Here is a 72,089-nt window from a genome sequence, read left to right on the forward strand (position 1 = left end):
GGCTTGGACAAAGTAGAAGTAGTTACTTCAGGTACGAATAAATCCATGGCGGAGTATAATATTTGGTAAAATTCTTAGACCGCTATTTCTATATTTGTAGTATTGTGCAGAAAGGACCAATGCAGCCCAAGTGTTGGTTTAAACCCTCCAAATTGGTTTTTCTGAAACATTTTGCTCGTCTCGGAGATTGTAGAAGTTGACGATCGGAACAAATTTGAACGTTGAGATAAGGTAGGCTGTTATTGATCTTCGGGTACAGATATTGGTGAGATCCTACAAACATGTACGAGGGATATGTTACTGACAAAAAATAGGTCGAGAATTCTGTCCCTGTTGTTTTTTATAAAGTTAATTTAGGTTAATGATATATCCGTTAGGCCATCTATAAACTCGTGTTGGTTATGAGAAAGACAAAGGTCGGAATAAGTAGACGACTCCCATGAGATGGGAGGCAAGTTGAAATCCCCAAGAACTATCAGTTGATCACCGTTATCTAAAGCTGAAGAAACGAAATGTAGCGCAGAGAGGTGGTTCAAATAAACATATAAATCAGACTTAGGTGGGATGTACGAGTAAGTTACATAAGCGTTAATTTTCCCGACTGTAATTTTTGCAGCTATAAATTCGATATCATGAATTTAATTAAATGGGAACTGTTCTGAATTATAGGACTTGAGAACAGCGATCAGAATTCCACCACTAAGAGTTGGACGGTCCCTTCTATAAACTTATTAACGAAAATTTCTTGATCAAAAACAGTATTATTAACCCAAGTTTCTGTTAAAACAACGACGTCAGATTCGAAAGAGGCACTATTTGTGTAAAATGTACTTCGTTTTCCAAAAAGTTTTCGGTCGTTTTGGTAGTGTACGTTTTTTGGGCTAGAGTTGGAAGTTAAATCCTTGCGTTTGTACTCAGGCATGACATGTGTGCTCCGGCCAAATTGTAGAATCAAGTGCTTTCAATAGGAGAGAGTCTGGTAACAAGATTTTAAATGAGGAAATGCTACGCTTATGTTTCACACGTGGCGTGGTATCCTCCATATCAATCTCAACCACCGCTTCGGATGAGGAAATGTAGCCAGTGGGTGTTGTAAAAGTTGAGGGTGTTCTTCCAGTTGCAGGAGAACTAATCGATTGGACTGCAAGAGTGTTCCGATTAGCGATTTTCCTTTTCCTCTTGCGACTCAAGAGTTAGAAATTTCGCATTTAGGGCCGAATATTGTTTCCGAACTTCAATGAACCCAGTATGTGTTTGCCTCATGAAGGAGCGCATTTCATCTTATATTTCTCGACAAGCAACACAAGACTACGTTAAACCAATTCCTTTGGAAATCATGTCATCAAGGCGCCCGTTGTAGCCAAAACCAGAGCATTTCATATGTGCAAAGTTGTTACACAACCAGCTATTAGGTAAGAGGCGCCGACAATCTTAACACCAAGTTCGCATTTGCTTGTGGAGTAAATTAGAGACATGATGTTAGTCCTTGGCTGCGTTTTGTGTTTTATATTCCATTGGAAAATGTTTTTGTTGATTTTTATATTTATTTTATTTATAGCCTAAAAGTTGGCTTTAAGAATGAAAAAATTAAACCGTTCTCCAAAGTAAATCAACCACACAAATATGAGGAGATAGTAGACAGACTGTTTTAAGTTGTTTTAAAAAAAGATTTTTATTTTGTAAATTAAGGAAACAGTATATTTTAATATCCGCTTAGAGTATACACACTTAACGTTAGTAACGGAATTTTTTAAACAAAATTTTGGCAGAAAAACAATGAAGAGCAAAACTTAATATTGCATCAATAGTATACAACAACGGTAGCACAAATGTCACTGCATGTAAAGTTTATTTTTATAACTGAAATCACTTTTACAGCACGAAGAAAGTTTAATAGCCACTAGAACAATTCTCGAATTCAAGGGCGTAGCCAGCTTTTACCAAAGGGGTGCCAAAAAATTAAAATTTTAATTAAATAATGCCCGATGCATTTAAAAAAAAATTTTATGCATATGATCGATGAAAAAACTTCAACAAATCCAACGCAGACCCATCTTAAGGCGAAATATTGCGTCATAATAATGATCGTGTGGTCGACTTTATTTGGAAAAATTTTTTCTAGGGCAACGCCCCCCCCCCCCCCTGCGTATGCCCTTGGTCGAATTGATAGGATTATTTTTGAGCTGCCGATAAGCTTTATATATTATTATATGTGTATAGATTTAGAAAGCGGAGCTCCTAAAAAATGCGACCGAATGCGAAGGCACCTAGTAGATGAATGTCAAATTTAAATCAGATATCATGTGATATAGAATATCAATTTCAGTATAATGCCGCCGAAGAAATCAAACCATAACAATGCATGTAGCAAAAATATTCAACTCCAGTATGCTCAGAGCTCAAAAGTCAGAAAAACAAACTACAACAAGAATCGCAACTCAAGAAATCAGAGGAGAAGATATTCGCTGACGAACAACTGAATGAAGACACATTCACAGATGGATGTCCAGCGGAAGGTTTAGAACACTACTCAGTATCGTTCTAAACCTGTCCCAGTTTGTGTTCCGGGGGTTTCTGAACGATGATACGGGTTGGTCTTGATTGAATTTAATACATACTTATATATGTATGTATGCATGTACATATATAGGCGGATAACGCCTGCATGAAAAATTGAAATGTATGTACATGTCAGCGTTGCCGAACGCTCCAATTTTGGCGGGACGTCCCGATTTATAAATCAAAATTAAATGTCCCGTGTCGGACTTTTCGGGGATAACTCCGCCCGGTGCGTAACGAAGATATGTACATACAAGTATGTATGTATGTACGTATAACCATACATAGTACATATTGTATTACATTTGATTTTTGGAAAATGAACTCTTTCAAAAACTTTAGGGAGCGACGAAAGAAGAATATCATATTGTAAATAAACTTTTAATTATAAGCACATTTGACTTCGCCCAGCAAAGATGGGCAAGACCTGATAGTATATATATATATATATATATATATATATATATATATATATATATATATATATATATATATATATATAACAATCAAAATTAAATGTCCCGTGTCGGACTTTTCGGGGATAACTCCGCCCGGTGCGTAACGAAGATATGTACATACAAGTATGTATGTATGTACGTATAACCATACATAGTACATATTGTATTACATTTGATTTTTGGAAAATGAACTCTTTCAAAAACTTTAGGGAGCGACGAAAGAAGAATATCATATTGTAAATAAACTTTTAATTATAAGCACATTTGACTTCGCCCAGCAAAGATAGGCAAGACCTGATAGTATATATATATATATATATATCTTTGAGCCCATATATATATATATATATATATATATATATATATATATATATATATATATATATATATATATATATATATATATATATATATATATATATATATAAAACAGTTTGTCCTGACTGACTGACTGACTGATTGGTGATCAACGCACAGCCCAAACGGTAAAGGCTAGGAAGCTGAAATTTGGACTCAAGTATCCTTTCTTTGTTTAGTGCATTTGGCATTAGTGTTTTCATTAATAACTTTATGCAGCAACAACAAATATCAAATAGTTGGGGACATCACATACACACACTCACACACAACAAGCAACAGTTCGTGTCTATGTGTGCGGTTCTCTACGTACGGTTGAAAAAGTAAAGAGAAACATATGTACATATGTATGTATGCCTGGGTATGAATATAGCATGTATGTACATTAGTATTAATGTATACATTGGGCAATCGAACACAGTTGTTTGATTGTAAAAAAAAATAATGCTCTAAAAACAACAACAACTGCAAGTCATTAGCTCGCTCTTCTTCTTTCGTTTTGACCATTTAATGTTAATTGCAAAGGCAAAACGCCAAAATGTTACAGTTACCGTCGCTAGGCAACGACTGCGTAAGCGATAGTAAAGCAGAAACCGAATAACGGAGCTACGCATATTCTGCTTCGCATTGCGGGCAGATGTATGTATGTATGTATATGATTTGTTCTTATTGATCTCAATAAATAATTCGATTTCATTATTTAAATATTCTGCTTATTGCATTCAAACTTCAATATTTTGATGGTATCGGTGCCAGTGCTTTTTGATCGTGGCTCATCGCTGCACGGCATTGACACGAGTGCCGTGTTTCATATTCCGAGTTTGTGCGTGGCCGTATTGACTCAATATGGCACGAAAAGACTCAAATGTGAATTTAAATTTGGACTCAAGTATCGTTTCATAGTATCCATCATGGTGTAGGAGCACACTAAGAAACCTTTTGGAAAATTCTAGCTATATATATATATATATATATATATATATATATATATATATATATATATATATATATATATATATATATATATATATATATATATATATATATATATATATATATATATATATATATATATATATATATATTAATTTTAATTTATATATTTAATTTTCCAAAAGGTTTCTTAGTGTGCTCCTACATATATATGTATATATATACAATATATACAGTTGTGCTCAAAATAATAGTAGTGATATTTTTCACTACGTTCTACCGTATCGTATTTTTGTGTTTCCTTTCATTTTTAATCCTTTCTTTCTGCCTATGTGATCTACAACAAGCACTATAAAATGTCGCGTTACTTTAGCTTTTGGTGCACTTGTTGTTGTTGTTTGCATTTTCCACAGCTAGTCCCAATTTTACGCGCTCAAAATAATAGTAGTGCTTGCACAAACATTCCAAAAATATTAAGTGTGTCGCTCCTTAAGCTCACGAAAAGTTGCAAAAAGTAAATTCTATTATTTTTTAATAGTTTACAATAGTTTCCAATACACAATTTAGTTTGTTTTTTTCTGATATGGGTAGAGCCAAGCACTGCACACCTGAACGACGTGCACGCATTCAAAAACTCAAAATAATTTGGCAGCTCGGAGTCCAAGGAAAGTGCCCCTTCTCACAAAAAAACATCTGGCCAAGCGAATTAAATTTGCCCAAGACCACTTTGATTGGCCTGTGCAGTAATGGATAAACATTTTATGGTCAGATGAATCGAAAATCGCGCTTATGGTGGAACTGGGTCTCGTCAGTATGTTAGCCGGCCACCAATACTGAATGGCACCCTCGATTAACAACGAAAACCGTAAAACACGGAGCAGCTCGTATTATGATCTGAGTCAGTTTTTCGTATTACGGCACTGGGCCTTATATTGGATCCGGAATTTCATGGATCGCCACCTTTATGTGCATATAATGCAGAAAAGGTGCTGCCATATGCCAGTGTTGAAATGCCACTAATTTGGGTATTCCAGCAGGATAATGATCCGAAGCACACAAGTAATGTTGCCAAACAATGGTTTCAAACTAACAGGATCAATGTACTAGAATGGCCGTCACAGTCTCCAGATCTCAACCCGATTGAGAATTTATGGTACGATGTGAAGAAGGAAGTTTCCAAGCGTAAACCAACTAATTTTGAAAAGCTTTGCGAACCAGTTAGACATGCTTGGAGTTCCATTCCTCTTCAAAGATGTCACAATCCCGTGGACCCCATGCCAAAGCGATGTGCTGCAGTTCTTGCACACGAAGGCTATGCTACAAAATACTAATATTATTTAGAAAGTCCTAATATGAGTAATTAAAATAAAAACCGTATTACTTGGATCAGTTGGAATAAGTAAGAGGCCAACAAATGAAACACATTTTGAGCGACCAAATTAATGAAGTTTTGTAAAAAAATTATTTAAATTGTTATATGACCAGAATTTGTTATTATTTTTTTATGATTTACTTGTTTACTTAATAATACAAATTATTTTAAGTTCATTAAAACACCAATGCATACATTTTTTGAACGAACTAAATTTTTATGAAAGCACTACTATTATTTTGAACACAGCTGTATATACATATCGAACCGCAACTCTGCGCCTGTGCATCCCTAGTTGACCACCCGGCTCCTCGCTCGATACCGCTAGATGGCGCTGCTGTGAATTAAACGATTGCCGCCCTTCTCCGGTGCTGTCACGTCGAATTTCTTCTTTCGTGACCGGTCCGATGCAACAAACTGTGTATTAATTAAACAAACTTGGCAAAAATTGTGTGTCGCCGATTGGGCAAGTCTGTTACCGAAAATGTGAATGGTCATAAACTGTCATTTGAATATACAATACGGACCGGGGAAACAATATGTAAGTACATTTCTGTAATTTCTGAATTCAATTTCAAATGCTAGTTTTTTGTAGGGGAAAACATAGGTCGCCACAACTGGACGTAATTTATGGAAGCACACCCCGACGTTGCGAAAAATTCCAAATGTTATAAAAACTTTTTCAAATAAATGTAATTTGTAATAAGCAAAATAAGTGGACTTCAGATCAGATGCGCCTCTCAAATATTTGCGTTGTATTTTTTCAACATTTAATTGGCGTTTCCGCAAATTCTTTCCTAGCTAATATTAATACATTTGGCATATTTGATTCTTATTTAACATAGTATGTTACAGAATTTAAACACAATTAGTCAGCCAAATGTAATCGTCGACTGATAGCTGAGTGCGTTGTAGGATTTATATAACATTAGTCACTCAAGTGCGAGCGTCTACTGTCAGCTGTTGCTGACTCGGAGGGGAACTTCGAAAAAATGAAATCTTTCGAAGGCCGTCGGATTTTTTGGGGGATTTCAAAATCAATTGTAGCCGAAACCAGTTAAGTTTTCTGTGAAGTCCTGTAATACTTAATTTAGTTCAGTTAACAATAATCGATTTTATTTTTGAGATGCACTTATAATCGATGATTTTGCAGCTGTTCTCTATATATGCATACATACATATGTACCTCGTTTAATAGGATTAAAGCTGGTGAAAGTTTTATTAGACGCTACCGGTTGCTGAGTAAAATTCACACCAGAATGGGCACTTACCATGACTTGTAAATTGCTTTTTGTGGAAAGTCTGTTTGCTGTGAAGCCAAGAAAAATTTCTACTTAAGCAATAAGGTTGCGATCAATACTTTTATATAGAGAACATTTAGTAAACAATGGTTTCGTTTTTTTTTTTTAAATGGTTAGTTAAACACAATTCAAAAAAATCCGATTTTATGTCGTGATTAATGCACGTATGTATGTATTTATACTATAGTCGAATTTCATATTTTGTGTGTATTATGTACATTGTACATCGGAGTCTATTGCCGTTTTAATTATGTAGGAATTTCCATGTAGCTATTTTTGCAGCAAGTAGTGGTTCAAGAACCTGCAATAACATTACAAATTAAAGCAAAGAAATAGAGGAGTCGAACGGGCTCAGCTTTTAAATACCGTGTACCTACGCACAAAAAAAAAAAACAAAATAAACAAAGAAATATTCAATAAGTACATACAGAGACATATGTATGTATGTATGTACATACAGTGATGGAAAAAATAATAAAAACGACAATATTGTCTTCGTTTATTAGATTTTTCTTCCATAAAAATTGTTTCTTTCAGAATGTAATTATTTTTACTAAATATTTATCAGATAACATGTTGAAATTAAACAAGAAAGGAAAGCCAAAGTCGAGCAAGCTCAACTCTTAAATACCCTGTACCTCCCACCAAAAAGAAAAAAAAAAATTTTTTAATTAATTTAAAAAAAGGATATTAATTTAATTTAATTAAATACAAATAATTCAATACATATGTATATACAAAAGTTGAGACGTTCATGTACCGTTTCAACAGCCTACATTTACATCAGAATCGTGTCTCTGCGTGTTTATATCCGTGTATGCATGTTGCACAAAGTTGAACCAAAGCAGCAACAACAACAGCTGCGGGCAGCGCTGCCGCAGAGCATGAGCAGCGATTTTACATATGGCCATAACTTCTTTCAGAATTGACCTATCATGATGAATCTTGGCATACGGATACATAACAACAAACTGGATGTGTATGCCAAATTTGAATTCAAAATTACAGGAGTTACAGTAGTTGGGGGTGTATCAGAAAAAAACACAAACTCGTCCTTTCTCGGTCTTAGGACAATCTGGAGGAGTACAACGAAGTGGGGCTAATATTTCGTGGGAATTATGGCATGTTGGTGGTTATATCTGCTGGGCCACTAAGGTGTTATAAACCACGAAATCGGCAGAGCCAGATTGATGATGTCTTGTAATTGCAGTGTCGTTAACCACAATTGCAAGACGGCGGCAGTTTGGTAGATGCGTCGAACTTTCGTTCATCGGGCATCAACCAGTGAACGCAAATTCCACGTGTCACTGCCAATAGTCCCCTACAGTGTGCATCGCACACTGGTCGCAAGGCCCCGCAACATACAAATTTTCTTGTCCAGGATCCCTCCTGGACAGCATTACCTCAGCTGGAAAAATAACTTCTTTACAAGTGAAAAAAAAACGTATTTTTATCTTTTTATCTTTTTTTGTTACCAATATTTAATAGTGCCACCATGATTTTTTACAGCTTCTGCGCCTGGACGACCCATAGATTCCGCCAGTATGAACCAAACGCTGCGGGATTTATGGCATAACATACGGTCTGCACATTTTACCATAAATCATCTGTTTTTGGACTTAAGCCCAAAAATATTCTTTATTTATATCCCCCATAGGTGCCTCTATGGGAATTAGGTCATTGTGAAATCCGTTCCATCAAAGAACCTTTGATTTCATGAAACTTTGTTTTTGTAAGCTGCGAAGTGTGTTTTGGGTCCCAAACTCATACGTTACCGGCATTTCTTCCTCAGAATATGTTAAGTATATTAACGTAATCCACAACGTAGATTTCGTCCTTATACCAAAATATTGGACTAACACCCAAACAATGAAAAACATCCCCATAGCATTATGATCACTTCCAATCGATGAAATATCATGAAATTCTCACTGGACAATCGATAAAGACAGCAGATTTTAACGCACCTGTCGACATATAGATAGCGCCACCAGGGGGCGCTAGATTCAAAAAGTCCTGTTTACTTTGGAACGCACCTTGTATAGTGATAGGTCAATTATAGGTCATATAGCGATAGGTCAATTATGAAGAAAAATATAGCCATAAATGTAATCTCAGCACAAGCTCTGTCCGCTGCTGTTTCTAGTTATAAATAAATGCATACATTTTATTCTCGTGTAATTTTATATTTTCATTTCAAAGTATGAATGTTGTGAAAAATAAACGCATTTCCCTGTGTTTGTAGCTCGCAACAATTTTGTACATTCAAAGAATGAGCTTAACGCTAAATAACTCACACAACTCTTATAATGTGTAGCGCGGTTACTTCAAGAAACCGTTCAAACAAAAACGGTAAATCAGTGAATTTCTTGAGATGGGCATACGTCGGTTTTTTCGGCCCGACACAAAACAATCAGGATGTTGGCGTTTAAAAACACGAACGTGCATTCACGCTGGGAACTCCAGAACACGACACTGCATGGTTGAACCCGCAATTTATAGATACAAAATATTTGTGACTTTTAATCTGAATATTGCCAAAACAACACAAAACAATTTACACGTGGATTGAAAACCTGCTGAGCTGGAGAAATTGCGAAATTGGGCGCCACGACTATTCTGAATAGAGTACATGGATGCACACTGTGGAGTCCTATCGCCATTACTTTGGAATCTCGTTGTAATGAACTCCTCAAACAATATCGCTAGAAAGCCCTTAAGATAACTGCCCATGCTGATGACATAAGCATAATTTTTACAGGTAAATATTCATCGACCTCACCTCAGTCATGGACACTACTACTGTACAATAAATACTAAGGTGGGCAAGAGGCTTAGGACTTAGTATCAACGTAGACAAAACGGACATCATTCTCTTCACGAAGAGAGAAGGTTCCAAGATGGAGGCCACCGAGGGTGAATGAAACTTCGCTCCCTAAAAAGGAAGTAAAGTACTCGGCACAATATTGCACACTAAACTAACTTGGAGGGCCCTTGTCAAAGAAACGGTGAAGAAAGCAAGAAATTCTCTGTATGTATTGCAAAAGATGCTGGGCACTTGGGGCCTCTCACCAAAACTGATGCATTGGATCTTTATATCAGTGCGAAGGAGGTCCTGTTACTGCAAAACACTGAAGAATGCATTAACATCTTCGTGGATAGCCAAGCAACCATCAAATTTGTACAGGTGCCCAAAACCGTCCTGGCAAGCAGGGAAGCTGTAGATAGACTATGCGCCAGGAAAAAAATGTGCATATCTATTCTGTCCCCAGTCACCAGGGCATTGAAGGCAATGAGGCGGTTACTCTTGCAAACCACGGACGGATATAAACTATTTGCCGATACCACCACGACAGCTCCACAGCAGATGGGAGCACAAGTCATGGACTATGACAGGTGAACAATGGAACAAAACTGCCAATTGCAGAAAAGTGCGCACAATATGCAAGGGTAAAAACCAGAAGCTCACCCAATTCCTTATGCAACTCCAGAGAAAGGAATGCAGGCTCATCAGTGGCCTACTTACAGTTCACTGCCTAGTAGCTGCCTATGCCAAGAAGATGGGTATCATAGCTCAGGACACGCAGGAAATGCAAAGAGCCCGAAGCGATAGAAATGCTTGAGCAACTTGTATACCACTGCCCAGCACTCTATACTTTTAAAGTCAAACACTTAAATGCGTGCACTCTAGCCTGGTTGAAGGTTGGCAATATGTTCACCGAAAGCACTGCTGGCGTTTGCAAATCAAAGCAAGCTCCTATTGGAGCACTAAACGGAACTCCCTACTGATCTCCAACTATCCAGCATCGCTACGGTCTATATGAAACTGCCAACGGCGGTCCACCGGGTCAACCTAACCTAAAGTATTTTGGAAGGCGGAAGGATGGCCATAACACTTCCGTCTAATTTGGAGGCATCTGCGAAAACGTTGATAGCTCCGGTTCTGATTTGTGAAAGATCTAGCGTTTCTGTTCCTGTGGGAATCCATAGTCCATATGGGTTGGGACTCCCGGGTGGAGACGGAGTTTGCTGGCATGCCCCTGGCTGAGTCCTTCCAAACGAAGTTTTTCTTTAAGCCTTAGAGCTGTGTTAGTAGCAAGTTCTTTCCCAATGTGATCCAGAAAAAGAAAATGCAAGATAATATTTAAGACATCAGGCGGACTTGTGCGTAGTGTGAATGTAAAAGGTGTGTTTCTGCTTTTGTAAATCGCATGAATAAACTCACAAAATAGGCTTAACGATAAATGACTCTTAGATTTGTTCAGAGTATATTTGTAGCGTTGTTAGCTAACACTAAAACGGTAAGTCGCTGTAAATATGCGATCAGCTGAGATGCTAGAGAGGGGCATGTGTCGGATGCTCTATGTGTTAGAGCATCAAAACTATCGATAGTTGAATCCGTCGATACAATCAATAATTCCATCGAAGTTTGAATGCAATTAACAGAAAATTTAAATAATAACATCTTATAATTTATTGAGATCAATTAGAACAAATCATATACAAACATACATATGTACATCTGCCCACAACGTGAAGAAGAATATGCGTAGGTCCGCTTTCGGTTTCTGCTTTACTATACCTTACGCAGACGTTGCCTAGCGACGGTAACTGTAAACTTTTCACATTTTGCCTTTGAAATTATCAGGCGTAAATGATCAAAACGAAAGAAAAAGCGCGAGCCAATGACTTGTTGTTGTTTTTGGTTTTAAAAATTTGATTTAAAACCATAGAACCATAAAACCACATTATTTATTACAATCAAACAACAGTGCTCGATTGTCCAATGTATACATACATACGAATGTACATACATGCTATATATGTACGTACACAGGCATACATACATACATACATATGTGTGTACATATGCATGCATGTTTCTCTTTACTTTTTCATACATAGACATGAACTGTTGCTTGTTCTGTGTACCCAAAGGGTACAAGGGTATATTAGTTTTGTGCGAGTGTATAGCCTAGCGACGGTAACTGTAAACTTTTCACATTTTGCCTTTGAAATTATCAGGCGTAAATGATCAAAACGAAAGAAAAAGCGCGAGCCAATGACTTGTTGTTGTTTTTGGTTTTAAAAATTTGATTTAAAACCATAGAACCATAAAACCACATTATTTATTACAATCAAACAACAGTGCTCGATTGTCCAATGTATACATACATACGAATGTACATACATGCTATATATGTACGTACACAGGCATACATACATACATACATATGTGTGTACATATGCATGCATGTTTCTCTTTACTTTTTCATACATAGACATGAACTGTTGCTTGTTCTGTGTACCCAAAGGGTACAAGGGTATATTAGTTTTGTGCGAGTGTACATGTATATTTGTAGCGTTGTTAGCTAACACTAAAACGGTAAGTCGCTGTAAATATGCGATCAGCTGAGATGCTAGAGAGGGGCATGTGTCGGATGCTCTATGTGTTAGAGCATCAAAACTATCGATAGTTGAATCCGTCGATACAATCAATAATTCCATCGAAGTTTGAATGCAATTAACAGAAAATTTAAATAATAACATCTTATAATTTATTGAGATCAATTAGAACAAATCATATACAAACATACATATGTACATCTGCCCACAACGTGAAGAAGAATATGCGTAGGTCCGCTTTCGGTTTCTGCTTTACTATACCTTACGCAGACGTTGCCTAGCGACGGTAACTGTAAACTTTTCACATTTTGCCTTTGAAATTATCAGGCGTAAATGATCAAAACGAAAGAAAAAGCGCGAGCCAATGACTTGTTGTTGTTTTTGGTTTTAAAAATTTGATTTAAAACCATAGAACCATAAAACCACATTATTTATTACAATCAAACAACAGTGCTCGATTGTCCAATGTATACATACATACGAATGTACATACATGCTATATATGTACGTACACAGGCATACATACATACATACATATGTGTGTACATATGCATGCATGTTTCTCTTTACTTTTTCATACATAGACATGAACTGTTGCTTGTTCTGTGTACCCAAAGGGTACAAGGGTATATTAGTTTTGTGCGAGTGTACATGTAACACACAGAAGGAGGCGTGGCAGACCCCACAAAGTATATATATTCTTGATCAGCATGCCAAGCCGAGTTGATATAGCCATGTCCGTCTGTCTGTATGAACGTAAGGATCTCAGAAAGTATAAGAGCTAGAATAACCAAACTTGGTATACAGATTCTCCTGAGCCCGAGAAAGGACGAGTTTGTTCATTTCCCACCCCCCCCCCTCCCCCCTATTCATGATTTTCTATATTCTTGGAATGTTGAACTAAAATTTGGTAGACACATCCAGTTAGTGATTATATATCCGTATACCAAGTTTCATTATGATAGGTTGATCAGAAAGAAAGTTATAGCCATATAACCAGGCCCAATGCATACATACATTTGTACAAGTACACCAACACGCTAAGACACGATTCTGATGTAAATGTAAATATATGTATGCATGTATGGAATATTTTATATTTAATTTAGTTAATTAATTAATTTAAATGAATTAATTAATTAAATTTATTTATTTTTTTGTGGGGTGGTACAGGGTATTTAAGAGTTGTGCCTGCTCGACTTTAGCATTCCTTGCTTGTTTTTAATTAATTAACCTTTCTTGCTCTGTCAGTGCAAAACGAATGAACATACATAAATACATAGATGTGTACATGTACATAGATGTGTACATATGTATGTTGTTCACACTTTTTATATCCTGTACCCAAAGGGTATACTAGTTTTGTGCGAAATTATGTAACACATAGAAGGAGGCGTGGCAGACTCCACAAATTATATGTATTATTGGTCAGGATGACAAGCCGAGTCGAAAAAAAAAACTCAAACTCGTACTTTCTCAGTCCTAGGAGAATCTGGATACAAAGTTGGGTTGTTCTAGCTTATACTTTCTGAGATCTTTGCGCTCATACAGACAGACGGACGGGCGGACGGACAGACGGACATGGCTATATCGACTCGGCTTTGTGGGGATGCCACGCCTCCTTCTGTGTGTTACATATATTCGCAAAAAACGAGTATAGCCTTTTACCCATTGGGTACAGGCTATAAAAATGAAGCCAATGGATTGTGTTGCGCAAATGGAAAGGTGAAATTGATATCATTGCCTTCACCTCCAGAGCCATCGTACTCATTGGTTTTAGGAATAGGAACAGATTCCATACTCTTTTTTTAAGAATATTCAACAATACAACGACTGCTTTCAAATGACTTCATTTGGAGCAACAAAAGTAGTTAGGGAAAATTTCATGCCAAGTTATAAGGTTTGTAATAGTAGTATATTTTTATTTATCATAACTATTATAGTCCATATACATTTTTTTCCCTTTACAGATAAAGGTCAAATATATCACAGAGCAGGTTCTTAGTTACCAGTGCAAGATAGCGACTACAAATTTTTGCATAGTTCAGATCATCCTGCAAGCGAGTGGGAAAGATAGGATCGTTATGATAGGATGAGGTTCACATCATCAGCATACATCAGTATGTGAGAATGTGATAGGATAGAAGGTCATTTATAAAAAGATTGAATAACAATGGGCCAAGATACACTAACATGTTGAGTGATATCCGATCTGAGCAGTAAGACGAAATCCAAAGCAAAAAATTTGAAGGAAACCCAATACGATCAAGCTTTAACAGGAGTAGGTCGTGATTCACTGAATCAAATGCCTTACTGAAGTCAGTATAAATAACATCAGTTTGCATTTTAGCTAGGAATGCATCATTTATCAATGATGTAAATTCCAGCAAATTGGATATTTGATAAAACCATGCTGAGGTGGGGAGATAACCGACTTACACAGATGCTGCAAAGTGGAAGTAATTATTATACTCTGTACATAAAATGTACAAAAGTATATTAGGTTTGCGGGAGCTGAAAATGTAACAGGCAGAAGGAGGCGTGGCAGACCCCACAAAGTATATATATTCTTGATCAGCATGACGAGACGAGTCGATCTAGCCCTGTCTGTCCGTATGAGCACCTGGATCTCAGAGACTATAAAAGCTAGAGAGACCAAACTTTGCATAAAGATGCGTTATATGTGTACGCTGTGCAAGTTTGTTTTATATTACATATACATACATACACTCACATTGACGCAATTGCTTTGTATTAGTGCAATTATACAACCTTTACGTGAGTTCGAATACCAAAAGAGGTCAAATTGATCGACTTTTTTTTTTAAATTCTCTTACTTTTTTTAATTTCTATAATTATTCTAAACATATGTACAGAGTATTTCAAAGTCGGGACATCCGACTTTAGCTTTTTTACTTCTTTTTTCAAATAATTTAGGAATGGCGGACAACTTAGCGATACCTCGATAGTTTGAAATGTCTGCCTTGCACCCTTTTTTGTGGAGCGGAATAATGAAGAAGTTTTTTCCCAATAGTTGGAAAAACTGCAGTATCAACCGATAAATTGAAAAGTTTTACGTTTGTAGTTCACAAAATTGTAAAACTGCTTAGGGTCTTGAAGAAATCGAGCTTTACAGCGGTCAAGAAACTCAGTGTAACACTGAGAATTAAGAAGAAGAAAGTTCGATTTGGTTATAGAGTATTTTGAAAAGTCCAAACAAGATCCAGTTTGCTTGAACCTACATTTCCTAATCTTTAAATTGGAAAGTTCGCGATTAAACCAAGGAGTCTTAATTGGGGAAGATGGTACAATGCTATAGGGAATGCAGACATCGAAAAGGGAGAGAATGGTCAGCGGATTCGTACAGAAATTACCAATCAGTTTCTGAAATTAATCTGTGGAGCTTATTAAAATCGCCTTTCCGAAAACAAGGGCGTGTACTTTTATGAGCCAATGGGGGAGAGGCTTTAGTTTCGTAAAGAGAAATCGAAATTTCACTTGTAGGGTGATACGGATCTTCGGGAATAGATAGAGGCGAAGATCTAGAGATTACAGCATCTTTACAAAAATGAGGTCAAGCAATTGTGGAAGGCAAAAGAATTTAACACAAAATAAAACACTGACGGTGTGGCAGAATCGTAACAAATGTCTTATTCACTCGATCGTCGTTAAGACTAAATTTATCGCTGCTCGCAGGCAGCTCTTTTGCAGAGACACCTGGAACCCCTCAACATCTTCTAATAAATATCTGTCGTTCTTCAATATTTTCGCTATTTTGTAGGGCCCTTTGTTTTTAGGTATTAATTTTCTCGCAATTCCTGTTGTGCTGTTGAAATTCTTAACCATTACGTAATCCCCTAGCTGATATTTTATCGCCTGCCTTTTGCTTTTATTGTAACATTTCTCACTACTAGCTTGTGCTACTCTTTGGTTTTTCTCTGCACATTTTATTACTTCCTCTATACTATCAGGTCTCCCAGAATCTGAACCTGTCATTTCCTTTAACTTTCCTTTAAGTTCATCACAAACTTCACCCTGCTGGGCAATAGTTTGATACTGCGATGTATTGTATTATTTAGCGCATGCTCTACCTTCTCAACTATTATATCCCAGTGTATACCGTTTTCCGGCTCCGAAAGCTTCGCAATCATAGGTCCTAAACTTCTGTTAACCCTTTCTATCTGCCCATTAGCCTGCGGAGAACCCTTCGCTATCTTGATATGCTTAACATTACTCTTACTTGTAAACTCATTGAACTCTGCCGATGTGAAACAACTACCCCTATCTGAAATGATGCATCTAGGCCTACTATATGATCTGAAATAATCTCTAAGCGCGTTTATTACTTCCCTTGTGCCCGTGGTTTTCGTTGTGTACAATCTAACGAGCTTCGTAAATCCATCAATCACTGCGAAAATGTGTTTTCTAGCTCTGCCAGCATTTATTGGCCCAAAATGGTCTATGTGTATTATGTCCAACGGTCTATCGCCTTTCTGTATGCTATGCAACAATCCAAACTCTTTTCCTGATTTCGGCGAAAATGTTATGCACTTCAAACAGTTCTCTATGTGTGCCATTACCTTTTCTTTTATTTGCGGAAACCAATATGTCTTGGTGATCGCGTCGATCATCTTATCTCTTCCTATATGCCCTAACTCATTATGGTATTTATATAATACCTGATCTATCATACTATCTGGTACATAAAACATAATCCGGTTGTCATTCGATTTTCTAAAAATTACTCCATTTCTCATTTCAAACAATTTATGCTCTCATTTTTCTAACAATTTCCTGATATCCCTAAGTTTCTCATCTCTATTCTGGCAAAAGACTAAATTATCCTCAAAACTACTTGCTTCCGTCACCATTACATGTTGCATTGCTTCCCTTCTTTATGCACTAGCTCATAATCATAATTCTGGAGCTCTAACGCCCATCTGGCAATTCTTGGGTTTAGCTCTATCTTGTTTAACGTTAATGTCAAAGAGTTACAGTCTGTCAATATCTTAAATGTTCGCCCATGTAAATATATCCTGAGCTGACGTAGTGCATAAATGATAACCAGTCTCTCCAACTCAAGGCTGTGGTATTTCGCCTCCTTGTCTGATGTTCGTTTGGAGAAATATAAGATTGGATGCAACTTCTTGTCTTCTTTCCTTTGCACCAGCACCGCCCCGAACCCTAAAGCACTGGTACTGGAAAGTTAGCTATCGCTTCCACCCCCTTTTCATCCGCTCTGATTCCCTCACTTGTAATTCGATATCCTAAATATTTTATTTCCGAAAGCATAAACTCACATTTTTCCATTCTGAGCTCTAACTTGTTCTCAACTAACCTCCTAAACACTTCTTTTAAAATTTCAAAGTGCTCCTCTACCGTCTCACTCGCTACTATAATATCATCCATGTATACCGCCACCGTATGATTTTTTATCATATCAGCAAAGATATTATTCACGAATCTCTGAAACACATTGTACGCATTCTTCAATCCCATGGGCATTCTTAAAAATTCATATGACCTAATGGGGTTACAAATGATGTATACTTCACTGCCTCATCGCTAACGAACACGTAAAAATATCTATTTTTTAAATCAAGCTTTGTGAACAACTTCTTACCCGACAGGCTATCTGGCAAATCATCTATTAGCGGCAAAGGATAAATATCCTTGATCATTATCTTATTCAGCCTTTTAAAGTCTATGCATAATCTCATATCGCCTGACTTTTTCTTGACCAGTACTATTGGCGATGCATAGTGCGCGCTGCTCGGACGAATGATGTTATCACCTAAGTATTCATATAACAGCCTCTGCAGTTGCTCCTTTTCTGTATAAGACAGTCGCCTAGGGGAACAACTAAAAAGCTTTGCGTTCTCTAATGATATGCTGATCTCGCATCTTATTTTCGGTACACTTGGTCTTGCTGCATTAAGATAATTATTTTCTAAAAGCTTCGTGAACTTGCATCTGGTTTCGTACCCGACATTCTCTCCAATATTGTACAGCTTATCGTTCTCCTCTAAATGGTATATTTTCATCATGTCTGACTCGAAACAATCTTTTTCTAACCTAACATCTGTATGCTCTCCTAACTTAACTATTTGCGAACAATTTTCCCCTGTATCTACCTGGACTTCGAGCTTAAAAGTTTTCTCTCCTAATTTGCTGCTGACAATTTCTGCTTCCGCTGCTCCTTCACTTTCACCAATTGCGCCACATCCGGTTTCCAAGCATCTCACAGCACACGCACTCTGTCTAAACTTCATCTACTGTTATCAGCTTCAATTCATTTGAGTTAAATTTCAAGTTACATGCATTAATAAAATCTCTACCAAGCCCTGCGTCCTACCCCATAGACTTGTCTGCCACGATTAACAGATCAAAATCAATATTTAATGTTCTCTTTTCAACATAACATTCGGTTTTTCCAAAAATATTTAATTGGCTTCCATTTAGCCCACAATACAAACTTAAACTACTTTGAAGTTCCACGTGAATGGGAACTAATGATTGTTTTAAAAAAGAAATCGGGCTTCCTGTGTCTATGATGCATTCTGCAATAATCGATTGGTTATTTGAGTGCTTAAAATGTATTCTAAAATGTCTTACATAATCATTCATGACCTCAGAATTCCTTTTAGGGCACCTGGCGATCAAAAGGTCCAGCGCGTCGCAACTGTAGCACGAACCTGGCCTTCATTTAGGCTTTACGCACTCCCTGGCCCAGTGACCCTTGGAGTTGCAGTTAAAGCAACGGGTGTCTTCCTCCGTAGTGCCCACTGGACGGCCTGGTTCCCCTCTCGGCTTGCCGCCCTTGGACAAGTTCACCTCTGCAAACGCCCGCAGTAACTGCCATGGCTCACTGAAGCATTGGATTCGAGCCTGTGTACGCAAACTCTCCGCTGGTATGCCCTCTATGATACTGTCTAGAATCTCCTCCGGCTCAATGTTAAAAAAGTTTTCGTCTTTTTGCCACGTGCGCTTCTCAAACTTGCGCCGGAGCTCAGCTTTCGACATTTTTACTCCAAAATGTAGCTGAAGCTGCTCCAACATCAATTGGTTTTCCGAGGCGCTGTGGATCAGCGTGCAACCAACTTAGGGCACTTGTTTTGAGCTTGCTAACACACAAAACATGGCGTCGTGTGTCATCCAACCCGTAAATGCGCGCCACATTATTCAACTGGGTGATCCAACTGCGTACATTGGACCCCCGCTGGAATTCCAAAAGTATTTCTTTCGCGAGCTTAAACGCTGCAAAAGGCCATTCACCATCTCTGCCAATCACTTTCTGACTGACAGCTGATATAGTGTCAGTTGCTGCATCTGGCATCTCTCTACCGTTCGTGTCACGGCCATCATTCATAGCTGTGACAACAGCTACCTGCTGCTGCACGACAGCAACGTTCGCCTTTGATTTGAAAATGCTGCCGCTGCCACCGGCATCCTCGCCGCCAACAGCGCAGTCTCGCCCAGCGCCGCCGTCATCAGCGTTGTTTTCGACGCCGCCGCCGCTGGCGCCAGCGTCGCTGCCACTTTTGCCGTTATTGGTGTCGATACTTGTGACGCTGCCGCTCTTGCCGTCATTGAAGCCGATGTTGATCCCGTTAGGAATTTCGCTTTGCCCTTGAACTCGCATGATTTCTAGCAACTTCTGGGAAGTTGCTATTTTATCATGCAGCTGTCTCAGCAGCGCTGCGCCTTCCAAAAGTGGTTGCTGTTGTTGCTGTAGCATGGCGTCCAGTTGAATAATATCACCCTGCAGAGCCTGTGCACCCTGCATGTCTTGTTCTTGGACAGAGTGTAGCCACGGAAAAATTGGTACCCGCAATGTCGTCTTCCATAACTGCTGTATGTATATGCAGGACTAGCAGGTATTGCCCGTCTTAACCCGGCTCAATATAATGTTTCCAATTGTATTTATTTTGTGTGTGCATAACCTACCCATATGTTTTCAACTTATAAGTTACCAGTAGGAAGGCATTTAAGGTATTTAAATGAACATTTTCTGTTCTTGACAAAAAATTGTTCAGTAGTCCGTTACATTTTTGTTCTTGCCAAACTATTTCGTTCAACGAACATGACCACTATAACTAATATTTTTTAAAGCTCGTTTTCCCCCCGTTGGAGCTACAATTTTCCAAAAGCCTTTCTTAGTGTGCTCCTACACTATGATGGATACTATGAAAAGATACTTGAGTCCAAATTTCATCTTTTACCGTTTGGGCTGTGCGTTGATCACCAATTAGTCAGGACAAACTGTTTTATATATAGAGATAACGCAACGTTTTAAGATAGACGATTTGCAAAAAAGGGGGAATAATTATAAGGGTATATCCTAATTTAAAATTCACATTTGAGCCTTTTCGTGTCATATTGAGTCAATACGGTCACGCACAAACTCGGAATATGAAACACGGCACTCGTGTCAATGCCGTGCAGCGATGAGCCACGATCAAAAAGCACTGACAATTCTCATCTGAATTTGCTAGAGTAAAACTTTCGATAGTTGAAGCCACCGATACCATCAAAATATCGAAGTTTGAATGCAATAAGCAGAATATTTAAATAACAAAATCTAATTATTTATTGAGATCGATAAGAACAAATCATATACATACATACATCTGCCCGCAATGCGAAGCAGAATATGCGTAGCTCCGTTATTCGGTTTCTGCTTTACTATCGCTTACGCAGTCGTTGCTTAGCGACGGTAACTGTAAACTTTTGGCGTTTTGCCTTTGCAATTAACATTAAATGGTCACAACGAAAGAAGATGTGCGAGCCAACAACTTGCAGTTGTTGTTGTTGTTTTGTATGTACATGCTACATACATATACAGGCATACATGCATATGCATGTACATATGTATGTATGCATGGGCACACATAGACACGAACTGTTGCTTGTTGTATGTATGTGTGAGTGTGTGTATGCGATGTCCCCAACTATTTGATATTTGATATATGGCAAGTAAAAAACATATTGCTATATTTTAATCGTTGAATGCCAATTTGTTGATATAATGTTGATTACATTACCCAAATTTGAAATCGATCGGACAAAATTTATAACACAAACTATTCATTTGAAAAAGTGAATAAATATTAAAACCCCAATAATAAAATTAAATGCGATATATCGAAAATATCGATACTTGTGTTGATATATCGTAATACATGTCGAATACAAATACATCGAAAAACATCGTTTGAGAGTTATTGATTATAATACTGTATTCGATTGTTCACTGTACACATATGTACATACATACATACAAATGTATTTGTGTGTGTACGGTAACTGTAAACTAGAGCTGGGGAAACATCGATGTTTGCCAACATCGATGTTTCGATTTTTTTGGAGGAAGAACATCGATGTATCGATGCATCGAAATTCCACTAACAAATTTTCAAAAAAAAATTAATATACATCATAGGGCACTTCGTTTTGATTTGTCTGTTTATAAAGGAAAAAAAGGGTTTAAAACAAACGATATTTTTATAACTTCAAATAATAAACTAAAAACAAGAGAAAGTATAACATAAAAAATTATAGTTAATGACTAATTTCAGATAAAACAACAAAACAATATTTTCATAAATTGAAAGAATATAAGTATAACAAAATGAAAAGCATAACATAAAAAATATAATTCATGACTAATTATTTGAGATCCACTCATTTTTGTTAATAAAAATGAGCATGTCTACATTCTTTGATTTAAGCGAACTCCTTTTTTCGCTAACTATAAGTCCAGCTTTGCTGAACATGCGCTCACTTTCAGTGGACGTTGCAGGAACGCAGAGGTACTTGCATATACATGCCTTAAGGGACTTATCATTTGAGATCTGTAAATAAAATGCTTCGTATTTTTTGTCTATAAACGACAAAATAGAGCTTGAGGTCGTTGGTAGTTCTTCAATTGTCAACGTAGGATGCATTCGTTTAAAATGTGCAGATAAATTGGTGGTATTGCCACATGTTTGATACACTTTACCACATTTAAAGCATTTAGCAGACTTGCCATCCTTAGACTTATTGAAGAAATTCCACACAGTTGACTTTCCATATTTTACCCGTTTATTAGGACCACCTTCCTCAGGTTCCTTATCCATTTCGGTTGAGTTTGCATTACAATCTAAGTACATAGAACAACATATTAATATATGTACAAATAATGAAAATACACATACACAAATAAGACTGCAGCTGCAAGATAAAAATTACCTTTGCTATTAGATTCTTTAAAAAACTTCTCCATTTCCAAGCACTGCCAACACCAATATCCATCTATAATATTAGTAATTTGTTCTGTATTATATTAGGGGTTTTATTAAAAAATGCAAATTTTAGCTTTTACTTACCTAGCTTTTCCCGCGTTTTTTTTACAAGTAGTAAAAAACATCGAAAATCGGAAATAAAACATCGATGTTTGGAAAAAATTGCAAAACATCGATGTATCGATTTTACATCGATGTTTCGCACAGCACTACTGTAAACTTTTGGCATTTTTCGTATGCAATTAACAGCCGTAAATTATCAAAACGAAAGAAGTTTTGCGAGCCAATAACTTGTTGTTGTTGTTTTAAAAATTTTGATTTGAAAACATAGAACACTATTTATTACAATTAAACAACAGTGTTCGATGGCCCACTGCATACATACAAACCTATATATGTATATAAGAATGTATGTATGTACATACATACTTATTGATGTACATATGTACATACTATACATACAGACGTATGTATATATGTATGTACGTATGTAATACATATGGTGCTGGTGTAATTCATAATGCGAAATTCTTTCTAAGGGGAGCAATGTCCCCCCTGCCCAACCTGCGTACGCCCTTGTAGTCCGTTGTCCTAAAATCCCTTATGCCAAATGTACTAAACAAAGAAAAAATAACATAAAAATGTTTATGTTATAATGTTAATAATTTTTAATTAATTAACATTTCTTGCCCTGTCAGTGCAAGACGAATGTACTTTTATACATATGTATGTATGTATATACATATGTACATACATTTGTACAAATGAACATTCACACATTAGTGTCTCACATTTTGCTTTGGCTACTTCAACCGTTTGCACGCAACTACACGAACAGCTGCTTGTATATATGTATGTGTGTGTGTATGTATACTTAGTTGTCCCCAACTGTTTGCCTGCATTTGTAAAATGCATAATTTAAAAATCGTTAAATGCAAAGTTGTAATTTTAGTTACGTAGATTATATTACCCAAATTTGAAATCGATCGGACAAAATTTATAACACAAACTTTTCATTTGAAAAAATGAATAAATATTAAAACCCCAATAATTCAAGCTCCAACACAAATTTCGAAACGAACGAAAAACCGAGTATGCAGTTTTGTTTGTATTCTTTTATAGATTATAAAAACCAAATTTAAAGTTGATCGATTCAGAAATGCAGAATTTTCAAACAAACTTTGGAGCTACTTTTCCCCCCTTTGGAGCTCGAATTTTCCAAAATCCCTTCTTAGTGCGCATCTACACCATGATAGGATACTTGAGCCCAGTTTTCAGTTTCCTAACTTTTACCGTTTGGGCTGTGGGGTGTTGATTGTGTTTCAATTTTTCCACGGAAAACCCCCCCTTTTTCATGCCCCAGGAAAAATGGTGAAAAACCAAGTATACAGTTTTTCTTGTATTCTTTTTGAGAGTATACACACTAAGTTTGAAGTTAATTGGATGAAAATTGTAGATTTTTCATACAAACGTTGGAGCCCGTTTTCCCCCCTTTGGCGTTCGAATTTTCCAAAACCGCTTCTTAGTGCTCACCTACACCACTGAAGACAACATGTGTCCAATTTTCAGCCTCCTAGCTCTAACCGTTTGGGCTGTGCGTTGATTGCACATAGCTTTTCGTTTACCGAATTTTCCACCGGAAAATCATTATTATTCAGGCCGCAGGAAAAATATTTAAAATCCAAGTATACAGTTTTTTTGTATTCTTTGTGAGAGTATACAAACTAAGTTTGAAGTTAATCGGATTAAAATTGTAGATTTTTCATACAAACGTTGGAGCTCGTTTTCCCCCCTTTGGAGCTCGAATTTTCCGAAACCCCTTCTTAGTGCTCACTTTCACTATAAGAGGGATCTTGTGTCCAAATTTCAGCTTCCTAGCTCTTACCGTTTGGGCTGTGCGTTGATTGCCAATCAGTCAGTCAGTCAGTCAGTCAGTCAGTCAGTCAGGACAAACTGTTTTATATATATAGATTGGAAGCGTATAATTCGATCCCACTTCTGATATTGTGGAAGGCAAAAGAATTTCACACAAAATAAAACACTAACGGTGTGGCAGAATCGTAAAAAATGTCTTATTCACTCGTCGACTTAAGACTAAATTTATCGCTGCTTGCAGGCAGCTCTCTAGCAGCTCGCATTACAAACGAGAGAGTATTTACCATTACAGTAGTGAGAGACTGCGGCATGAGAGAGCCAACAGTGCTACCATATGGGTGAGGCCGCAGGCCTGCCACACAATCTATTTAGGTTATTAAAAACTGAATTAATTTGAACCAAAGACAATTCAAAGAGAGAATCAAGAAAGTCATGATGTGATGAGGGAATAAGGTGATTAGAGTCATTAAGAAAAGCCCAGGGAATATACAGAATATTTGATAAATACAGCATGTGAAGGAAGAATTACTTTAACAGCAATAAATTCTACTTCGGTAGTCTTATTAACATACATATACAAGTTCTGATCGAGGGGTGGATTTGACTGCGATCAGTACACCACCACGACGATTTGGGCGATCACGTCTATAAATGGTAAAGATATTTGACAGAATTTCATAGTAAGAAACAGAGTGATTTAACCATGTTTCCGAAATTAAAATAATGATTCGAACGCTATGCTATCTTTAAATAAGAAAAACAAACACACACACTCACTTGTGTTAAAGAAAGGGAACACGAAAACGAGCGCAGAAAAAGGGGCACAAACAACAAAAACAACAGTGACACCGCTTACATAAAATGAATATAAAACACAAAATTGCAGTGCACAACTGATAACACAAAACTCGGGCTTACCGCTTAGCCAACAAATTTCAACAATTTAGGCTGATGTAAGGCAAGATTTATCGCGAAAAATAATAAAGTTAAGGAATCACAACTGTTTTTTCACATCGTCGAAATTATCAATTATTAAGGATACACATCGCAATATCCCATTTAAATGTTTTATAATTTTTATTTTTTGTAATTGTTGACTTAACATTTTTCTTTTTTTTTGTGATCTTACTAGTAGTAGTAGAGCGAGCTCAACTCTTAAATACCCTGTATCACCCACCAAAAAGGAAAAAATAAAAAAAAGTTAATTTAATTTAAAAAAATTATATAAATTAAATCAGAATCAGAATAAAAAAAACAAACTCGAGCTGCCTAGGGCTTAGGTGAACCTGAATGCCAAGTTTGGTTATCCTAGTTATTGTACTTGTTGAGATCGTTGCGCTCATACAGACAGACGGACATGGCTATATCGACTCGACTTGTTATCCGGATCAATCATATATATACTTTGTGGGGTCCGCCACTTCTCCTTCTGTGTGGTACATAAATTCGCACAAAACTAAAATAGCCTTTTACCCTTTGGGTACAGGGTATGTTGACCTATCGCGGGGCGGAGCTCTACCATAAAATAAAACTATGAAATATTGCTTACCAACAAGCTCTGACTCAAAGAACAAAAAAAAAAAAACATCTAATTTATAATATCCAAACTATGTTTATAATTTTACTTTGTTTTAGTAACTCATAGCACAAATAAGGGTGTATATGTGTGAGTGTGGGTGTTATACAATTTATAATATTTAAGCAGGGACAAGGAGCTAGTACTTTAATAATTATTTCAGTTTCATATTCTATCTAAAAACGTTGCGGTATGCATATGTATTTTATTGTTGAAAAAGGCAAGGAATTTTAGTGGCCATATATGCATAAAATAAATTAACTTTTTGCGAAAAAATAAAATATGTATTGGGTATATAGGACTAGGGACTACCATATATTAACACATGTATACAAGTATAAATAAAATAGTTACTTTCTGCTAATGATTCGATTATAATTTGTGTAAACATTCACCGTGCATACGGGTTCGTGTTTTTAAAAAAGGGTATATTAGGTTTGTGCAAAGTATGTAACAGGCAGAAGCAGAAAAGGCATCTCCGACCCCACAAAGTATATATATAATCTTGATCAGCAAAACAAGACGAGTCGAGCTAGCCCTGTCTGTCAACTAGAGACACCAAATTTTGCCTTATGTGTGTTTTAGTTTTTGGATATAATTCGAATTCGACTACCAAAAAGGTAAAGTTTATAAATTTTTTTTTTATTTTTTTATTTTATTTTTCTTAAGGCTACACATATGTTCAGAGTATTTCAAAGTCGGTACACCCGTCTTTATCTTCTCCACCTATTTTATCCTGATCAATAATATATATACTTTGTGGGGTCTGCCACGGCTCCTTCTGCCTGTTACATACATTCGCACTAAACTAGTAACTTAAAACCCAAAACTCAAATAATACTCAAACAATACATATCGACATATACATGACAGAAAATAATTTTGTATTAATAGCGGTACTATTAGTGGGAATTAGGGAATTCCAAACACATTTTCTGCGTATTCACATAAGGCATCTGGGACTAATATTTGGTGTCCCTAGCTTAAACACACTTGCTCAGCTTGTGCAAAATTTGGTGTCTATATCTCTAAAAGTCTCTGCGATCCAAATGTTCACTCGGTCAGACAGACATATGTTCTTGTCATGCTGATCAAGATTATATGTATTTTCCTGAGTCTACCACGCTTTCTTCTGCCTGTTATATTTCACCTCCCGCAAACCTAATATACACTGGTTGGCACAATTATTTTGACATGAAGAAAATCATACATTTTTGTCAATAACTGGTTATTGGTTTAAGATATCAAAGGTAACTTTTTTCCTCAAATACATATTGGTATTACGAACTTAAAAATAATTCAAAGGATATATTTTTATAAAAGCTTTTAAATTTTTAAATCAAGCTAAATTTCATCGGCTGGCATAAGTATTTTGACAATGGATATTAACAAAAAAGCAAAGCTGAATACTAAACAAAAAAAAAGGAAATTGATGGTAGATTAATAAAATTTATACCCTCCTTTGGCTTGGATAACTTTTTGAAGACGTCTTGGAAAAATGCTGTTCTCATTTTGCTTTTGTGGAATGGGATATGATTCTCCAATCAACCTCTCACCGGAAGGGAACGCGTTTTCATTAAGGGTACTCAAATATTGTTGCTGGTTCATTGAACTGGTGATGGGAACGAATTCACCTAACACATTGTAAGCAATGCATCCCCAGAACATGACTGAGCCTCCGCCATGGCTCACTTTTTGACATACGGGGATATTTTTTATACCCTGTACCCGTAGGGTAAAAATGGTATAGTTAGGTTTGTGCAAAGTATGTAACATGCAGAAGGAACATCTCCGACCCCATAAAGTATATATATTCTGAATCAGCATGACGAGAGAAAACGATCTAGACATGTCCGTCCGTCTGTCTGTCTGTCTGTCCTTCAGTCTGTCTGTCTGGATAAACGCAAGGATCTCAGAAACTATAAAAGATAGAATAACCAAAGTTGGTAACCAGATTCTCCTAGGTCCGAGATAGGATGAGTTTATTTTATTTTTTTGGAATTTCCGCTACAGAATTTCTTCAATACAGTCCACATTTCTAAAGCTACATTAACCAAACTTTGCACACATAATTATACCCTGTGTTGTGTCAAGGAGCGTTTTCCTTGCCAACATGAAACTTCAGGTCTGGGCGGTGTGTGAATTAATTTGAACATAGATAACAATGCAATTGACACATAACCAAATGACTTGTACGCGATAGACAGTGGTTCTTCTTCAAGAGTTGATTACAAACTGTTTATTGGTATTTTCGTACTGATGCTTTAGAGTTCAACTTACAGTGTGGTGAATTTAAGTGTAAGAATGTAGGACGTACAAATAATAAAGAGGGAAGTGATATTTGCAGTTGCGAGGGTTAATTGACTGATTGTGACATGAGAATATTTCCAATAGATATTGACAATTATGCTAGTATAATAGAGTTTAGTAATTATAAGGTTATTTAACTGCGAGTGTGGCTAGTTTGACCCAACATCCCGGCCCCTTTGAAAGGACCCTTTCAACAAGCAGGTAGTATCGCTAGTTTGTGTATGGGTCTGCAGCATGTTCCAGTGGCAGTGCGGAGGTGCACCACCCGAATTCGTCCATCTCTTCCGATCACGGTTGACTCAACGCGACCCAATTTCCATCGAAGCGGTGGCAGATTGTCTTCGTGTACAACTACCAACGTTCCTTCAGTTAAGTTCGGTGACGTTGACGTCCACTTAGTACGAGCTCGTAGCTCGTTTATGTAGTCGGCGTTCCAGCGTTTCCAAAATCGTTGCTTAATAGCGGTCATCATGTCATACCGATCCAAATTAGACAAGTTGCATGGTTCTAATGATCTTTCAGGCAATGAGCGGAGTGAGTCGCCGACCAAGAAATGTCCGGCAGTCAGTGCGCTGTAATCGTTTGGATCTGATGACAGCGGCGACAGAGGGCGCGAGTTGAGGATGGCTTCGATTTCCACAACGACGGTGCTCAGCTCTTCGAATGTGAACCTCGTATTCGCCAATGTGCGATTTAGAAGACCCTTGGCGCTCTTCACTGCAGCTTCCCAAAGGCCGCCAAAATGGGGTGCCCTGGGTGGAATAAAATGAAAATTAATAAAGTCCGACGCACAAAATTGTTGAATTTCCGTTTGAGTCTCCTTCTTAAACATGAATTTCTTTAATTCATGTAACTGGTTAGAAGCTCCGACAAAATTAGTAGCGTTGTCGCAAAATATATCTGTTGGCATTTTGCGTCGTCCTCCCATTCGTTTCAAGGCATTCATAAACGACTTGGTTGACAAATCTGATACTAGTTCGATGTGAACAGCCTTTGTGAGAAGGCAGACGAATATGGCTATATATGATTTGGTAGGACCCTTTCCTCGAATTCGAACATATGTATTGACAGGTCCACAAAAATCGATCCCACAGCGTTCAAATGGGAAACCAGGTATGAGACGTGTCGGTGGCAGCGATCCCATAATTTGCTGTAATAATTTGGGCCTGTAGCGAACGCAATGGATGCAGGAACGGACGATGCGCCGAGCCAAGTCTCTAGCGTTGACAATCCAGTGCTCCAAGCGAACTAGCGCGACTAATGCCTTAGGGCCCGCATGAAAATTCTGAATATGCAGATGACGAACATAGTTCCGAACGAAATGCGAACTACTGGGCAGCAGCAATGGATGCTTTTGTCTATCTGGTAGCTCCGAATAGTCCAGTCGCCCACCAACCTTGATCAGCTCAAAGCTACTCGACGAATCTAAAAAAGGAGTGAGAAATTTCAAGTTGTTTTTTAATGGTTTCTGTTTCCGAAGTGCGAGAATATCATTTGCGAAATGAGTTTGTTGAATGTTCCAAATTATGCAGTTCGACGCGAATCGAAGTTCTTCTGGCGAGAGTACAATTGTCGATGCTATTGGTTGCTTTCTGCATTTCTTTGTGAATCTAATCATCCAAGCGATGAGACGAATAGTGCGAGTATGTGAGCTTATTTTATCGATGACCTCCAGTATGTAGTTTGTGTCCCTTATAGCGGTAAACACTGTTTTGCGCTTCTCCGAGTTAACAATATTTATGTCGACATCAAATGATTTCCTTTTGGTTGGCCATTGTGACGGATGGTCGCGTAAGAATGCGGGACCAGTGAACCATATTGAGGCTCTCAATTCTTCAACGCGGCAGCCTCGAGATATAAGATCAGCTGGATTGTGATGAGTCGAAACGTAGCGCCAAATACCATCCGAAGTCAATTCCTGAATGTCAGATACTCTGTTTCCCACAAACGTGGACAAAGTAGTTGAGTGTTGTTGCAGCCAATACAAAACGAGTTGGGAGTCACACCAAAAGTATGATGTAATGGTTCGATGTTTAAATATGCTATTTGTCTTGCTGTACAATTCAGCTAACAAGTGAGCACCACATAGTTCCAGTTTTGGAAGCGACTGCTTTTTCACTGGTGCTACTCTTGATTTTGAAGTCATCAAGTGCACGTTAATGTGTCCATTTGCGTCTTCTGTGCGCATGTACAAGCAGCAACCATATGCTCTGATTGATGCATCACAAAAGCCATGTAACTGAATGCTGCAAGGGCTTGGTTGCAGACAATATCGAGGAACAGTTAGCGACGAGACAGAGTTCAGGGACTGTAAGCATTTAATCCAAGAATTAAGTAAGGGTTGTGGGACTGACTCATCCCAGTCGAGTTTCAGAAGCCATAGTTCCTGAAGGATAATTTTAGATATTACGACGAGTGGGGACAATAGGCCGATCGGGTCAAAAAGCGATGATGCGGTAGCTAAAATTGTCCGTTTTGTAGCAGTGGTATACACTTCCTTGGGCCGAAAGGTAAAACTGAACGCATCATCTTGCTGATGCCAAGTTACACCAAGTGTACTACTTACGAAGTTTTCGGAGATGGTTATCTCTTTAGTAGTTTGGTCTTCCATAAGTTCTTGAAGATTTGAGTGCCATTTGCATAGGGGAAAATGTCCACGACTGAGTATTTCAGTAATCTCCCGTTTCAGTGTTTGCACGGCATCGATGTCGTCTGCTCCACATAGCAGATCATCCACGTAAAATGACGACTTGACAGCAGCAGCTCCAACAGGCAACTCGTTTTCACATTCATCCGCTAGATACTGTAAATTACGAGTTGCGAGATATGGCGCTGACGCCGTCCCATACGTAACTGTGTTGAGCTGGAAAGTTTGTAACTCCTCATCTGGACAGGCTTGCCAAAAGATATACTGAAACCTTCTATCATTTTTGGTAACGAGTACTTGCCTGTACATTTTTGTAACATCAGCTGTGATGGCGAACCGATGCATCCGAAACCGTAGCAGCTGCATGTAGAGCTCATCTTGAATGGTAGGGCCGATCAAAAGCAAGTCATTAAGCGATTTTTGAGAGGTCGTACGACATGATGCATCGAAGACGACTCTGAGCTTCGTTGATGAGCTGCTCGGTTTGAGTACAAAATGATGTGGAATGTAATAGTGCGGTTCCTTTAGATTTGGGTTCTGTACGCGCGACATATGACCAAGATCTTCATATTCTTGCATGAAGGATATGTACTGTGAGCGGATATCGGGTAGACGCGACAGACGTCTTTCAATGGCGAAAAATCTATTTCGAGCTGTTTCGAAAGAGCTTCCAAGGCAATTTGGATTCTCCTTAAAGGGCAGGCTGACGACAACGCGCCCAATAGCATCCTTATGTGTGGTGGCTACAAAATGGTCTTCGCAGCGACGATGAATTGGGTGAAGCTCCTTAATCGGGCGTTCGATAGACTCAATTTTCCATAAGTGTTGCAAGTGTTTATCTATCGAGTCCTCAACTGTGGCCAAGCACAATGGTGGTCGTTGGCTACGTTGATGCTGATATTTGCCGGAGATGACCCAACCAAACAGAGTCTTCTGCAGAGTGGGTAAATTTGGTCCGATACGAATTTGACCAATAGCAAGCGCTTCAAAGAATGCTTCAGTTCCCAACAGCAAGTCGATACGTCGAGACTTAAAGAAAGTATCGTCTGCCAACGGTGCATTAGCAGGCAAATTCCAACTTGAGATGTCGATCTCGGCGTCAGGCTGGTACGCAATGTGCGACGTAATTCCGAACTGCAGCGTCAACTGATAATTCGATGTTCGTGATTTGATTGATGTTGTTGTACGAGCCTTGAGATTAGTTACGGAGTCACCGATACTACGGATCCCGATGTGATGCCTTTCAGCCTGGTGAAACGCGTCGTTTGGTGCAGCTGATGCTTGCGTGAACGATGTTTGCGAGAGTTGCGATGGTTGTCCATGATGTAGCGATGAATGGTGCCCTCTATTACAAGTGCGGCAACGATAAGTCGATGGACATTGTGCCATTTTATGTCCACTTCCGAGGCAGTTGATGCAAAGTCCAAGTCTTTTGACCTTGTCGAAACGTTGGTTGCTATTCATGGCCTTGAACTGGGCACAGTTGTTAATTTTGTGAGCAGGGCTAGAACAGAGTATACAAGATGCATTAGTGATAGCAAAGGTTGAGCTATTAACACGAGTTGTGGATTTGTTATTGTCGAACTTGCGCTGAAGAGCGGTTCCTGATGACTGTAGAAACTGACAATGGCGTTCTAAAAGCTGTGTGCATGTAGACCAGCAGGGCAGTGTCTTGTAGTCCAGCGATTCATTCCATTTGCTTCGAGTTTGCTGATCACATTTGTCAATGACAATATATATGAGCATGGCTAGGACAATATTAGTTGAATTGCCAATTGACTCCAACGAACTAAATATTGCGGATGCCTTATCCACTAGGCTACGAAGCTGTTGACTGTTTGCCTTTTCAACTGGCTGTAGCGCAAACAATGCGGCAATACTTTCTAAAAATATGAGAGTGGGATTATCAAACCGTTCTTTAAGTCTTCCCAGGGCTTTAGGATAATTTGCACTCGTAACTTGAAATGCCTTTATTGTTTCTAATGCCGGCCCCTTTAGACAGGACAGCAAGTAATTGAACTTTTCTATATTTGATAGCCCAGACTCACGTGCAATTATTTGTTCAAACGAATTGATGAAATTGCTGTAATTGGCGTAATTTCCATCGAATGTCGGTAGCGACAGCCTTGGCAGCGACGACGACTTTATGGTAGCTACCGGCGGTTCTGAATCCGAGGGCAGCACAGTGGTATTTAATTCTCCTCCAAGCTGCTCCTTAATGCACAGCTTGATCTCCACGTATGTGTCTTCCATATCTGCGCGACCATTATCGGTAGGGTCCAAGTTTTCAATATCAGTTTGCACAGTTAAAGCCATTTTAAAATATGACTCTAATATACCCAAGCGACATTGCAATTCATCATTGGACAGTTTAGGTTTACACTCATCCTTTATTTCAACCAAAGACCTTATGCGAGATATATTACGTTTAATATTACCTCTCTTGGCCTTAAGTTCTTCGATCGACATATTGCTGAACAAATTAAATTGAACAAACGCGAATTAAATAATTGTTAATGCAGCAGCCAAAGACACCAACGCAGCTGATAGTGACGAATTAATGTGCGACGAAGTGAAGATTTTTACAGCGATTATTCGGTTGCCGACGAATAAACGATGTAAATTCCAATAAATGATGCGTCTGCTGTCAAACAAAGGCAGCAGCAAAGCGAACGAGAGCGAAGTAGTTTCCTACTTCCAACAACGATAAGTGATGCAGCGACCAAATACGGTCCAAGTGACGATGAGCGAAGGCAGAAGCAAGGCGGACAAGAAAGAAGTAACGGCGCACTTCCAACAGCGAGTAATGTTGTCTTCGAGAAATAATGTGTATGCTTGCGAAGTCGTGCCGTACTTCCAACAAATCGAAGTACAGTCGGCAAGACCGATCCAAAAGATGGCGAGCGAAGTCCACAGCAAGGCGAATAGGAACGAAATAGCGGTGTACTTCCAACAACGATAAGTGATGTATGTATATGCCGGCTATTAGCTGTGTGCGTGTGTACAGCAACTGCAGCGAGATCGAAGCGACAAAAAATGCGAGAAACGCGTCAAGTCAATGCGAAGCTGAAGGCCACAAAGTATTTATATGTAAATTACAAAATTTAAATTTCTTCGCAGTAAAATTCACACACGAGCCCCACGTTGGGCGCCAAAATGTTGTGTCAAGGAGCGTTTTCCTTGCCAACATGAAACTTCAGGTCTGGGCGGTGTGTGAATTAATTTGAACATAGATAACAATGCAATTGACACATAACCAAATGACTTGTACGCGATAGACAGTGGTTCTTCTTCAAGAGTTGATTACAAACTGTTTATTGGTATTTTCGTACTGATGCTTTAGAGTTCAACTTACAGTGTGGTGAATTTAAGTGTAAGAATGTAGGACGTACAAATAATAAAGAGGGAAGTGATATTTGCAGTTGCGAGGGTTAATTGACTGATTGTGACATGAGAATATTTCCAATAGATATTGACAATTATGCTAGTATAATAGAGTTTAGTAATTATAAGGTTATTTAACTGCGAGTGTGGCTAGTTTGACCCAACACCCTGTACCCAAAGGGTAAAAGGGTATATTAGTTTTGTGCGAGTGTACATGTAACACACAGAATGAGGCGTGACAGACCCCACAAAGTATATATATTCTTGATCAGCATGACGAGGCGAGTCGATCTAGTCTGTCTGTCTGTCCGTCTGTCCGTATAAACACCTGGATCTCAGAGACTATAAGAGGTAGAGACACCAAATTTTGGACAAAGATGCGTTATGTGTGTACGGTGTGCAAGTTTGTTTTATTTTTTTGATCCCCCCCCCACTTCCCCCCTAAGGGGATTTTCCCGATTTTCCATACGCCGCCTATATCTCGGAGACTATAAGACCTACGGACACCAAATTTTAATCCAAAATGCCTTATGTCAATACGCAGAAAATGTGTATTTTGGAATTTCCCTCCCTCCCCCCTCTCCCATGCAAATCGCGATTTTACAGGAAGTTATAGCCATAAATATATTTGAGCTCAAGCGCTGCCCGCAGCTGTTGTTGATGCTGATGCTTTGGTTGATTGCGAACATGCTCGAACATTACACAGACACGAATAGACACGCAGACATACACTCACATAGACGCAATTGCTATGTAAATGTGCAATTATACACTCTTTACCTGAGTTCGAATACCAAAAGAGGTAAAATCGATAAAAAAAATTTTTTTTTAATTCTCTTACTTTTTTTCATTTCTATAATTATTCTAAGCATATGTACAGAGTATTTCAAAGTCGGGACACACGCCTTTAGCTTTTTTACTTGTTTTTTTTTTAATTCCCGCAAAAGGACTCGGTTTTCAATGGGTGTTATTTTGCGTCATTGTGGGTCTTATATTTATTAATTTGACTGTTTGCCGCGATGAATTATATTCATTTGCAATGTCTTTTGGTGTTACACCGGCATTTAACTTCGCCACTATTGAGACTCTAACAACATAACTTAATTGTGCTGTTTTTCCCATTGTATCTAAGACTTTTGAATCAAATTTGAATGAATATAATGTTAAAAGGTCAATAATAATTGATACAGCCAAGTTAGTTTAGTATCACTTGATAAAACGTGTGCGAAAACGGCGACAAAGATTTTGTCAAAATACTTATGCCGTATCTGAATCCGAAGCATACTCACATTGTCAATTGTAGAAAGAAGGTGTGTAGAGTAATAAACAAAATATTTTGCCTACATATTGTTGTTGCTATGGGCATAAAAATTGTACCGTTATTCCTTGAAACTTGAAGCAACAAGCACCGATAGTCTTGAGTACGGTTCGTCAAAATAATTGTGCCGACCAGTGTAGTAAAACCACTTTATAAAATTTTATTTTATTTTGGCGTACCGAAAGCTGTAGTGATAGATAACGAAAAATATCTTTACTCGGCCATAATAACATTTATGTTGCAGGACCTACTAGGTATTGAGGTCTATAAGACACCATTCTATACAAGCCTTAACCACTATTGATTGGTATGGCTAGGTTTATTTCGATAGTGCAATTTTCAATCTCTATATATATAAAACAGTTTGTCCTGACTGACTGACTGATTAGCAATCAACGCACAGCCCAAACGGTAAGAGCTAGGAAGCTGAAATTTGGACACAAGATCCCTCTTATAGTGAAAGTGAGCACTAAAAAGGGGTTTCGGAAAATTCGAGCTCCAAAGGGGGGATAGCGAGCTCCAACGTTTGTATGTAAAATCTACAATTTTTATCCGATTAACTTCAAACTTAGTTTGTGTACTCTCACAAAGAATACAAAAACAAGATAGAACGCTACAGTCGAGCAAGCCCGACAGTAAAATAGCCTGTACTCTCCACAAAAAGGGAAAATTACAAAAAAAAAAAAATTAAATTATTAAAAAAATGAATGAATTAATTAATTAAAATTAATTAATTAAATTAAATTAGAATACATGTTTATGTTCAGTTTTAACAGCATACATTTACATCACGTACCTATGCGTGTTTATATGCGTGTATGTATGCAGCACAAAGTTGAACCAAAACAGCAACAACAACAGCTGCGGGCAGCGCTGCCGACAGAGCTGCAGGCAGCGCATGAGCAGCGATTTTACTTATGGCTATAACTTTCTTCAGAATTGACCTATCATGATGAAATTTGGCACAAGGACACATTAGTACTAACTGGATGTACCTACCAAAATTGATTTCAAAATTATGAGAATTACGGAAGTTATAAGAAAAAACACGAATTGCGGGGGAGTGGGGGGGGTGTATCAGAAAAAATAAACAAACTCGATCTGCCTAGGGCTTATAGGAACCTTGATACCAATTTTGGTTATCCTAGCTCTTGTACTTACTGAGATCCTTGCGCTCATACAGGCAGACAGACGGACAGACAGACAGACGGACATGGCTATATCGGTCTGCCACGCCTTCTTCTGTGTGTTACATACATGCGCACAAAACTAGTATAGCCTTTCACCCTTTGGGTACAGGCTATAAAAAACTGTATACTTGGATTTTCAATATTTTTTCTGCGGCCTGAATAATAATGATTTTCCGGTGGAAAATTCGGTAAACTAAACACACAGCCCAAACGGTAAAAGCTAGGAGGTTGAAAATTGGACACATGTTGTCTTCAGTGGTGTAGGTGAGCACTAAGAAGTTTTGGAAAATTCGAACGCCAAAGGGGGGAAAACGGGCTCCAACGTTTGTATGAAAAATCTACAATTTTCATCCAATTAACTTTAAACTTAGTTTGTATACTCTCAAAAAGAACACAAGAAAAACTGTATACTTGGTTTTTCACCATTTTTCCTGGGGCATGCAAAAGGGGGGGTTTTCCGTGGGAAAAATTGAAACACAATCAACACCCCACAGCCCTAACGGTAAAAGTAAGGAAACTGAAATTTAGCCTCAAGTATCCTATCATAATGTAGGTGCTCACTACGAAGGGTTTTGGAAAATTCGGGCTCCAAAAGGGGGAAAAGTAGCTCCAAAGTTTGTTTGAAAAATCCGCATTTTTCAACCGATCGACTTAAGACTTAGTTTCTAAAATCAATTAAAGAATACAAACAAAACTGCATACTCGGATTTTCGAAATTTGTGTTGGAGCTTGAATTATTTGGGTTTTAATATTTATTCACTATTTCAAATGAAATGTTTGTGTTATAAATTTAGTCCGATCGATTTAAAATTTAGGTAATGTAATCTACGTAACTAAATCTACAACTTTGCGTTCAAGGATTTTCAAAATATGCATTTTACAAAATCAGGCAGAACAAACAATACAAAATATCAAACAGTTGGGGACAACTAAGTATACATACACACACGCACATGCAAGCAGCTGTGCAAACGATTGAAATAGCCAAAGCAAAATGTGAGACACTAATGTGTGAATTTCCATACATATGTGTACATCTATGTATGTACATATGTATCTACATATGTATGTATGATTCGTCTTCCACTGACAGAGCAAGAAATGTTAATTAATTGAAAATTATATAACATTTTTAAAAGTAATTTTTTCTTTGTTTAGTGCATTTGGCATAAAGGTTTTCATTAATAACTTTATGCAGCAACAACAAATATCAAATAGTTGGGGACATCACATACACACACTCACACACACAACAAGCAACAGTTCGTCTCTATGTGTGCGGTTCTCTTCGTACGGTTGAAAAAGTAAAGAGAAACATACATATGTACGTAAGATGTTTATTATAAAAGGAATATGATATAGTATTATAAACCAATGTGGGATAAGTCAAATACAACTGATTTAAAGGAATATGAATTACAAACTACAATGTTGACACACTGCTACGGACGAAACAACTTCTCTTCACGACGTTCTCAGCTCGACCTCTCTCTCACGACTCCACTGCTCTACTGTGTCTCTCTGTGCGGAAAAGGCAGGCTGGTAATACTCTTGTGTGTTGCCACCTTACATGTATGTATGTGTGTATGTATGCCTGTGTATGAATATAGCATGCATGTACATTCGTATTAATGTATACATTGGGCAATCGAACACAGTTGTTTGATTGTAAAAAAAATAATGCTCTAAAAACAACAACAACTGCTCGCTCTTCTTTCGTTTTGACCATTTAATGTTAATTGCAGATGTATGTATGTATATGATTTGTTCTTATTGATCTCAATAAATAATTAGATTTTATTATTTAAATATTCTGCTTATTGCATTGATGGTATCGGTGGCTTCAACTATCGAAAGTTTTACTCTAGCAAATTGAGATGAGAATTGTCAGTGCTTTTTGATCGTGGCTCATCGCTGCACGGCATCGACACGAGTGCCGTGATTCATATTCCGAGTTTGTGCGTGACCGTATTGACTCAATATGGCACGAAAAGACTCAAATGTGAATTTAAAATTAGGATATACCTTTATAATTATTCCCCTTTTTTGCACATAGTCTATCTTAAAACGTTGCGTTATCTCTATATATAAAACAGTTTGTCCTGAACCTTTCATAGTATCCATCATAGTGTAGGAGCACACTAAGGCTTTTGGAAAATTCTAGCTCCAAAGGGGGGAAAACGAGCTTTAAAAAATATTAGTTATAGTGGTCATGTTCGTTTGACGAAATAGTTTGGCAAGAAGAAAAATGTAACGGACTACTGAACGATTTTTTGTCAAGAACAGAAAATTTTCATTTAAATACCTTAAATGCCTTCCTACTGGTAACTTATAAGGTGAAAACATATGGGTAGGTTATGCACACACAAAATAAATACAATTGGAAACATTATTTTGAGCCGGGTTAAGACGGGCAATACCTGCTAGTCTATATATATATATATGGGACTGGGGTTATATTATGATAACAGTCCCGGATAGTTTATTTGAATATATAGTAATGTAGTTTTTTTTAAAATAGAAATGAAATTATAAAGTAATTGAAATTAAATAATATGAACTTGGAATTTGCGTCATCGCGTTTATGTAGTAGCTGAGAGCTTCGTTTCTCATGCCGGTCTTCTACACGTCGTTCGTCGTTCCATGCAAAATTCGCTCTTCTTGTACCCTTCGTCAAAGGCTTGCCAACTCGCCATCGTATGCTTGTGGGAGGGTTGCCCACACAACTCGGCCATCCTATTCCGCATTCCCCCCGAATGCGTCGTCATTGCAATCATCGTTATAGGGCGTCCACGGCTTCATATTCTTCTGTGAACCTTCACTGAATACAGCATATTTCGTAGCGTCTTACGTATCATTGGGTTTTGCGCTGATAACTTCATATGGGCCAAGAAACCTTGGCCTAAGCTTGAGCCCACCGCCAAACTGAGTCCTCTTCATAGTAACTAGATCGCCTATCTTATACTTTGCTGCTGGTTTTCTTCTTAAATTTTAGGTTTTCGTTCTAAATTTCAAGGATGTGTAGTTTGTAGTAGCTCAGTAGTTGTATTCGTAGCTCACCTCCTTTGTCATTAAATTGCTCAATTAATTCGTCGTCGATAATTTCTCTTATCTTGATGTTAGATTTAATGCGCATGATTGTTGAGTTCAACCTATCAACTTGGCCATTGGCACGTGGGAGGCCAGTCATGATAGTATGATGCTTAATCCCTTCACTTTCGCAATACTACCGGAACTCGCCTGCTGTCAATGCGGAACCTTTGTCGGATATTATGTGTATCGGGTTAGCAAACACATTGTTCTGCTCTTGTAGCTTTAAAACTACCTCGTTTTTGTCGTATAAAGCTGACAAACTTTGGTTAAGCTGTCTATCACTGCCAGTATGTGTTTATAGTTTTTTGTGTGTCGATTCAAGCGGACCTAGGAAATCAATATTGTACGTAATCCTTCCTTTCTTCCCTGCTTTCTATTGGAAATATTTTTGCAATTGTTTTGTTTGTTTGCAAAAGTTTCGGCATATAGAATTCCTTGCCTATAATTTCTTTTGTTTTCTTGAGTGAGCGATTTTAATAAATTATGTTTGCATGCCCACAGGTGCAACAATAAGTTCGTTGTCTCCTACAAGTTTATGCAAGACGTCGTGCTTTAGAAAGTAATTATTGTGAGTCAACTTTTCAGCTAAAATGTCAATAATAGCTTTTAATTCGTCATCCTGTGACTGCACATATTTCAGTTTGCTGTGTATGCTGCTCTCATTGATCATCATTACGGGGTAGAGACTGAGTGCGTCTGTCTTTTTGCCTTTTTTCTCCATTGTTTTCGCCAAGGCATTACAGTCCGTAATGAGTTTAAAAGGAAAGCCTAGTAAACAAACGCGGAACTTTCATAAGGCCTCAACTACTGCTAGAATTTCAAGCTCATATTTGTATGTGTAGTAGAATTATACAAATTTTGAAGAAAATAAAAAAAGAATTTTCCACCCTTGATATTCGAACTCTTCTAAAAGGTGTATAATTAGACATTTAAGGAATTGTGTCTATGCTCGTGTCTATTCGGGACTGTGTGCATGCAGCAAAATGTTGAACCAAAGCAGCAACAACAACAACAGTTGCGGGCTGCGCTTGGCCAAATATTATATATATGGCTGAAACTTAGTATACGGACACATAATCACTAAATGGCGGTGTTTATTCGCACACGTGCGGACTTTCGACAGGCAGGATGATAGTTGTCGTCACGAGTTTAATTTAAAGGATGCTTGTGGTCCTACTGTTGATCAAGGCGGGATCCCAGTGGTTCGGTTTGATGTTTGTGTGGACACTCGTGGTCCGTTTAATTAAAGGCTCTTGGGCGCCTGTTGTTTCAGTGGACCCTCGCGGTCCAGTAAGTTCGAGTGACACCGATTGTCCTGGTTGCGCTTGAGTGAAACGACGCAGGACGTTTGGTTTAGTTTCGTACTTAATAGCGAGCTGCACCAGAATCCTGAACCGGATGGAGAGTGCTTGGAGTGACCAAGGATACCGGCTGGCAATCCTTGGGAGCATGTAGTTCAAAGTGGTAGTTGACGTGATAAAACATCAATGGCTCCTGTATTAACCCAAAGTAACTGGTCGTTCATTGATAAATTGCATACTGACTTTATTCTAACAATTCATGGCTTATATAGCCATGCTTAAAACTAGCTTATGAATATTTACATTTACCATTTCGATGTGTTGGCGGTTTCACAATAATGATGTGCAAGCATATATTGTGAGTTTAAGTATGCTGGTGTCAGCTCAATTTGGCTTATAACCTTATATGTATGTGCAGTGCACGGAACTATGACCTATATCTCATTGTTGGTCTTATTCTGCTTATTCTTGCTTATTATTATTGCTTATGTTGGCTGGCCAGTGTCAATGCACCTGTAATTCGTGTGCGCGTGTAGACTATGGTGCCAAAGTTATCTATGCTAAAACAAGGGAGAACGCTATAGTCGAGCAGGCCCGAAAGTAAAATAGCCTGTACTCTCCACAAAAAAGGAAAATTTAAAAAAAAATTTTTTTTTTTTTAAATTAAATTATTTAAAAAAATTGAATTAATTAATTAAATTAAATTAGAAGACATATTTATGTTCAGTTTTAACAGCATACATTTACATCACGTGCCTACACGTCTTTATATACGTGTATGTATGCAGCACGAAGTTAAACCAAAGCAGCAAACACAAAAACAACAGCTGCGGGCAGCTGCTGCAGCTCTGCCGGCAGCGCATGAGCAGCGATTTTATTTATGGCTACAACTTTCTTCAGAATTGACCTATCATGATGATACTTGGCACACGGACACATAAGCACTAACTGGGTGTAACTACTGATTTCAAAATTCCAAGAATTACGGAAGTTATAAAAAAAACAAGGCAGTGGGGGGGGTGTATCAAAATAAAAAAACAAACAACCTGCCTAGGGGTCAGGGGAACCTGGATACCAAGTTTGGTCATTCTAGCTCTTGTACCTTCTGAGATCCTTGCGCTCATACAGACAGACGGACGGACGGACAAACGGACATGGCTATATCGACTCGGCTTGTGACCCTGATCAGGAATATATATACTTTGTGGGGTCTGCCACGCCTCCTTCTGTGTGTTACATATATTCGCACAAAACTAGTATAGCCTTTTACCCTTTGGGTAGAGGCTATAACAATATGTGTGTATAGGTTTATGTGTACTTATATGTATATTATGTGTTGCTAAGATATTTTAATGAATGCCTTTTTTCATCGCGTATATGAGATGCCATATACTCATTCGCGTCGTAACATTCTCCCCCCTAAATTGCGACCATTAGCAATTTACGAACTTATTACGCATGGTGCGTGAATATGGCTTATCAATTGAATTTTTTGTGCTTAGATGTGCCCTGGATGGTCAATTAATGTAACATGCAGGTGCACTTAACTGCTGGCTCTGTTTATTTTTTCGCAATTTACGCAACCTATTTTGCTATGCATGGAGCAAATATAGACATTGTCAATTGCATTTGATTCTAATAACTTGCCTACCACAGTTTTCTGAAGCAAAATATGCATGTCAGCAGTTGTTTTCTGTAAGACTGCCTTGAATATTTCGTTTAATGCAGTAAAGTTGGTCACTATGACCGGCCGTTGAGGCGAAGTCGAGATCAACTTTTGCAAGCGCGAAGTGCGTTTAGACCAGTTGAATGTGTCGATTTGTGGCGACCGGTAGTGCCGTATAGGCAACACTGTTGCTGGTCAAGTACGTTGCTGACCTACTAATATTACGGTAGTGATTAGTATGCGTACATCGCAAATGCTATCGCTATATGTATTTTGGGAGCGTTGCGTCAGCATTTAGCCGGCGGTTGGTATTGTGCGTTTGTACTTAACTATTCCAGAAAAAAATTCTTTGAAGCTTGCTCTTCTACTATACTACTTCTTAATGTAGTTTGCTTCTGAGTATCTGCTCACCTTTCTTATGGTGAGTGTTTAGAAAAAGTAAAATGCTATATATGTATAGGTGTCATTGTGTTAAATCTTTGCTTACTTATATTAATTCCGGTAGCTGATGCGGGTTGGTTGTCGTCTCTCAGTCTGGCACGGGCTACAGATCTGATGGTTGCGGTGTAGGACAGATAGAAGGCGGTATTGGTATCGCTCAGTGGCTGACGTCGGAGCCACAACATGATGCCGATTGAGATGATCAGGGTTACGTAGATGCCAATGGTGGCGATTACTGCTAAGTGGAACCGGCTTTATGTCGAGTAGTGCATTGCCAGAATGGTGAGTTGTGCTTGCTGCATCAACATGGTAAATTGGGCTGTACTTAGCGTTATTCGTAGTGACTGCTTACTAAACCTTGGTTGCCTTTCACGTTCTGCTTGTCGATGGATGCACAGTCCCAATCTGCCTCCAGTACTTGTAAGGTTAATGTACTGCATTTAGTTTTATTTTTTTTGCGTGGAGTGCGCTGTCTTGTATCGTAACTTGAGTCCAGTGTTCCAAACAGTCCGTTGGTAATGTTTAATGATCTCTTGTTCGGATCTGCGTTGCGTGCATCTTTTTATAGGCGCCTGTGTCGCAGGATATCCATCTCATGGGGCCGGAATTCGAGCAGTGACTGACATAACTGGCCTTGGTGAGAAGTATCATTAAATAGACGCTGTAAAGTTTAAATGCCTTGCTTGACAATCCTCATGTCTTCCCATAACGGTCGCAGGCATTGTAGCTAACGAATTTCCATTGGGAATCTACTGTGGCCATGGGTGGCTTTGCTTGACAGTGTATGCCAGGTGCATCTGACAGCTTAATATCGTTGACTCTGGGAGGCCTGGCTGCGGATAGTAATAAAAACGCCAATAGCAACAGTGCGTTAATCCATCTTGTGGGTGATAAACTTGTTGGTATTGCCGGTTTGACTCCCATGTTGTCGTTTATTATTGGTCGATTTCAGTCATGATTTGTCGGTTTATTGTTGGTCGATTTCGGTCTTGATTTGTCGGCTTTGATGACCAGTCGTCGGCTCCAGGTAGAGCGATCCAAGTTATTTAGGATGCGTGGCTCATAGATTCGTTTAGGGATGGTCGGTGTAGATGTCCGTTTAGGCTTCCTGTAGTACTACCCTGAATGTTCTACTACTGTGACAGTATGCCCGGATTGACCCTTTGTAACAGCCCCAATCCATCCGAGTGCAGTACGTTGTAATATGGGTTGGCCAATTCGTAGTAGTAACTGATGACGCTGCATCAGACGGTGATAAAATTCGGCACCAATCAACAAGTCAATTTTGGTAGACCGGTAGAACTCAGGATCAGCTAACTCCATCCCCATCGGCATTTGTACTTCATCTCTGGTGATCGTCGCCGATGGTTGGATTTCAAGTCTTTCAATAAGCGACTGGATGCAAAGTTGCCTTGGGATCCAGAATCCAGTAATGCTCGCACGATTTTGTGCTAACCATAGCGGCCTACTACTTTGACCTGTGCCGCTGCTAATAAAAGGTATTGGTTCTTAGTTCTAGAAATCGCTGTCCCGCTGTCCTTATGTAGCAATGTATGTGGCTGTTGGCATCGGAAGCACTGTCTGCTTGAGCATTATTGAGTTATATTATATTATTTTTATATTAATATATTATTATTTGAGTTAATAATTCCAAGAATTACAGAAGTTTTGAAAAATCATGAATTGCGGTGGTGAGGCGGGAAGGAACGAAATTCCAATATACACATTTTTTGCGTATTCACATAAAGCATTTGGGACTAAAATTTTGTGTCCCTAGATCTTGTAACATTTTTTATAACATCAGTTGCAATTCTGCGCGATGTCCATAAATTGGACAAAAATTGCATCCTGTTGTGGCGATCTATGTTTTCCCCCTGCAAAATCTAGCATTTCAAATTGAATTCAGAAATTACAAAAATTTAGTTAAATGGCAGTTATAACCATTCACATTTTCAGTAAAAAACAGACCTGCCCAATCGAGGACACAGAATTTTCACCAAGTTTAATTAATACACAGTTATTAGGCACTTATTTGAAACAAGGATTGGGTCTATTATACATATATTTTACCTTTGACTTTCGTTTGACTCACAAAGAAAGACTTAACTCAGCAAAGTGTGATGTTCGAAAAATATAATTTTCTATGTGAGCCAATTGGGAATCTCTGTTGCTTGGTTGTTTTGTAAGCTATGTGAATGTTAGTGTTATAATGTATACATTTAGTAATTTGCTAATTTAATAATATTTACATAGGATATGCAAATTATTTTTGATGCAGATTGTTCAGAAAAACTATAAGGTTAATATTGCATGAAATGTACAAGCGTATACTAGGTTGGCGAAAGATGAAAAATGTAACAGGCGGAAGGAGGCGTGGATGTGTCTCTGTCTGTCCGTATGAACACCTGGATCTCAGAGACTATAAGAACTCTCGCAAACCTAATATACATTTCAAGTACATTCACAAAAAACTATTCTCCACCTTTTCCTGGATTTCTTAAAATTTAAAGTTACGAATTTACGAAATTCTTTCAATATTGTGCTATATGTTGGCTAGGTATAGGGCTGAATATAATTTATTCTCCTTTTTTTCTACTTTTAGATATAATAATGGGAAGCTCGGAAAGTACGCCAAATCATCAAGTAGAAGGGTCTTGCAAAGAGGTGAACTCAAATATTGAAACACAATGTAACCAGCTACGTAAGACTACGTATCGGAATTACAAGGTATCTAAGAATGGAGACAGAAATCATAATGGTCAGCAAAATACATCTAGTGGAGATTTGGAAAGGCCCATCCCGACTCTAAGTAACAGTATTAACTCAAATTTCTTAGATTCACAATTTAAAGTTCTACCCAAAGTGAATGAATCTCTAAATTTAAGAGTTACAGAAAATGGGGCGATTCTGAGCTCTGGAGGAACTATAAGTGGACGTAGATCAAAGCCTATGTACCTAAAAGATAATACCGCTATGCGTCGGTCTAGTGCATTAATACACGCTTCTGAGAAGTCTTCCACAGCTAGATGCTTTTTGAGTCCAACGTTTGCTCGTTCTCAAACGATGATGCATATTAATGTAAATACCAAAGAATTTGATCCAAAAAAACAAAATAATATTTCAAACTTGCATCTTATGAAAAGGCAGACATACTCGGAACCTGAATTGAAAGAAAAGTGTATAAATGATTGTAAAGTAGATACCAGAAATGTCTTGGCATCAATGGGAAAAACAAATAAACAAAATAAATATAACAAAAAGCGTAGAGCCCCTGAAGCGCCTGTGGTAATTAATTCTGGCATGGTATCTGGCATTTCCATTTCAATATGCGATCAGCTTTCATCTAGGCAACGACCACAACTTTATACAAAGAATGCAGACCGAGGAAAGACACATATAATTTCTCTTATCTTGATGTTAGATTTAATGCGCATGATTGTTGAGTTCAACCTATCAACTTGGCCATTGGCACGTGGGAGGCCAGTCATGATAGTATGATGCTTAATCCCTTCACTTTCGCAATACTACCGGAACTCGCCTGCTGTGAATGCGGAACCTTTGTCGGATATTATGTGTATCGGGTTAGCAAACACATTGTTCTGCTCTTGTAGCTTTAAAACTACCTCGTTTTTGTCGTATAAAGCTGACAAACTTTGGTTAAGCTGTCTATCACTGCCAGTATGTGTTTATAGTTTTTTGTGTGTCGATTCAAGCGGACCTAGGAAATCAATATTGTACGTAATCCTTCCTTTCTTCCCTGCTTTCTATTGGAAATATTTTTGCAATTGTTTTGTTTGTTTGCAAAAGTTTCGGCATATAGAATTCCTTGCCTATAATTTCTTTTGTTTTCTTGAGTGAGCGATTTTAATAAATTATGTTTGCATGCCCACAGGTGCAACAATAAGTTCGTTGTCTCCTACAAGTTTATGCAAGACGTCGTGCTTTAGAAAGTAATTATTGTGAGTCAACTTTTCAGCTAAAATGTCAATAATAGCTTTTAATTCGTCATCCTGTGACTGCACATATTTCAGTTTGCTGTGTATGCTGCTCTCATTGATCATCATTACGGGGTAGAGACTGAGTGCGTCTGTCTTTTTGCCTTTTTTCTCCATTGTTTTCGCCAAGGCATTACAGTCCGTAATGAGTTTAAAAGGAAAGCCTAGTAAACAAACGCGGAACTTTCATAAGGCCTCAACTACTGCTAGAATTTCAAGCTCATATTTGTATGTGTAGTAGAATTATACAAATTTTGAAGAAAATAAAAAAAGAATTTTCCACCCTTGATATTCGAACTCTTCTAAAAGGTGTATAATTAGACATTTAAGGAATTGTGTCTATGCTCGTGTCTATTCGGGACTGTGTGCATGCAGCAAAATGTTGAACCAAAGCAGCAACAACAACAACAGTTGCGGGCTGCGCTTGGCCAAATATTATATATATGGCTGAAACTTAGTATACGGACACATAATCACTAAATGGCGGTGTTTATTCGCACACGTGCGGACTTTCGACAGGCAGGATGATAGTTGTCGTCACGAGTTTAATTTAAAGGATGCTTGTGGTCCTACTGTTGATCAAGGCGGGATCCCAGTGGTTCGGTTTGATGTTTGTGTGGACACTCGTGGTCCGTTTAATTAAAGGCTCTTGGGCGCCTGTTGTTTCAGTGGACCCTCGCGGTCCAGTAAGTTCGAGTGACACCGATTGTCCTGGTTGCGCTTGAGTGAAACGACGCAGGACGTTTGGTTTAGTTTCGTACTTAATAGCGAGCTGCACCAGAATCCTGAACCGGATGGAGAGTGCTTGGAGTGACCAAGGATACCGGCTGGCAATCCTTGGGAGCATGTAGTTCAAAGTGGTAGTTGACGTGATAAAACATCAATGGCTCCTGTATTAACCCAAAGTAACTGGTCGTTCATTGATAAATTGCATACTGACTTTATTCTAACAATTCATGGCTTATATAGCCATGCTTAAAACTAGCTTATGAATATTTACATTTACCATTTCGATGTGTTGGCGGTTTCACAATAATGATGTGCAAGCATATATTGTGAGTTTAAGTATGCTGGTGTCAGCTCAATTTGGCTTATAACCTTATATGTATGTGCAGTGCACGGAACTATGACCTATATCTCATTGTTGGTCTTATTCTGCTTATTCTTGCTTATTATTATTGCTTATGTTGGCTGGCCAGTGTCAATGCACCTGTAATTCGTGTGCGCGTGTAGACTATGGTGCCAAAGTTATCTATGCTAAAACAAGGGAGAACGCTATAGTCGAGCAGGCCCGAAAGTAAAATAGCCTGTACTCTCCACAAAAAAGGAAAATTTAAAAAAAAATTTTTTTTTTTTTAAATTAAATTATTTAAAAAAATTGAATTAATTAATTAAATTAAATTAGAAGACATATTTATGTTCAGTTTTAACAGCATACATTTACATCACGTGCCTACACGTCTTTATATACGTGTATGTATGCAGCACGAAGTTAAACCAAAGCAGCAAACACAAAAACAACAGCTGCGGGCAGCTGCTGCAGCTCTGCCGGCAGCGCATGAGCAGCGATTTTATTTATGGCTACAACTTTCTTCAGAATTGACCTATCATGATGATACTTGGCACACGGACACATAAGCACTAACTGGGTGTAACTACTGATTTCAAAATTCCAAGAATTACGGAAGTTATAAAAAAAACAAGGCAGTGGGGGGGGTGTATCAAAATAAAAAAACAAACAACCTGCCTAGGGGTCAGGGGAACCTGGATACCAAGTTTGGTCATTCTAGCTCTTGTACCTTCTGAGATCCTTGCGCTCATACAGACAGACGGACGGACGGACAAACGGACATGGCTATATCGACTCGGCTTGTGACCCTGATCAGGAATATATATACTTTGTGGGGTCTGCCACGCCTCCTTCTGTGTGTTACATATATTCGCACAAAACTAGTATAGCCTTTTACCCTTTGGGTAGAGGCTATAACAATATGTGTGTATAGGTTTATGTGTACTTATATGTATATTATGTGTTGCTAAGATATTTTAATGAATGCCTTTTTTCATCGCGTATATGAGATGCCATATACTCATTCGCGTCGTAACATTCTCCCCCCTAAATTGCGACCATTAGCAATTTACGAACTTATTACGCATGGTGCGTGAATATGGCTTATCAATTGAATTTTTTGTGCTTAGATGTGCCCTGGATGGTCAATTAATGTAACATGCAGGTGCACTTAACTGCTGGCTCTGTTTATTTTTTCGCAATTTACGCAACCTATTTTGCTATGCATGGAGCAAATATAGACATTGTCAATTGCATTTGATTCTAATAACTTGCCTACCACAGTTTTCTGAAGCAAAATATGCATGTCAGCAGTTGTTTTCTGTAAGACTGCCTTGAATATTTCGTTTAATGCAGTAAAGTTGGTCACTATGACCGGCCGTTGAGGCGAAGTCGAGATCAACTTTTGCAAGCGCGAAGTGCGTTTAGACCAGTTGAATGTGTCGATTTGTGGCGACCGGTAGTGCCGTATAGGCAACACTGTTGCTGGTCAAGTACGTTGCTGACCTACTAATATTACGGTAGTGATTAGTATGCGTACATCGCAAATGCTATCGCTATATGTATTTTGGGAGCGTTGCGTCAGCATTTAGCCGGCGGTTGGTATTGTGCGTTTGTACTTAACTATTCCAGAAAAAAATTCTTTGAAGCTTGCTCTTCTACTATACTACTTCTTAATGTAGTTTGCTTCTGAGTATCTGCTCACCTTTCTTATGGTGAGTGTTTAGAAAAAGTAAAATGCTATATATGTATAGGTGTCATTGTGTTAAATCTTTGCTTACTTATATTAATTCCGGTAGCTGATGCGGGTTGGTTGTCGTCTCTCAGTCTGGCACGGGCTACAGATCTGATGGTTGCGGTGTAGGACAGATAGAAGGCGGTATTGGTATCGCTCAGTGGCTGACGTCGGAGCCACAACATGATGCCGATTGAGATGATCAGGGTTACGTAGATGCCAATGGTGGCGATTACTGCTAAGTGGAACCGGCTTTATGTCGAGTAGTGCATTGCCAGAATGGTGAGTTGTGCTTGCTGCATCAACATGGTAAATTGGGCTGTACTTAGCGTTATTCGTAGTGACTGCTTACTAAACCTTGGTTGCCTTTCACGTTCTGCTTGTCGATGGATGCACAGTCCCAATCTGCCTCCAGTACTTGTAAGGTTAATGTACTGCATTTAGTTTTATTTTTTTTGCGTGGAGTGCGCTGTCTTGTATCGTAACTTGAGTCCAGTGTTCCAAACAGTCCGTTGGTAATGTTTAATGATCTCTTGTTCGGATCTGCGTTGCGTGCATCTTTTTATAGGCGCCTGTGTCGCAGGATATCCATCTCATGGGGCCGGAATTCGAGCAGTGACTGACATAACTGGCCTTGGTGAGAAGTATCATTAAATAGACGCTGTAAAGTTTAAATGCCTTGCTTGACAATCCTCATGTCTTCCCATAACGGTCGCAGGCATTGTAGCTAACGAATTTCCATTGGGAATCTACTGTGGCCATGGGTGGCTTTGCTTGACAGTGTATGCCAGGTGCATCTGACAGCTTAATATCGTTGACTCTGGGAGGCCTGGCTGCGGATAGTAATAAAAACGCCAATAGCAACAGTGCGTTAATCCATCTTGTGGGTGATAAACTTGTTGGTATTGCCGGTTTGACTCCCATGTTGTCGTTTATTATTGGTCGATTTCAGTCATGATTTGTCGGTTTATTGTTGGTCGATTTCGGTCTTGATTTGTCGGCTTTGATGACCAGTCGTCGGCTCCAGGTAGAGCGATCCAAGTTATTTAGGATGCGTGGCTCATAGATTCGTTTAGGGATGGTCGGTGTAGATGTCCGTTTAGGCTTCCTGTAGTACTACCCTGAATGTTCTACTACTGTGACAGTATGCCCGGATTGACCCTTTGTAACAGCCCCAATCCATCCGAGTGCAGTACGTTGTAATATGGGTTGGCCAATTCGTAGTAGTAACTGATGACGCTGCATCAGACGGTGATAAAATTCGGCACCAATCAACAAGTCAATTTTGGTAGACCGGTAGAACTCAGGATCAGCTAACTCCATCCCCATCGGCATTTGTACTTCATCTCTGGTGATCGTCGCCGATGGTTGGATTTCAAGTCTTTCAATAAGCGACTGGATGCAAAGTTGCCTTGGGATCCAGAATCCAGTAATGCTCGCACGATTTTGTGCTAACCATAGCGGCCTACTACTTTGACCTGTGCCGCTGCTAATAAAAGGTATTGGTTCTTAGTTCTAGAAATCGCTGTCCCGCTGTCCTTATGTAGCAATGTATGTGGCTGTTGGCATCGGAAGCACTGTCTGCTTGAGCATTATTGAGTTATATTATATTATTTTTATATTAATATATTATTATTTGAGTTAATAATTCCAAGAATTACAGAAGTTTTGAAAAATCATGAATTGCGGTGGTGAGGCGGGAAGGAACGAAATTCCAATATACACATTTTTTGCGTATTCACATAAAGCATTTGGGACTAAAATTTTGTGTCCCTAGATCTTGTAACATTTTTTATAACATCAGTTGCAATTCTGCGCGATGTCCATAAATTGGACAAAAATTGCATCCTGTTGTGGCGATCTATGTTTTCCCCCTGCAAAATCTAGCATTTCAAATTGAATTCAGAAATTACAAAAATTTAGTTAAATGGCAGTTATAACCATTCACATTTTCAGTAAAAAACAGACCTGCCCAATCGAGGACACAGAATTTTCACCAAGTTTAATTAATACACAGTTATTAGGCACTTATTTGAAACAAGGATTGGGTCTATTATACATATATTTTACCTTTGACTTTCGTTTGACTCACAAAGAAAGACTTAACTCAGCAAAGTGTGATGTTCGAAAAATATAATTTTCTATGTGAGCCAATTGGGAATCTCTGTTGCTTGGTTGTTTTGTAAGCTATGTGAATGTTAGTGTTATAATGTATACATTTAGTAATTTGCTAATTTAATAATATTTACATAGGATATGCAAATTATTTTTGATGCAGATTGTTCAGAAAAACTATAAGGTTAATATTGCATGAAATGTACAAGCGTATACTAGGTTGGCGAAAGATGAAAAATGTAACAGGCGGAAGGAGGCGTGGATGTGTCTCTGTCTGTCCGTATGAACACCTGGATCTCAGAGACTATAAGAACTCTCGCAAACCTAATATACATTTCAAGTACATTCACAAAAAACTATTCTCCACCTTTTCCTGGATTTCTTAAAATTTAAAGTTACGAATTTACGAAATTCTTTCAATATTGTGCTATATGTTGGCTAGGTATAGGGCTGAATATAATTTATTCTCCTTTTTTTCTACTTTTAGATATAATAATGGGAAGCTCGGAAAGTACGCCAAATCATCAAGTAGAAGGGTCTTGCAAAGAGGTGAACTCAAATATTGAAACACAATGTAACCAGCTACGTAAGACTACGTATCGGAATTACAAGGTATCTAAGAATGGAGACAGAAATCATAATGGTCAGCAAAATACATCTAGTGGAGATTTGGAAAGGCCCATCCCGACTCTAAGTAACAGTATTAACTCAAATTTCTTAGATTCACAATTTAAAGTTCTACCCAAAGTGAATGAATCTCTAAATTTAAGAGTTACAGAAAATGGGGCGATTCTGAGCTCTGGAGGAACTATAAGTGGACGTAGATCAAAGCCTATGTACCTAAAAGATAATACCGCTATGCGTCGGTCTAGTGCATTAATACACGCTTCTGAGAAGTCTTCCACAGCTAGATGCTTTTTGAGTCCAACGTTTGCTCGTTCTCAAACGATGATGCATATTAATGTAAATACCAAAGAATTTGATCCAAAAAAACAAAATAATATTTCAAACTTGCATCTTATGAAAAGGCAGACATACTCGGAACCTGAATTGAAAGAAAAGTGTATAAATGATTGTAAAGTAGATACCAGAAATGTCTTGGCATCAATGGGAAAAACAAATAAACAAAATAAATATAACAAAAAGCGTAGAGCCCCTGAAGCGCCTGTGGTAATTAATTCTGGCATGGTATCTGGCATTTCCATTTCAATATGCGATCAGCTTTCATCTAGGCAACGACCACAACTTTATACAAAGAATGCAGACCGAGGAAAGACACATATAACAAAAACAGTCGATAAACTTATTCCAACGCAGAATTCAAACAATATAATCCAGAGAAATACTGCCGAATTGAAGCCAAATAGGAAAATTGAGAACCACCTAAACGACTATGATCCCTCCACATTTCGTCAAGCTAATAGCAGCAGACGAAATTGGACTTTTAATCATTTTCATCCAGAAAAACTGGACAACTGCTCTGCTGTTGATAAGTTAAATAGTTCTTACGATCAATCAATTGAGCCAAATTCGATTCCGAAAATCAAACGCAGGTTTTATTATGGTATGGACGTGCATACCCCAACAACCGAACAAGTGGACGATATAGCACAATTTCAGTCAGTACAGAACTCAAATTTTACCTCCATAGTTAAAAAAAATGTGTATAACGAAGATGAAGCATCATTTTTTCCCCAATGTAAAAGTAATTTTTATAAGTTGATACGGATTGAAGAGAATATCGATGACAACGGGTTACTAGTGCGCATTCGCCCTACTCTTCCCCGTCGCCCACAAGTGGACTTGCTATCATTTAGCCCAGAGCTAGCATGGCACAATCTTTTAGAAATAGATGGACTTACTATAAATAAAAATACATACAATAATTTAAACAAAAATTTGTCGGATATTACACAGTCCAATATAAATAAAGGTATTTTTAACAATTTAAATGAGGAACTTCCAATAAGGCCAAGAAGAATGGTTCAAATATTCAAAATACCGAAATTGTACAATTCAAAAAGATCTGTAGCTCAAGAAAAAGATTTCGGTGATAAAAATGATGAAACCAATCAGGCTCTAACAGCTGAGTATGACTCAAGCTCAGATGAAAGCCGATCTAAAGAATGTGACGGTTTGCTGCTTTTTGGAAAAAAATCACAAGAACTTAGCCGGGATTCCAGCTTCATGTCACCTGTGCGTCTTATTAGTATTTCACTTCCTAAAAATTGCAAAATACACTATGACAGAGATTGTTTTCAAACAGGCAATGTATGTATTAAATAACAAAATATCCAAGAGTTGATGGTATATTATTCACATTATTTTTAATATTCGATCCTTTTAATAAAGATATGCGACTATGAAAGCCTTCAGAAATCTAACCAAGAGAATTTAGATAATATTTACATAAATAGCTTTGATTACAACAATAATTGGATGTTACATAAAAGCGACCAAAATATGGATGTTCATGGAAATTCTAAAAGACCTATTGAGACACTGGGAAATCTTTCTAAGGAATTACAGACGATTAAAATGCTTAAAGGAGGAAATTACGCTATATATTTACCTGGAAATTCAGAACATTTAACAAGTTCATTACAATATTTTCGTTCTAAACTTGGCGGAACGTATAAATAAAACTATTATCACCGGGTTTTAATAGGCAACGCAATGTCACGCAAAATTTACACGGTGAAGGACAGACCCTACCGACGGTGGTACGATATTAAGATCCAACATTTGTTCTTTGAACTTAATATTTTATTTTTATACATTTAAAAGTTAATTCCAGAAATTCATCACAATGAGGCACAAGAAAGATGCAAAAAAGAATCATCCGCATACTTATTGGAATTGGTGCAGAGAAATCCAAAGAAATGTGAGGTCGGCTAACTAAAAATGTATCTAAACAAGAGAGGAATGCTCTTAACTACCTTGTATTTCCTCCCACAAGAACAAAAAGGTTTCTTAATATATTGTTAAAACATTTTAAAAAAAAATTAATTAAATAATAAATAATATATATAAAGTCGTACAGTTTCAATAGAATACATATACATACATACATCAACATTGTGTCTATGGGTAGCTATTTGTGTAAGTGTAAGCCGTAAAGATTTGAACCATGCACTATGTTTTTTTCCCCCTTATTTTGGAATAAATTCGAAAAAAGAAGTTATGAAAGTCAAAAAAGGAATGGTAGAGTCAAGCGGGTTCAACTCTTAGATCTCCGCAACAGCTGCGGGCAGCGCTTTGGCAGCAAATATATTTATGGCTATAACTTCTTGTTAAAATGGTCTATTATAGTGAAACTTGGCATACGGACACATAATCACTGCAATTTGAGTTCGAAATTCCAGGAATTACGGGAGCTATGGAAGATCACTAATTGCGTGGGGGGGGGGGATGGGGTTGAAGGGGAATTCCAAAAAAACACATTTTCTGCGTATTCACATAAGGCATCTTGGACTTTAAATTTTATGTCCCTAGGTCTTATAGTCTCCGAGATATACATAGGCGATTATACGAATGGCGTAACGGAAAAAAACCCCAAAGGGGAGAAAAATCAACAACAAAAAATTTAACACAAACTCGTATAGCGTACACATAAGGCATATTTGTGCAAAATTTGGTGCCTCTAGTTCTTATAGTTTCTCAGATCCAGGTGTTCATACGGACAGACAGGGGTAGATCGACTCGTTTTGTCATGCTGATCAAGAATATATACTTTACTCTTGTACATTTCATGTATAGTATATATATATATATATATATATATATATATATATATATATATATATATATATATATATATATATATATATATCCTGACTGACTGGCTGATTGGCAATCAACGCACAGCCCAAACGGTAAGAGCTAGGAAGCTGAAATTTGGACACAAGATCCCTCTCACAGTGAAGCACTAAGAAGGGGCCTTTGAAATTTCGAGATCCAAAGAGCGCAACACTGGCTTCAACGTTTGTATGAAAAATGTTAATTTTTAATCCGAAAAACTTAGTTTGTATACTCTCATAAAGAATACAATAAAAACTGTTTATGAAATTTGGACAAAAATTGTCTTTTATGGTGTAGATGGGCACTAAGAAAAAATTCGAACGCCAAAGGGGGGAAAACGGGCTCAAAAGATTGGATGAAAAATCTGCAATTTTAATTTGATTAGTGTTGTGACGCGGCATAAACAGTGCCGGCAATTCAGTGCACCTGTAGGTTACATGAATTGACCATCCAGAGCACATGAAGGTGTATACTAAGCACAAGAAATGCGATTGCGAAGCCATATTCACGCACCATGCGTAATAATAATAAATTGCGAAAGGTCGCAATCTTTGTACACCCATATTGTTTTAGCATAGATAATATTGGGACCATAGTCTGCACGAATTACAGGTGCATTGACACTAGCCAGTCAACATAGGCAATAATAAGCAAGAATAAGACACATATTATTCTGCTACCTCAGTATAAGACCAACAATCAGGTCATAGGGCTGACACCAGCATACTTAAGCTCAAAATATATGCTTGGGCATCATTATGGTGAAACCGCCAACACATAGAAATATTAAATGTACATAAATAGTCATATGCTAGTTTTAAGCATGGTTATGTAAGCCATGATTTGTAAGAATAAAATCAGTATGCAAATTATCAACGAACGGCCTGTTACCGACTACCATGTTGACTACATGCTCCCAAGGATTGCCATCCGGAATCCTTGGTCACTACAAACGTCCTGCGTCGTTTCACTCTAGATAACCAGGACAACCGGTGTTACTCGCACCTACTGGACCTCGAGGTTCCCCTGAAGCAGCAGGGTCACAAGTGCCTTTAATTAAACGGACCACGAGTGTCCACCTAACATCAAGCCGGACCACTAGGGTCCCGACTTGATCAACAGAAGGACAACAAGCGTCCTTTAGCTTAACTCGTCAGGACCGCAATCTTCCTGCCGATTCGCACTACCGCACGTGTGCGAATAAACAATTGGCTTCTATAAAAGAATTCAAAAAACACTGCATAACAACACAATCAACACCCCACAGAAATTGAAGCTCAAGTATCCCATCATAGTCTAGATGAGCACTAATTTTTGGTAAATTCCAGCTCCAAGTGGGGGAAAACGAGCTCAAAAGTTTGTTTGAAGAATCTGCATTTTCTCACTAATCAACTAAAAATTTGGTTTTTATACATTCTATAAAAGAATGCAAAAACAAGTAAAAAAGTTAAAGTCAAATGTCCCGACTTTGAAATACTCTGTAAGAAGAAAATTAAAAAAAAATTTTTTGATCGATTTTACCTCTCTCGGTATTCGAACTCACGTAAAGGATGTATAATTGTACATGTACAAACCAATTGCATATATGTGAATGCCTATGTCTATGCGTGTCCGTGTGAGCATGTTTGCAGTCAACCAAAGCACCAAACAGAGCTTCTTGTTAAATCGGTCTATCATAATAACATGGCATATGGACACATAATCACTAACTGGGGGTATTTGCAAAATTTGAGTTCGAAATTCCAAGAATTTCGGGAATTACGATTTGATGGGGAGAGGGAGGAGGGAGGGAAATTCCAAAATACACATTTTCTGCGTATTCACATACGGCATCTTGGACTAAAATATTAGTTTAAAAATATTTTTTTTATTTATGTTTGTTTGTTTGTTTATTAATTCCTAGTACGACAAGAAGATTTCTTATAAATTAATGAACTAGTCACAAAGTATGCAATTTTCTTAGATAAAATGAATAGTGATGTTTATAACCTACTTAACCTACTTTTATAAGATTAATATTATTAATACATAAATTTAAGGCTTGTTTTTCTTTCGGTTTTTTTTTTCCTGTTTTTATATTATTATTAATACATATGTAAATTTAAGGTGATTTTTCTTTTGCTCTTATCGTTATCATTATATTGGTACAAGAGAGTTGCCTAATGAATGTAAATGTATAGTATAGGTTTAGTGCTTTTTGTTTTTCAATTAGTTATACTTTTGGAAGTGTGCTTCAATTCTAGTTCTAAAATGCGTCTCGTTGCTGATTATTTTTAAGTTATGTGGTAGCTCGTTCCACAGACGAACAGCAAAGATGAAAAAGTGCTTTTCTAAACTGGATAATCTATATCTCTCGCAAACTATATTATTGGTTCTTCTTGATGAATTAAATGAGATTATGTTATACAGATAGTTCGGTTCTTTACGATTAATGGTTCTATGCAAGAAAATTAGAGTCCTAAGTTTTATCCACGAGTGAAGAGTCAGGTTAAAAATTTTGTTAGCGTATGTCGTTATAGACTCTCTTCGTTTAATGTTATAGACATATCGCGCAATGCTGTTGAAGGCGACTTTTAATTTATTCCAAATAACTCAATCTCATAAAATAATGAGGGTATCAGGTATGACTTTGCAATAAGAAGCTTGAGTTTGCCTGGGAGGAAATTCTGCGTCAAAGAGAGATGCCTTAGTGCACTATAAGTTCTTCCTACTGCATTGTTAACGTGATTATGCCAGGATAGAGTCTCATTGATGGTGATTCCTAAGTTATTTGCCTTCTTGACATAATCAATATGCTCATTGCTGAGTTTCAATTTCTCTAGATTGAGTGAGTTAATTTTCTTTTTATATAATACCAGGCATTTAGATTTTTTCGGATTTAACTGTAGACCATTAATTCTCGCCCATTTACTGATTTTTAACAGATCGTCATTACAGACACTAACACATAACTAACTAACATATAACTGGACATCATCTGCGTACATGTGAATCTCGCAATTGGACACGAAACATGGAAGGTCGTTAACATAAATAGAAAATAACAGAGGCCCTAACACCGATCCCTGTGGGACACCACGTTTTATTGACATAAAAGACGAAAAACTACACGAGGTGACAACTGCTTGATGGCGACCGGATAGGTACGATTGCACTAGACTTATTGCCGAGTCAGAGAAGTTGAAGAGTCTTTTTAGTTTTGTGCAAAGTATGGTATGGTTTACCGTGTCAAAAGCTTTAGATTAGTCAAGAAGTGTAAGAAAAGTTACCATACTGTTGTCGACTTGCTTGCGAATGTCCTCTGTAATTTTTAACAGTGATGTTATGCAGCTTCTATTCTTTCTAAAGCCCGATTGTTTGTCAGTTAATAATGATTTTCCTACCAAGAAGTTAGTAATTTGGTTAGCCATTAGTTGTTCAAATGCTTTTGAGAGAAATGGAAGAATGGAAATTGGCCGAAATTCATTGTCTCCCTTAGGTATAGGGATTATTTTTCCGAATTTCCATTTGTACGGAAAGCATGAGGTTGTAAGAATGGAGTTAAAAATATATGTAATATGCTTTAAGATTATAGGGAGTAAAAATTTTAAAAATGGGTGAATTTCATCAAGACCAGTGGCGTTTGACTTCACTTTGACGATGGAATCTAAAACATCACATTGACGTACACACATAAAACTAAAACTAATATCACAATTTAGCGGCGAAGTGTGGTTCAGGTATGTTCTTGGTAAAAATACGGTTGGCAAATTAGCCGATATTTAATATGAAAATAAGTACATTTAAGGGTCGCAAAATGTGGCAAAATTTGTAAAACAAGTGTAATTAAATAAAAAAAAATACATATATGTTTATATGTATGTATGTACATCTTTTGATAATTTAAAATATACTTGTATTGTTTTTTTTTTTTTAATTCGCCGCTCAAATTTGTTACCGATCTAATATTGTATATGAGCAAACATATTACATCGGTATCCAGGGAACACCACGTGGAGGCCATCAACATTTTAATGGGGTCGTAAATTAATAGGACCTTTGAGTCGACTTGAAATGACTTAATTTCAAAAATGCATAACATTTTAATTACTATTTATAATATTTGCTATTATATAAAAATAAAGTAAGAAAAAATTCTACTGCTTAATTATTTTTAATTTCTTTAAAGCTACCCTGGAGTTCTTACTACCAGAAATCCCATCTGTTATCCATTTACAATTTTTTCTAATTAAAATCAAAATGAACAAGAATTAAGCAATTGAGTTCTATGATTATAACACGGACCAGACTCTGAAAACCAGCATGCGTATTGAACTATTGTTTTTTTCAAATGGAATCTGTGAGACTTTGTCTCGAAATACCGTTTAAAAACATCAAAGTGTATTTTAATTAAAGTAAAACAAGAAAGGAATGCTAAAGTCGAGTAGGCTCAACTCTTAAATACCCTGTACCACCCCACAAAAAAGTAATTAAATTAATTAATTAATTTAATTAAATTAATTAACTAAATTAATTTAATTAATTAACTAAATATTAACTAATTAAATATAAAATATTCCATGCATGCATACATACATTTACATTTACATCAGAATCGTGCCTTATGCGTGTTTGTGTACTTGTACATATGTATGTATGTGTGCATTGAGCCTGGTTATATGGTTATAACTTTCTTTCCGATCATTCTATCATAATGAAACTTGGTATACGGATATATAATTACTAACCTAATGTGACTACCAAAGTTCAAAATTCCAAGAATTACGGGAGTTATAGAAAATCAGTAATAGGGGGGGAGTGGGGGGGTGGATCAGAAAAAATTAACAAACTCGTCCTTTCTCGGTCTCAGGAGAATCTGTATACCAAGTTTGGTTATTCTAGCTCTTATACTTTCGGAGATCCTTGCGTTCATACAGACAGACGGACAGACAGACGGACATGGCTATATCGACTCGGCTTGTCATGCTGATCAAGAATATATATACTTTGTGGGGTCTACCAAGCCTCCTTCTGTGTGTTCCATGTGCACTCGCACAAAACTAATATACCCTTGTACCCTTTGGGTACAGGGTATAAAAATCATCGGATGGAGCTTTAAGTTTAAGGTTACTATTAACGTAACCGAAGTTTTTATTTAGTATTAAATACTCGGGAGTGCATTGGACTTCATCGGACGGTTTCAACAGATTTGAATACACTTTGCAGTCGTGTTTCTTCAACAGCTTATGCAAGAGATACCCTGCAAAATACCGCAAAGCATTCTCATTGAAAGCGTCTTGAATATTCAAATCTGTTGCTTCTTTAATTCTAATTCGTCTTCAATGAAAATCAAATCATCATCTTCAGAAGATGTTAGCTCTGATGATGATTGATTGGACCCACAGTTGTGTATAATGTTAATCAACATACACTGGTCGGCACAATTATTTTGACGAACTGTACTCACGACTATCGGTGCTGGTTGTTTTTAGTTTCAAGGAATAACGGTACAATTTTCATACGGGATATAGAGTTCATAGCAACAACAATATGTAGGCAAAATATTTTGTCTATTACTCTTCACACCTTCTTTCTACAAATGACAATGTGAGTTGACTGCGGATTCAGGCACGGCATAAGTATTTTGACCAAATCTTTGTCGCCGTTTTCGCGCACGTTTTGTCAAGTGATACTAAAATAACTTTGCTGTAACCATTTTTGTTGACCTTTCAACATTAAATTCATTCAAATTTGATTGAAAAGTTATAAATACAATGGGAAAAACAGCAGAATTAAATTATGTTGTTAGAGCCTCAATAGTGGCGAAGTTTAATGCCGGCGTAAAACCAAAAGACATTGCAAATGAATATAATTTGTCGCGGCAAACAGTCCACTATCAAATTAACAAATATAAGACCCACAATGACGTCAAAAACTTGCCTAGTTCAGGTGCTAACCGCAAAACAACACCCATTGAAGATCGAGTCCTATTGCGGGAATTTAAAAAAAATATTCATTTAAGTCCGCAAGCTGCTGCAGATCAATGGAATAAGTCGACCAAGACTCCAATCAGTGAGCGTACTGTTCGGCGACGCCTAAAAGAAGAAGATTTTAAGACATACAAAGCGAAGGACATACCTTACATATCAAAGGTGAACAAGCTCAAAAGATTGGCTTTTGCAAAGGAGCATCTGCATAAGCCAAAAGAGTTTTGGAGAAGCGTTCTATGGACAGATGAAAGCTCCTTTGAATATAATTCATCAAAAACAAAGATTTTTGTAAGGCTCCCACAGTTTCAAAGACAAAAAAATATCCCCGTATGTCAAAAAGTGAGCCATGGCGGAGGCTCAGTCATGTTCTGGGGATGCATTGCGTACAATGGGTTAGGTGATTTCGTTCCCATCATCGGCTCAATTAACCAGCAACAATATTTGAGTACCCTTAACGAAAACGCATTCCCTTCCGGTGACAGGCTGATTGGAGAATCATTTATCCTGCAACAGGATAACGCCCCATGCCACAAAAGCAAAATGATAAGAGCATTTTTAACCGATGTTGGTGTTACTACTCTGGATTGGCCACCACAAAGTCCGGACTTAAACGTTATTGAGAATGTGTGGTCTCTTGTAAAACGTAAAAGAAATGCGTCTTTGCATAAAACCGAAGAAGAAACTATTTCCGAAGTCACTTCTCTTTGGAAAGAGATACCATTAGAGGTCCTTCAAAATTTAGTGGACTCAGTTACAAGACGTCTTCAAAAAGTTATCGAAGCCAAAGGCGGGTATACATTTTATTAATCTACCATCAATTTCTTATGTTTTGTTTAGTATTAAGCTTTGTTTTTTTTGTTTATATCCATTGTCAAAATACTTATGCCAACCCATGAAAATTACCTTGATTTATAATTTTAAAAGTTCTTATAAAAATATATCCTTTGAATTATTTTTAAGTTTGTAATACCAATATGGAATTGAGAAAAAAAGTTTCCTTTGATATCTTAAACCAATAACCAGTTATTGACAAAAATGTATGATTTTCTTCTCGTCAAAATAATTGTGCCGACCAGTGTAGTATCTTCATCGGGGGCACAGTTCCCAGATACTGTTGTTGATGTCAAGACTTTCATGGAAAACATTTTGGACATGATGAGATTAAACTCATACAGAGTGGGATTGCTGTTAGTGACTCCACGTGATCTAATTAAATAAAATACATTTTCTAATGGGTCTTGATTTAATTTTGACGTAGCAACAAAAAAAACTTCTGCAGATTTGCTCCAAACTCGTATGTATGTGTGCTTTTATAGGCATTATGAGAAACCCATACACTATTGACAAACTTCACTTGCATACGCATCCCAAAATACAATGCGACAGAAATATGGCAACAGTGTATGAAATTCTCATGCCCATGTAGCAGGTAAAATTTTGAAAACGAAATTGAAGCTGCTGCTCGCAAACAGCAAAAGACCAAATGCACAAATACATATAAACATATACATGTATATATGTGCACGCACACATGCAAAGAGCATAAGCGGCGTGAACCGACCGTCTCTGTTGACTGCCTCTCTGCGAATGAAATGAAATTCGCTCACAGAGAGCACGAATGCGACAGCTCCCAGTCGGCTCATAGCCGAAGTGCGACAGCTCCCATTCGGCAAATACCCGAACAGCTATGGGAGCTGTCGCTAACAATTTTGATGGGACGTTTTCGTTGTATGAAATGACGCATCTATATGTTGTATGGTTAGTGCTAACACTAAAACGGTAAGTTAAATATGCGATCAGCTGAGATGTTAGAGCATCAAAACTATCGATACATTTAATAATTCCAGCGAATTTTGAATGCAATTAACAGAAAATTTAAATAATAACATCTTATAATTTATTGATATTAATTAGAACAAATCATATACAAACATACATATGTACATCTGCCCGCAACGCGAAGCAGAATATGCGTAGGTTCGCTTTCGGTTTCTGCTTTACTATCGCTTACGCAGTCGTTGCCTAGCGACGGTAACTGTAAACTTTTACACAGGCATATATACATACATATGTATGTACATATGCATGCATGTTTCTCTTTACTTTTTCAAGCGTACGTAGAGAACACATAGACACGAACTGTTGCTTGTTCTGTGTGTAATGCCCCCAACTATTTGATATTTGCGTTCTTTGTAATTTATTGTTGCTGCATAAAGTTACTAATGAAAACCCTAATACCAAATGTACTAAACAAAGAAAAAATAACTTTTAAAATTGTTAAATAATTTTTAAGTAATTAACATTTCTTGCTCTGTCAGTGCAAGACGAATGAACATACATAGATGTGTACATGTACATAGATGTGTACATGTACATAGATGTGTACATGTACATAGATGTGTACATGTACATAGATGTGTACATGTACATAGATGTGTTAGAAGTTGGGTCAGATGGAAGTCGACCTTGCAATGTGTTCTGCAGATACACGATGCTACGTTAGTAATGGGCGTGTGGGTCCACCTGCCTTTTGACGAGGCATTCCATCGCTCTTGCCACTTGCTGACCGTTGTACGTCTAGCCGCCGCCCGCGCGTCTCTGCGAGGGCGCCCGGCTGGAAAACTGTGAAGGTAGCTCGCTTCCAGCACGAGGAGGTCGATAGGTGCCATCCCCGAGATCACCAGCACGGCATCGTCAGAAACCGTCCTGAATCCACTTCAGACACGGAGAGCGCCAAGACGGTATGTAGCAGCGAGGTCGCGGATGTAGCTCCTCTTGTTCACCGCGGCAGCCCATATCGGTGCCGCATACAGCATTATTGATCTGGTTACGCTCATAAGCAATAACCTCCGACCTTGCTTTGGGCCCCGAGTGTTGGCCATAATTCGGGCTAGCGCCCGTGTAGCCTCTGCAGCTTTTTTGTTCGTCTGCTCCAGATGCTCACGAAAGCACAATCTCGTATCCAACCTAACCCCAAGGTAGTTAATGGATCGTTTGGACCGCACGAGCGTTCCTCGATTTCCTAAACCCGTACTGGTTGGGAGATAGACCGATTGCTGTTTCAAGCCTCGAGCAAAGCAGTCTCTCCAGCACCTTACCGATCGAGTCCAGGAGACAGATCGGCCTGTAGGATGAAGGGCCTTCGAGTGGTTTTCCGGGTTTCGGCAGTAGGACCAGGTTCTGCACCTTCCAGCAGGCAGGGAATACGCCTTCCCTGATACACCTTCCGAACAGAGCAGCGAACGCCCCAGGGTGCATACAAAGTGCCAGTTTGAGTGCACGGTTCGGTATAGAATCCGGGCCCGGCGCTTTGTTGAGCTGCAAGCTACGAGCAGCTAGCAGCACCTCCTCAGTGGTGACGTCGCCGCTGCTATTGCTGCTATTGCCGCTATTGCCCTTTTCAGAGATCGCCTAGACTCCCGATAGGCATCCTGTCTGAGGGGCGACGAGGGTGTGCCGCGTGCTCTCTGCGCCATTCTTCTTGCCCTGATACAAGAGCTACGCAGTTCCGCGATTTCATTGGTCCACCAGTAAGCTGGTACGTGGTGGCGCCTATAGGGGCAACGTCTGTCCATGCTGGCGTCGCATGCCGCGCGGATTTGGGACACGGCGTCCATAGCCATAACTTCAGGATCACCGGAGAGTCGGAAGCCGCTGAGGGTGCTTGCGAAGGATGCTGGACGGAAGGAATCAAGCTTGTATGCCACGTTGGCGGACGGTGGATTCAGCATGTTGCGGGAAGTGAGTGTAATGGCCACATGGTCGCTTGCCGTATAAGCGTCGCTAATGGACCACATGATCTGACTGTGGAGGGAGCTACTAGCATACGACAGGTCAATTATGGATCCGCTGCCTGCCCTGCTGAATGTGTGCTGTGACCCGGTGTTCAGCAGCGTCAGATCCAATACTGAAAAAGCTTCCAGTAGTGTTGTATCTCTCGCGTTAGTGGTGTTGCTGCCCCACTCAACTGCCCATGCGTTGAAATCTCCGCCAATTATAACACGGCTACGTCCCCTGGCGTCGTCTACCAGAGCGTCGAGGACAGAGGCGAACTCCGATAAGGAGAGGCTGGGTGGAAGGTAGCAACTATAGACCCACAGGTCAGAAACTTTGGCTCTCACGAAGTAGTTACCAGCTTTGCATTCCGAGAAAGCGGGCGCTCTAGGCTCACAAAGCCATAGAGCAGCCTTGTCGGAAAGATCCACTGCCCAATTGCTGTTGCTGTACGTTCTATATGGCTCGCTGAGTAGCGCCAGACTAATATTCTGCTCGCCGATGGTCTGCAGTAGCAGGTCTTGTGCTGCGATGTAGTGGTTCAGATTGAGCTGCAAGAACCTTATCATCTTAGTAGTCTTACCGCCTCCTTGTACGCCGGACATTTAAAACTTCCTGTGGCGTGGTCCGTCGCTGGCAGACTGTCTTTTGCGCATAATGCACATCTCGGGCTGTTTGAGCAGTTCCTGGCTAAGTGCCCCTTTTCACCACACCTGTAGCACGCGTCCTTCAGATCTTCAGCGCTGCTACACCTTGCTGCCGTATGACCAAATCCAAGGCACTTGTAGCAGCGAGTTGGCCTAATCACCCCTCGGATGCGGCAGATTGCCCAGCCTATTCTCACTTTGCCTGTTTCGATGAGCCTTCTTGCTTTCTCTGCTGGCAGCGATAGTACGGCAATCTGTTGTCCACCGCTCACCTTGCGGATTGACTTCACTGCGTCCTGCCCGATGCTGAGGTCCTCTCCTCCTTGGTGGCTAGCTCATCCAGATCCCGGATCTCTAATTGGGCCTCTTCCACCAGCGGCTTGACTACAGCCATACCCTGTAGGGCCGCCTCCACAGCTTCGTGAAGCATACCAATGTCGTGCATCGTAACTATGTGTGTGTGTGTGTGTGTGTTTGATATTTTGTATTGTTTGTTCTGCATGCATTTGTAGAATGCATATTTTGAAAATCCTTGAACGCAAAGTTATAGATTTAGTTAAGTAGATTACATTACCCAAATTTGACCTCGGTCGGACGAAATTTATAACACAAACTTTTCATTTGAAAAGGTGAATAAATGTTAAAACCCCAATAATTCAAACTCCACCAAAAAAATCCGAGTATGCAGTTTTGTTTGTATTCTTTTATATCACATAAAAACCAAATTTGAAGTTGATTGGTGGAAAACTGAAGATTTTTCAAACAAATTTTGGAGCTCGTTTTCCCCCCATTAGAGCTCGAATTTTCCAAAATCCCTTCTTAGTGCGCACCTACACTATGATAGGATACTTGAACCCAAGTATCCTAGCTTTTACCGTTTGGGCTGTGGGCTGTTGACGCGGTTTCCTTTTGTGCCCCAACATATTTTTTTTACAGGAAAACTCCCATATTTCAAGCCCCAAGAAAAATGTCCAATTATGCAGTCTTGGAATTTTGCTGGGAGTATACAAACTAAGTTTGATGAAAATTGTAGATTTGTCATACAAACTTTGGAGCTCGATTTCCCCCCTTTGAAGCGAATTTTCCAAAATCCCTTCTTATCGCCAGCCTACACTATGAAAGGATACTTGAGTCCGAATTTCAGCTTCCCAGCTTTTACCGTTTGGGCTGTGCGTCGATCAGTCAGGACGAACTGTTTTATATATATAGATGTGCCCGTCTTAACCCGACTCAATATAATGTTTCAAATTGTATAAATTTATTTTATGTGTGCATGACCTACCCATATATTTTCACCTTATTAGTTACCAGTAGGAAGGTATTTTAATGAACTTTTTATGTTCTTGACAAAAAATTCTTCAATAGTCCGTTTTTGTTCTTGCCAAAATATTTCGTTAAACGAACACACACATGACAAATAACAAATATAAAAAATATTTTTAAAGCTCGTTTTTCCCCCTTTGGAGCTTTTCTTATTGCGCACCTACACTATAATGAAACTATGAAAGGATATTTGAGTCCAAATTTCAGCTTCCTAGTTTTTACCGTTTGGGCTCTGCGTTGATCACCAATCAATCAGTCAGTCAGGACAAACTGTTTTACATAATATATAGATAACGCAACGTATAAGATAGACTGTTTGGTCATGCGGCCAAAAACAGCCAAAACCCGGCAGCACATCTTAGCCAATATGTAACGCAAATAACTTAACACAAATTGCTTATTTTCTTGTAACTTGTTTTGCACAGCAAGCTGAGGATTTTACGTTGCTTTTGTTGCCTGCCATAAATATGCATAGGCTTCTGCGTAGCCGCCACATAGTTTTTAGCTATTGTTGCTAACTTTGCAAATTCAGTTCGTTTTCGCTATCGCATCTAGTACGGAGAAGCCTAGCTTTCCGTCTATGAGCCTAAACTTTGTAAATCGCGTAAAAGCATACAAATCGTATGCGGTGCTAGTTACCTACAGCCAAATAAACATTGGGAATTTTTTTAAATTGAACAATTTTGTTTTGCTTATTTTTGCAATTATTTCGCTAACATAATTTCGCATATTTCGAATCATAAAAAAGCTAAAAAAGCTTGATTATACAAACTCTATGTGCAAAAAGGGGAATAATTAAAAGAGTAGTTGTATATCATAATTTTAAATTCACATTTGTGTCTTTTCGTGCCTTATTGGAGGTGGCTCACAGCGTCAGAAATCTGCGTTGGTTGCATCCAAATCTCTGTCTATACAGGATTGCAATACACGAATTGAACAGATGGTTTGTTCTTTTTGTGAACTCGAAAGTGGTGTCGATCAAGCTGTAAAATGTACAAGGGAAGAGTTCGACTGCGAGGAGCATTTTAAAGCTAATTACAGGCGCCTGCGATTCCTATACGTAAGCCTATCGTCGATTTATAAACTTTGAGCGAAAGTTAGAACGCAATCCACTTCTCAAAACACAGTACTCTGCATTTATTAAGGAGTATTTAGATTTGGGTCATATGTCGCTTGCACCGCCAGCTTCGCTAAACTTGTGAACGTATTTCCTATCGCATCATTGCGTTCTGAAGGAGGACAGCACAACGACAAAGTTGAGAGTAGTGTTTGATGGATCTGCATCCACATCCTCTGGTCATTGCTTAAAGGACATACTGATGGTTGGTTCTTCCATTCAGTCAAAGCTCGCAAACACACTTGTTCGATTTCGCACATTTCGTATTGCTTTAACAGGAGACATATGTAAGATGTACCGCTGCGTGCGAGTATCAAGTCCGGATAGCTATTTCCAATGCATTCTATGGCGTGAGGATATTCAAGTCTTCCGACTTGATACCGTAACTTACGGTACAAAGCCTGCGTTGTTTCTCTCCGTTCGCCTTATGCATCAGCTGGCTGAAAATGATCATGAGCTATTGGCTCAGATATCTTGCGTCGTGATTTCTATGTAGATGATTTAATCACTGGTGGTGTTTCTACAAACGAAGTCAGCGAAATTATGAGACAAATCACTGGGCTGCTTGCCAAGGGTAATTTCAAGCTAAGAAAGTGGTGCTCCAGCAATACTGATGTTCTTAAAGAATTTCCGGAAGAGGAGAAGGAACTCTAGTCAAGTTTGATGGTGGCAGTGACATCACAAAAACTCTAGGACTGACGTGGGATTCTGCAACGGATTCTTCATGTTCATCTTTTTGCCAACATTGACATCTGGTCCAATTTGTAAGCGCACTGTGTTGTCGACTATTGCCAGATTTTATGATCCGCTTGGTCTTATTGCACCAGTAATAGTAAAGGCTAAAATATTCCTGCAGGCGCTTTGGAGAGAAAAGCTCGATTGGGATGAAAGTCTTTCAGCATCATTGACTACATCTTGGCATTTGAGAGCACAAAGCAGCTAAAATTTCCAAGGCTTGCACTTTCTCCTGGTGGATCCATTGAAGTGCATGGTTTGTGTCTACATCGTTTCGACAACGCAAGGGTAATCTGGTGCGGAGCTACTGTGTTCCAGATCTCGTGTAGCACCACTCAAATCGTTGACCGTGCCACGACTCTCTAGTCCGCACAACTCTTCTGCGGAGCCGTTCTGCTGGCACATCTCATAAACGAAATATCTCGCCTGGAGCTATTCGACTGAAAATTCTATTGTTGGTCTGATTCTGCCGAAGCGCCGCTATCTTGGATACGCAGCGAGCCATCCATGTTTCGAATTTTCGTTTCAAATCGCATCGCAAATATTCAAGATTTGACCGCTGGCATGGAATAGTGATATATTCCAACCGATTTTAATTCGGCGGACATACTTTCACGTGCCTCCATGGTCCCGCATTTCTGACGAAAGGCAAATCCTCGTGGTCCGAATCCTGCAATTCTGTAAGGACCAGACTGTGCGAAGACATTGCACAGCAATGCAAATATGTCAACACATTTGGATATATATACAAGTTTTTGCATCGTGTTCAAATTCCTGACTGCATCGGAACACTGCTGTTAATGCGCTCAATTCAAATGTCCTCTGTTTGGGACGAATACAAGGCCTTGCAGGCCGGGCACGCTTTAAAATCGTCATCAAGCCCCTGTATTTCCCTATCACCGTTTCTTGACAGCTGTGGATTGATGCGCGTTGGTGGCCGTCTAAGTAACTCTTCACTCAACTTCGATTCCCAGCATCCAATTATACTTCCAAAGCGGCATCCAGTCACGCGTTAGTTTATTATGCACTACCATGTCCGTAACTTGCATTCTGGAGCTCGTACATTGCTTGCTTCAATTCGGTTGCAGTATTGGCCAATTGGAGGGCGAAAAACAGTGTGCCGCGTAGTCAGCAAATGCACTATTTGTGTCCGAGCTAAGCCTCGTCTTGTGGAGCATGTTATGGCTGACCTGCCAAAGGATCGAGTTGATTTTTCACATAGTGCACCAATAAAATGCTATATTTGAATTTTAGTTTGCTTCGCCACTAAAGCTGTACATTTGGAGTTGGTGAAATATTTAACAACCGGAGCTTTCCTAAATGCATTAAAACGGTTTATTTTTGACAACGCTACAAATTGGCGCACGGAACGTGATGGCTGAGCTGAAGCGTCTTTTTGAATCCAGCGAGCACCTGCGTGCTGTGCAAGAATTTGGCCTTGCTGACTGTATTGATTGCCGTTTCATTCTGCCACGCTCACCTCACTTTGGTGGTCTATGGGAGGCGGGTGTGAAGACTGCAAAACATCACTTTTACAGATCCGTTGGACCATCGCTGGTCGGATTTGATGAGCTGCACACACTCATGTGCTATATCGGGGCAATCATTAATTCTCGCCCATTGTTATCCCTTTCAGAGCATCCATCAGATCTTGATGTCTTGACTCCGGCTCATTTCCTTGGCGCTGCTCCGCTGTCAACGTACATTGAGCCAGATCTAAGGAAGCTCAACTTTGATGGGCTGGATCGGAATTTACCTATTATGATGAAACTTGGCATACAGACACATAATAACTAACTGGAGGTATTTGCAAAATATAAGTTCAAAATTGTAAAATTACTGGAGGTATGGAAAAAACAGGAATTGTGTGTGTGGGGGAGGGGGGCTGTATCAGAAAAAAAACACAAACTCTTCCTTTCTCTTAGGAGAATCTGGAGACCGACTTTGGTTATTCTTCCTCTTGTACTTCCTGAGATCCTTGTACAGACGGACGGACGGACATGGCTATACCGAATCGACTTGTCTTCCTGATCAATAATATATATACTTTGTGGGGTCTGCCACGCCTCCTTCTCTGAGATACATGCATTCGCACAAAACTAGTATAGCCTTTTACCCTTGGATACAAGCTATAAAAACAAACTTCACCTGCCTAGAGCTCAGGGGAACCTGAATTCCATGTTGGGTTATTGTACTTGCTGAGATCGTTTTGCTCATGCAGACAGATGGACGGACAGACGGACGTGGCTATATCGACTCGGTTTGTCACCCTGATCAGGAATATATATACTTTGTGGGGTCTGCCACGCCTCCTTCTGTGTGTTACATACATTCGC

The 72,089-nt window shown here is 38.5% G+C and overlaps 2 protein-coding genes and 1 long non-coding RNA gene across 9 annotated transcripts; 2 read left to right on the forward strand and 1 right to left on the reverse strand.

Annotated features, from left to right (window-relative positions):
- Positions 1 to 5,909: 5,909 nt before the first annotated feature.
- Positions 5,910 to 6,391, forward strand: LOC115633476. Its single transcript, XR_003996351.1, has 2 exons — positions 5,910 to 6,220; positions 6,275 to 6,391. It is a non-coding gene; the product is annotated as an uncharacterized LOC115633476 (long non-coding RNA).
- A 509-nt stretch (positions 6,392 to 6,900) lies between these two features.
- On the forward strand, positions 6,901 to 55,343 carry LOC115633471. Of its 6 annotated transcripts, none has more exons than XM_030530934.1 (6): positions 6,901 to 7,092; positions 46,076 to 46,551; positions 46,617 to 46,867; positions 53,667 to 54,658; positions 54,740 to 55,110; positions 55,175 to 55,343. In XM_030530934.1, coding segments are annotated over exons 2-5 (1,536 nt in total). In that variant the 5' UTR covers positions 6,901 to 7,092; positions 46,076 to 46,549; the 3' UTR covers positions 55,031 to 55,110; positions 55,175 to 55,343. The 6 variants fall into 6 exon arrangements, with proteins under 6 accessions (XP_030386794.1, XP_030386793.1, XP_030386789.1 ...); XM_030530933.1 differs by having other exon boundaries at positions 46,621 to 46,867; XM_030530929.1 differs by lacking the exon at positions 46,617 to 46,867 and adding an exon at positions 52,875 to 53,350 and having other exon boundaries at positions 46,076 to 46,288; positions 53,420 to 54,658.
- Positions 21,969 to 22,697, reverse strand: LOC115633472. Of its 2 annotated transcripts, XM_030530936.1 has the most exons (3): positions 22,620 to 22,697; positions 22,469 to 22,530; positions 21,969 to 22,240 (listed from the first exon to the last, which is right to left on the reverse strand). In XM_030530936.1, the coding sequence occupies exons 1-3, from the start codon at positions 22,651 to 22,653 to the stop codon at positions 22,052 to 22,054; spliced, it is 285 nt and encodes a 94-aa protein (XP_030386796.1). In that variant the 5' UTR covers positions 22,654 to 22,697; the 3' UTR covers positions 21,969 to 22,051. The 2 variants fall into 2 exon arrangements, with proteins under 2 accessions (XP_030386796.1, XP_030386795.1); XM_030530935.1 differs by having other exon boundaries at positions 21,978 to 22,530; positions 22,620 to 22,687.
- Positions 55,344 to 72,089: the final 16,746 nt, after the last annotated feature.

The sequence above is a fragment of the Scaptodrosophila lebanonensis genome, unplaced genomic scaffold (assembly GCF_003285725.1).
Source record: "Scaptodrosophila lebanonensis strain 11010-0011.00,11010-0021.00 unplaced genomic scaffold, SlebRS2 tig00001423-arrow-arrow-pilon, whole genome shotgun sequence".
Lineage (NCBI taxonomy): Eukaryota > Metazoa > Arthropoda > Insecta > Diptera > Drosophilidae > Scaptodrosophila > Scaptodrosophila lebanonensis.

Bases quoted from the DNA above. Each gene is read 5' to 3' on its own strand.
- LOC115633472 (XM_030530935.1), bottom strand. From the start codon at position 22,653: ATGGAGAAGTTTTTTAAAGAATCTAATAGCAAAG. The intron at 22,531-22,619 runs GTAATTTTTATC...CTATGTACTTAG, and splicing joins TAAAGAATCTAATAGCAAAG to ATTGTAATGCAAACTCAACC.
- LOC115633471 (XM_030530929.1), top strand. From the start codon at position 46,084: ATGGGAAGCTCGGAAAGTACGCCAAATCATCAAGTAGAAGGGTCTTGC. The intron at 46,289-52,874 runs GTATTAACTCAA...TTCTACTTTTAG, and splicing joins CATCCCGACTCTAAGTAACA to ATATAATAATGGGAAGCTCG. The intron at 54,659-54,739 runs GTATGTATTAAA...CTTTTAATAAAG, and splicing joins ATTGTTTTCAAACAGGCAAT to ATATGCGACTATGAAAGCCT.